This window comes from Schistocerca americana, chromosome 5, assembly GCF_021461395.2.
Source record: "Schistocerca americana isolate TAMUIC-IGC-003095 chromosome 5, iqSchAmer2.1, whole genome shotgun sequence".
Lineage (NCBI taxonomy): Eukaryota > Metazoa > Arthropoda > Insecta > Orthoptera > Acrididae > Schistocerca > Schistocerca americana.
In genome coordinates this window covers 549,174,783-549,246,871 of record NC_060123.1, presented here as the reverse complement: position 1 = coordinate 549,246,871, position 72,089 = coordinate 549,174,783, and positions in this window count along the sequence as shown.

Sequence of the window (72,089 nt, the reverse complement as noted above, 5' to 3'; positions counted from 1 at the left end):
GAAGACATCGAAAAAGATATGATTGTCGGAAGGACAGACTCAGCATACAGGAAAGTCAAAACAACCTTTGGTGACATTAAAAGCAACGGTGGTAACATTAAGAGTGCAACGGGAATTCCACTGTTAAATGCAGAGGAGAGAGCAGATAGGTGGAAAGAATACATTGAAAGCCTCTATGAGGGTGAAGATTTGTCTGATGTGATAGAAGAAGAAACAGGAGTCGATTTAGAAGAGATAGGAGATCCAGTATTAGAATCGGAATTTAAAAGAGCTTTGGAGGACTTACGGTCAAATAAGGCAGAAGGGATAGATAACATTCCATCAGTATTTCTAAAATCATTGGGGGAAGTGGCAACAAAACGACTATTTACGTTGGTGTGTAGAATGTATGAGTCTGGCGACATACCATCTGACTTTCGGAAAAGCATCATCCACACAATTCCGAAGACGGCAAGAGCTGACAAATGTGAGAATTATCGCACAACAGCTCATGCATCGAAGCTGCTTACAAGAATAATATACAGAAGAATGGAAAAGAAAATTGAGAATGCGCTAGGTGACGATCAGTTTGGCTTTAGGAAAAGTAAAGGGACGAGAGAGGCAATTCTGACCTTACGGCTAATAATGGAAGCAAGGCTAAAGAAAAATCAAGATACCTTCATAGGATTTGTCGACCTGGAAAAAGCGTTCGACAATATAAAATCGTGCAAGCTGTTCCAGATTCTGAAAAAAGTAGGGGTAAGCTATAGGGAGAGACGGGTCATATACAATATGTACAACAACCAAGAGGGAATAATAAGAGTGGACGATCAAGAACGAAGCGCTCGTATTAAGAACGGTGTAAGACAAGGCTGTAGCCTTTCGCCCCCACTCTTCAATCTGTACATCGAGGAAGCAATGATGGAAATAAAAGAAAGGTTCAGGAGTGGAATTAAAATACAAGGTGAAAGGATATCAATGATACGATTCGCTGATGACATTGCTATCCTGAGTCAAAGTGAAGAAGAATTAAATGCTCTGCTGAACGGAATGAACAGTCTAATGAGTACACAGTATGGTTTGAGGGTAAATCGGAGAAAGACGAAGGTAATGAGAAGTAGTAGAAATGAGAACAGCGAGAAACTTAACATCAGGATTGATGGTCACGAAGTCAATGAAGGTAAGGAATTCTGCTGCCTAGGCAGTAAAATAACCAATGACGGACGGAGCAAGGAGGACATCAAAAGCAGACTCGGTATGGCAAAAAAGGCATTTCTGGCCAAGAGAAGTCTACTAATATCAATTACCGGCCTTAATTTGAGGAAGAAATTTCTGAGGATGTACGTCTGGAGTACAGCATTGTATGGTAGTGAAACATGGACTGTGGGAAAACCGGAACAGAAGAGAATCTAAGCATTTGAGATGTGGTGCTATAGACGAATGTTGAAAATTAGGTGGATTGATAAGGTAAGGAATGAGGAGGTTCTACGCAGAATCGGAGAGGAAAGGAATATGTGGAAAACACTGATAAGGAGAAGGGACAGGATGATAGGACATCTGCTAATACATGAGGGAATGACTTCCATGGTACTAGAGAGAGCTGTAGGAGGCAAAAACTGTAGAGGAAGACAGAGATTGGAATACGTCAAACAAATAATTGAGGACGTAGGTTGCAAGTGCTACTCTGAGATGAAGAGGATAGCACAGGAAAGGAATTCGCGGCGGGCCGCATCAAACCAGTCAGTAGACCGATGACAAAAAAAAAAAAATTAAAAAAAAAAAATGCGGCACTGCCGACATCTATACATCTACATATAACTATGCCATGACTTTTGTGACCTCGTTGTATGATCGTCAGCATAGTTCCGCTGCGCTACATTTCTTTCAAAAGTTTCTATTCTATTCTATTGTCTACCTGTCTGTACTGTTTAACACCATCATTTCCACTTCTGTACAAACCTACACTCCACATAAATAATTTCAGAAAATCGTAACTAACAATATAACCGATATTAGGTGTAATGTATACTAAAACAAATTTCTTTAGCTCTATTGTTTCTTAATCAATAACCAGGTATAGTAACAACCCTCCCAAATTCGTGTTTATTAATGAAGAATTCGTTTTTCAATATACTGCCCAACGGGACAGAGGTTTACTAGAGGTGAAATTTAATTTGAATTGAAGAGTGGCGACCAGTTCACTGCATAGCGGTTGTTGCAGTGCCTTAATTAAAATAATACGAGCCATCACCCTGTTACGCGAGCTTTGATGGGTATAAAGCTGGTATTTTCAAATACTGCAGACAATAAAACCAATTACCATATACAGAACGAGCCACCGAATATCTCGGAATATAATCAAATTTCAAATTTTAAATGTCAGTGGAAAACAAGAGCTTCCCAGTAGAAAGTACACATCATGTTGTTACCGAGATTTTGCACTGAAATATAAACTCTGGTCAGTTGTTCAGTGACTAACCCTTTATACAGCTATGAATTTAGTTAACATTACATTTTTGTACCAATCATTTGTAGAGAAGAAACATTTCTCTGACCTGCAACTAGGCGTGCACAGTGTAATAAATTAATTTGATGTGCTAAGCCAAAGATCCATTTGTGCCATGGATTAACGCATGTTTAAAATCATTGTCGTATTTTCGTTATTCAGTTTCAAAAATAATTGAGGCACGTATAACATCCTGAATACCGTGGTTCCTCCGGTGCCCACCTCCGTGTAAGGACGCACTTTCTTGTTACTTACGCTTTTACGAGTACAAACAAAAATTCTAACAGTATTATAATGCATTTAAGTGTTTATTTCATAGTAGTCTATAGGGTCCTGCTACTAATGGTATGTCCAGAATTTATCATATTTTCAAAATGGTTCAAATGGCTCTGAGCACTATGGGACTTAACATCTATAGTCATCAGTCCCCTAGAACTTAGAACTACTTAAACCTAACTAACCTAAGGACAGCACACAACACCCAGCCATCACGAGGCAGAGAAAATCTCTGACCCCGCCGGGAATCGAACCCGGGAACCCGGGCGTGGGAAGCGAGAACGCTACCGCACGACCACGAGATGATCATAGTTTCAGTTTTTAATTACGTTGTAAAGCGATTGGTTTGTGATGTGTCTATTTTTGCGTTATCCGCGTGCCATGAAATACAGATTTCCATTCTTTACCAGTCGACCATTGCCGTCTACCTTTCTTGTCACGAAGTCCGATCAATGTTTTTGTGTAATGCAAAACATTTTGTCGCGTTACACTTCATATCACCACGGTCCGCTCTCACAAAGCTTATTTACTGCCCAACAACGACTCTGAACCTGACTGCTACGAAATCAGGTAACGCAGGAGTTTTATTGAAGGCAACAGTAGGTCTGAAGTTAATTACAATTGATCTCTTTGTACAACATCTTTCTTTCTTATGCTTCTGGTGGTGTCCTTGTGATGCATCCCGACTCCGAACAATTTCTTTTTGGAGGAATTAATACATTCATTTCTTCTGAGTCACATTTTTTCCTTCATTTTGAACGGGGTACATTACAAGAAGGAAGGAAGGAAGATTGGGTTTAGCGTCCCGCGACATCGAGGTCATTAGGGACGGAACACAAGCTCGGAGTGTGCCAACGATGGGGAAGGAAATCGGCCGTGTCGTCTCAAAGGAACCATCCCCGCATTTGGCTGGAGTGATTTACGGAAAACACGGAAAACCTAAATCTGGATGGCCGCACGCGGGATTGAACCGTCGTTCCCCCGAACGCGAGTCCAGTGTGCTAACCACTGCGCCGCCTCAGTTACATTACAAGGAGCAATCACTGTAGCCCTGTATAGCCTTCTGAAAAAGAGAGGGTGGTTTATCAGAGACCACTGTGGTGTTGCCTAAACAGGGATCGTCGGGAGGGTTCAAAAAAATGGCTCTGAGCACTATGGGACTTAACATCTATGGTTATCAGTCCCCTAGAACTTAGAACTACTTAAACCCAACTAACCTAGGGACATCACACAACACCCAGCCATCACGAGGCAGAGAAAATCCCTGACCCCGCCGGGAATCGAACCCGGGAACCCGGGCGCGCGAAACGAGAACGCTACCGCACGACCACGAGCTGCGGACTCGTCGGGAGGGGGTAGAATAATTTTCTGGAGCATGGAGTAGTTATTCCTAATAATCTGCAAGACGACCAAATTCTGCAGTGGACTCCGAGATGCTACTTCGAATTCCAAGCAGGCGATACCTTGAGGCGCGCAAGGGTCGCAGATCTACCCGCCCTTGCAGAGTTTGCGCTGCTTCCGTCACTCCCCTCACCCCCCCCCCCCCCCCCCCACCCCCTCCCCAAACCAATGAGCTTGATAGCCACGCTACCACTGGCCGCCAGCCGTGTTAGGTTGGCCATGGGGTCCTCTTTCTGCCACTTCGTAATAGCACCGGAGCGGATGTCGCCGCCATATTCGTGTATGTGTGCATCCTTCCTGCGCTTGATGGCAGCAGTGGGCCGAGTAACTCGTGTTAGTACTGCCTTTGCTTGTCGAGATGTAGATGTAATTTTAAGTAAACCAAACGAAGAATTGGATATTTTTCTTTTGCCTTTATTCCATATCTACACAGAATCGGTTTGATTATTATCGGATTTCGCATTGTTAACGTTAGTGGGGAGGGGGGGGGGGGGCAAATATCCTACCTGTCGCCACTCTGTGACCCTCCAGGACGGAATTTATGTACCCCAGTTGTCTGCGTGTAGTGCTATCCTTGTGAAAGTGTGTGAACACTTTCTAAACGTTTGCGAATCGTGTAACTGAGGCGTGTCGTGGGGTATCAACCCGCTATTCACCTATTCAGATGTGGAAAACCACCTAAAAACCATATCCGAGCTTGACAGCATACCGGCCCTCGTCGTTAATCCGTCTACCCGAATGCCTGAAGCGGCGTGCTAACCCACGTGGCTATCGGGTAAAAGAACAAATGGATATTAGGGCTTAACGCAACGTCTCCTACAAGGTCTGTAGAGACGGAACACGAGCTACTATTTAGAAAGGATGATGAAGTATCATTCTTGCATTTACCTTAAAGTATATAGGAAAACCACAGGAAACATCGTGATTGGACGCTTTTTAAGGCCAGTCCTCCGGAATGCAAGTGCAGTGTCTTACCACTGCGACCATCTCGCGCCAGAAATCAACTGTGACCCTTGGCGTAGACTCTTGTTCCTTTTCCACTTTCACACCTCTTATGAATTTATTTCCATTTTTGACTCCGTTCTTCTTGATCTTCCACTTTCATTACTGCCACTTGGGATTCGCAAACGTTGTGGGGTACTCGTCCATATCGGAACCCTATCTCATTCTTCTCAGGATTTTGAAAATCTTATTCGACATTAAACTTTCAAAGGCTTGTCAAAATATGCTGTCAACTCTACCGTTATTTTTTATTGTTTCCACTTCTATTACTTAGTGTAAAACGGCATACTTACGCTTTCGGCATATTTATCTACTCTGACGTAATACTGATTTTCGTCCAGTACCTCTTCAGTTTTTTTTTCTAATTCTGTATATTATACATGTGAGCGATTTGTATCATTGGACGACAGATGGTTGCCACACTTATTTTCTGGTTCATTACTCATTAGTGTACTGGAGTGTGTCGATAAGATTATAGTTAAATGTATTCTGTCAATAAGAAACAAAAGTACAGTACACATGAGCGTCAGGTCGGGCAAGAACGTAATCTCGGGTTACCTCGAGAAGTAACTCGCGCGTCAATCCGCATTTTCAGAAATACTGAAAAACAATATTAGTGACTACTGGAAACCAAAACAGCAGTACTATTACAAATTTATTGTCTCATGACCTGTTTCGTTCTCACAACATCATCAAGTTTCTGATCTGTGCCAGTACAGTGTGCACAATGATATAATTTTTCCGATTGTCATATGACAACCGCATTATACATATCGTGATATTGGCACATCTCGAAAACCAAATGATGTTTCAAGAACGAAACCGATCGTGTGACATTAAATTTTTAATAATACAGTTGCGGTGGTTTTTGTTAATCAATATTTGTGTCAATCTGCTGTGTTTCTCAACATGACCACAACTGATTAATGAAAAACAATAGCTCTTTGTTCTCTACAGTGTGCAGAGTTGCAGTCGAATACGTTCTCTCCGAGGTATTCTCGTGGGAAATATAGCACACGTAAAGGTCAAGCAATCAGCCTGGCAGTGGCAACTCAATCTAGCTGTCAAACATCCCTTTGACAACAGCATGCTAGCCGTTTCGTTAGATTCAGGAACTGTAACAAAGTGTTTGCGGTTGCTGCTTGTATTTTCAGGCAAGTATTAACTTGTGTTCGGAAGTATTCACACAAAGAACGACTTCGCTTTCGCTGAATGGCTCCTATGCAAATACGACACGCCTACTAACTGTGGTCGACACACCGTTCAAGATAACAGAAAGTCTCTTGTTGAAAGCTGCGTAAAGTATTTCACACTATACAAATCTATTCATATAGCCAACTCGGACGGAGAAAAAACTATGAGAGATATAAGCACACGAAATTCAGCTACTGTACGTTCATAGAATAAGAAACGATAAAATACCTGACGGCTTACCAGAGAGGACATTATCATCGTTGATAAAGAACGTCCGTCCTCAGAGACCAAAAACAGGAAAAGTTAACGTAATATTGGTAAACTGCAGGAGTATCCAGGGCAAGGTTCCTGAATTAGTATCTCTTATTGAAGGAAATAGTGCGCATATAGTATTAGGAACGGAAAGTTGGTTAAAACCGGAAGTGAACAGTAACGAAATCCTAGACACAGAATGGAATATATACCGCAAGGATAGGATAAACGCCAATGGTGGAGGAGTATTTATAGCAGTAAAGAATTCAATAATATCCAGTGAAGTTATTAGCGAATGCGAATGTGAAATAATCTGGGTTAAGTTAAGTATCAAAGGTGGGTCAGATATGATAGTCGGATGCTTCTATAGACCACCTGCATCAGCAACCGTAGTAGTTGAGCGCCTCAGAGAGAACCTGCAGAACGTCGTGAAGAAGTTTCGTGATCATACTATTGTAATAGGGGGAGACTTCAATCTACCAGGTATAGAATGGGATAGTCACACAATCAGAACTGGAGCCAGGGACAGAGACTCTTGTGTCATTATCCTGACTACCTTGTCCGAGAATTACTTCGAGCAGATAGTTAGAGAACCAACTCGTGAAGCTAACGTTTTAGACCTCATAGCAACAAATAGACCGGAACTTTTCGACTCCGTGAATGTAGAAGAGGGTATCAGTGATCATAAGTCAGTGGTTGCATCAATGACTACAAGTGTAATAAGAAATGCCAAGAAAGGAAGGAAAATATATTTGCTTAACAAGAGTGATAGGGCACAAATCGCAGAATATCTGAGTGACCACCATCAAACGTTCATTTCTGAGGAAGAGGATGTGGAACAAAAATGGAAAAAATTCAGAAACATCGTCCAGTACGCCTTAGATAAGTTCGTACCGACTAAGGTCCAAAGCGAGGGGAAGATCCACCGTGGTATAACAATCATGTACGAAAGGTACTACGGAAACAAAGAAAGCTTCATCATAGGTTTAAGAGTAGTCGAATCATAGCTGATAAGGAAAAGCTGAACGAAGCGAAAAAGAGCGTAAAGAGAGCAATGAGAGAAGCATTCAACGAATTCGAACATAAAACATTGGCAAACAATCTAAACAAGAACCCTAAAAAGTTTTGGTCATATGTAAAATCGGTAAGCGGATCTAAATCCCCTATTCAGTCACTCGTTGACCACGATGGCACCGAAACAGAGGACGACCGAAGAAAGGCAGAAATACTGAATTCAGTGTTCCGAAACTGTTTCACTGCGGAAAATCGTAACACGGTCCCTGACTTCAGCCGTCGCACGGACGCCAAAATGGAAAATATTGAAATAAACGATATCGGAATTGAAAAACAACTGCTATCACTTAGTAGCGGAAAAGCATCCGGACCAGACGAGATACCCTTAAGATTCTACAGTGATTATGCTAAAGAACTTGCCCCCTTTCTATCAGCAATTTATCGTAGATCGCTGGAAGAACGTAAAGTACCTAGCGACTGGAAGAAAGCGCAGGTCGTTCCCATTTTCAAGAAGGGTCATAAATCAGATGCGAATAATTATAGGCCTATTTCGCTTACGTCAATCTGTTGTAGAATAATGGAACATGTTTTGTGTTCTCGTATTATGACGTTCTTAGATAATACAAATCTCCTTCATCATAACCAACATGGATTCCGCAAACAGAGATCATGTGAAACTCAGCTCGCCCTATTTGCCCAAGAAATTCACAGTGCCGTAGACACTGGCGAGCAGATTGATGCCGTATTCCTGGACTTCAGGAAGGCATTTGATACGGTTCCGCACTTACGTTTAGTGAAAAAAATACGAGCTTACGGAATATCGGACCAGGTTTGTGATTGGATTCAGGATTTCCTAGAAGAAAGAACACAACATGTCATTCTTAACGGTTCAAAATCTGCAGATGTAGAGGTAATTTCGGGAGTACCGCAGGGAAGCGTGATAGGACCTTTATTGTTTACAATATACATAAATGACTTAGTTGACAACATCGGTAGCTCCGTGAGGCTATTTGCAGATGACACGGTTGTCTACAAGAAAGTAGCAACATCAGAAGACTCGTACGTACTCCAGGAGGACCTGCAGAGGATTAATGCATGGTGCGACAGCTGGCAGCTTTCCCTAAACGTAGATAAATGTAATATAATGCGCATACATAGGGGCAGAAATCCATTCCAGTACGATTATGCCATAGGTGGTAAATCATTGGAAGCGGTAACGACCGTAAAATACTTAGGAGTTACTATCCGGAGCGATCTGAAGTGGAATGATCACATAAAACAAATAGTGGGAAAAGCAGGCGCCAGGTTGAGATTCATAGGAAGAATTCTAAGAAAATGTGACTCATCGACGAAAGAAGTAGCTTACAAAACGCTTGTTCGTCCGATTCTTGAGTATTGCTCATCAGTATGGGACCCTTACCAGGTTGGATTAATAGAAGAGATAGACATGATCCAGCGAAAAGCAGCGCGATTCGTCATGGGGACATTTAGTCAGCGCGAGAGCGTTACGGAGATGCTGAACAAGCTCCAGTGGCGGACACTTCAAGAAAGGCGTTACGCAATACGGAGAGGTTTATTATCGAAATTACGAGAGAGCACATTCCGGGAAGAGATGGGCAACATATTACTACCGCCCACATATATCTCGCGTAATGATCACAACGAAAAGATCCGAGAAATTAGAGCAAATACGGAGACTTACAAGCAGTCGTTCTTCCCACGCACAATTCGTGAATGGAACAGGGAAGGGGGGATCAGATAGTGGTACAATAAGTACCCTCCGCCACACACCGTAAGGTGGCTCGCGGAGTATAGATGTAGATGTAGATGTAGAAGAAGAGACGTGTTCCGAAAAAATCAAGACGACGATGCTTTTGGACAGAAAAAGGGCTCTGATACTGCAACATCTAGATCTACATCTACATGGTTACTCTGCGATTCACACTTAAATGCCTGTCAGAGGGTTCATCGAACCATTTTCATACTACTTCTATACCATTCTACCCTCGAATGGCGCGTGGGAAAAAGGGACACTTAAATCCTTCCGTTCGAGCTCTGATTCTCTTATTTTATTGTGATGATCATTTCTCCCTACGTATGTGGGGGTCAACAAAAGATTTTCGCAATCAGAAGAGAAAGTTGGTGATTGAAATTTCGTAACTAGATTTCACCTTTGTTTCAGTGACTGCCACCCCAACTCGCATATCACATCAGTGACTCTCTCACCCCTATTGCGCGATAACACGAAACTAACTGCCCTTCTTCGCACTTTTTAGATGTCCTCCGTCAATTCTACGTGGTAAGGATCCCATACCGCACAGCAGTATTCCAGCAGAAGACGGATAAGTGTATTGTAGGCTGTCTCTTTCGTGGATTTCTCGCATCTTCTAAGTGTTCTGCCAACAAAGCGCAGTCTTTGTTTCGCCTTCCCCACAATATTATCTATGTGGTCTTTCCAATTTAAGTTGCTCGTGACTGTAATTCCTAGGTATTTAGTCGAATTGTCAGCCCTTAGATTTGTGCGATTTATCGTATACCCAAAATTTATCGGATTTCTTTTAGTACCCATGTGGATGACCTCGCACTTTTCTTTGTTTAGTGCTAATTGCCACTTTTCGCACCGCACAGAAATTCTCTCTAGATCATTTTGTAATTGGAATTGATCGTCTGATGATTTTACTAGACGGTAAATTACAGCATCATCTGCAAATAACCTAAGGGGATTGCTCAAATTATCACCTAGATCATTTATGTAAATCAGAAGCAGCAGAGGGCCTATGACACTACCTTGCTGAACGCCACATATCACTTCTGTTCTACTCGATGATTTACCGTCCATCACTACGAACTGTGACCTCTCTGAGAGGAAATCACGAATCCAGTCACAACTGAGACGATACTCCACATGCAAGCAATTTGATTAATAGTCGTTTGTGAGGAACGGTACCAAAAACCTCTGGAAATCTAGGAATATGAAATCTATCTCAGATCCCTTGTCGACAGCACTCATTACTTCTTGGGAATAAAGAGCTAGCTGTGTTGCACAAGAAGGATATTTTCTGAATCCGTGTTGGTATGTATCAATAAATCATTTTCTTCAAGGTGTTTCATAATATTCGAGTACAGTATATGCTCCAAAATCCTACTGCAAATTGAGGTCAGCGATATGAGTCTGTAATTCAATGGGTTACTCCTATTTCCTTTCTTGAATGTTGGTGTGACCTGTGCTACTTTCCAATCTTTACGAACAGACCCTTGCTAAGGAATGCGCTATTGTGTCTGCATACTCTGAAAGGAAGCAGATTGGTATACCCTCTGAACCGGAAGACTTGCCTTTCTTAAGTGATCTAAGTTGTTTCGCAACACCTAAGATATCTAACTTTATGTCACTGATGTTAACTGCTGTTCTGGTTTCGAATTCTGTAATATTTACTTCGTCTTCTTCCGCGAAGGAATTACGAAAACTGTATTTAGTAACTCCGCTTTAGTGGCACCATCAGCGGTAACACTTCCATCGCTATCGCGCAGTGATGGTATTGACTGTTTTTTTCCACTGGTGTACTTTACATACGACCAGAATCTCTTTGGATTTTCTACCATATTTTGATACAATATTTCGTTGTGGAAACTATTAAAAGCATCTCGCATTGACATCCGCACTAAATTTCGAGCTTCTGTGATACTTAGCCTGTCTTGGGGATTTTGCTTCCTTCTGAATTTGGCATGCTTTTTTCGTTGCTTCTGCAACAGTGTTCTGACGCGTTTTGTGTACCATGGTGGATCAGACCCGTCTCTTATAAACTTATGCGGTATGAATCTGGCTATAGCTGTCGATACTGTATCTTTTGATCTGAGACATATCTGGTCTACACTTACATGGAGACTCGCTCTTAGGAAGGTATCAAGCGAATTTTTCTCTGCTGTTTTAAATATATTTTGCGTTTATTTTTAGTGGTTTTGGTTGATATGGTTTTTGAGCCTCGCTACAATGACCTTGTGTTCACTAATCCCTGTATCCGTCATGACGCTATTATATCAGGATTATTTGTAGCTAAGAGGTCAAGTGTGTTTTCGCAACTATTTAAAATTCGTGTGGGCTCATGAACAAGAAAAAAGATCTGTTTCGGCTACACAGAAAGTTGTAGGAACATATTAAACAACAGCGCAGAACACTTTCAGCCTTTTATGTCAAACTAGCTGTGTAGAAAGAGAGGATCGGCAGAGGAAAACTCATTCCCAGACAACAGATGATTTTTGTCAATGACTTGCTGAATATTGCGTCTCCTGAAATTTCTGAATTTTTATTGATGAGTCACTGAGTATTGCACCTCCTGAAGTTTCTAAGCAACCGTCGGAAAGGTACAGGTCGTAAGTGTGTTCTACGCCTCACACAATTGTGTCTAGAGGTCCGACTTAAAATTCCATGATACTCAGAAGGAAGAAAAATTATTAATTCCATTGATATACTATGTAGTACAATTTATCAGGTAACGTTGTGGTTGCAGGTAAGAAATGTACACTGATCGGCCAGAACGGTAGACCGCCTACCTAATAACCGGTATATCCACCTTTGACAGGGATAACAGCGGCGACATGTCGTGGAACAGAAGCAATGAAGTTTTGGTAGGTCCTGTAGAGAGCTGGCACCACTTGTGCACACACACGTCACCTAATTCTTGTAAATTCAGGAGAGGAAGGCGATGAGGTCTTGACGCCACATTCAGTCACTTCCCAGATATGTTCGATCGGATTCAGATTTGGCGAGTTGGAGGCGGCAGCACATCAACTGGAACTCGCCACTGTATTCCTCGAACCACTCCACCACGCTGCTGGCCTTGTGACCAGGTCTATTATCTTGCTGAAAAATGCTACTGCCGTCGGGAAACGTGATCGTCATGAACGGGTGTACGTGGCTGCAACCAGTGTACGATACTCCTTAGCCGTCACGATGCATTGCACGAGCTGCTGTGGACTCATGGATACTCTCATGAATATTCCCCAGAGCAGAATGGAGCCGCCGCCAGCTTGTCTCTGTCCTGCAGGTCAGGTGTCAACGAGCTGTGCCCCTGGAAGACGACGGATTCGTGCCCTCCCATGGGCAAGATGAAGAAGGTACTGGGATTCATCAGGCAATGCAACGTTCTGCCACTGCTCCAATGTCCAGGGCCGATGGTGACGTGCCCATTTGAGTCGTAGTTGCCGATGTCGTGATGTTCACACTGGCACATGCATGTGTCGTCGGCTACAGAGGCTAGGAGTGTTCGGTGCACTGAGCGTTCAGATACTCTTGTACTCTGCACAGCATTAAAGTGTGATGTTAGTTCCGTCACAGTTCGCCGCCTGTCCTGTTTCACCAGTCTGCTCAGCCTACGACGTCCGACATCTGTAATGAGGGGCGCCTGTCCAACCCCACAACGTCTTGACGTGGTTTCGTTTTGGTTCCGCCACGTGTTGGAGAGAGTGACCACAGCACTCCTCGAACATCCAACAAATCGTGTAGTTGCCGAAATGCTCGTGCTGAGCCGCCGGGCTATCACGATCTGACCTCGGTCAAACTCAGCTGTATCGCGTGCCTTCCCTATTGTCCACACCGGCAGCACGCTCACTCATGTTAAATGCACCGTGCGTGTGTCTGACTAGCAGTCACTTCTCTCCAGGTGACGATGCTATCGCCTGGACGGGTTTATATTGATAGCAGGTCGTTGGACGTAATGTTGTGGCTGATCAGTGTATTGTTTTCGGTAGAGACGCTAAAATTTTGAATTACGGTATGGCAAAAGACAAGAATAATATATAACATACATTTGGTACTAGTATGAAACTAGAAGTCACGGTCCGCAATTAAATAGCTATAGTTTATTTAATGTTAAAGTCCACCTTGGCATCAGACCGACAATGAAAGACTAGAATAGGCGAGGTACTGGCAGAAGTAAAGCTGGGATGACGGGGCGTGAGTCGTGCTTGGGTAGCTCAGATGGTGGAGCACTTGCCCGCGAAAGGCAAAGGTCCCGAGTTCGAGTCTCGGTCCGGCATACAGTTTTAATCTGCCAGGAAGTTTCATATCAGCGCACACTCCGGTGCACTGTGCAACAGACTGTCGACGCCAAAGTCATTAGCGACAGACCGAAAAGTCGGATAGGACATTCACTGTAATTTATTTGAACGAACAGAGTCGATAAAGCACAGTACGCTATACCACCGTTAGGGCTGCCACATTTGCAAAGTCAAAAGTTGGACACTAACACCTTTGGCTGATCAAAGGTCGGGATACTTCAAACAAAGCCGACCGGGGTGGCCGAGCGGTTCTAGGCGCTACAGTCTGGAACTGCGCGACCACTACGGTCGCAGGTTCGAAACCTGCCTCGAGAATGGATGTGTGTGATGTCCTTAGGTTAGTTAGGTTTAAGTAGTTCTGAGTTCTAGGGGACTGATGACCTCAGAAGTTAAGTCCCATAGTACTCAGAGCCATTTGAACTTCAAACAAAAGGCAGCTCTTAGAATATCGGCTGTGCAGTTCTCTCTAAAGTTCATAAGTTTCCATCATGCTCCAAACCTAATCTAGAAAGGTAGGGTCATGAGGGCTACGAGACAGAAAGTACGGACGATCCCTACAAAACCGGGACGGGTGGCAACCTTAATCCTCTAGTCGATTATATTCAATTTAAATGCAGAACCTCCACTGCCATTGAATTTAGTCTCCTGAGTCCACAAAGATTATTTTTTTCTTGTTCATTATGTCACCAACGCATATTACTACAGCAAGGGAATTTTTATTCACGCAAAGAGCAAAACAAATAACCTCGAAATCTTCAATCGATACAGTAACCGTTACCAGTAATAAAATTTTCTATTTAATACAAAGGACCTGTGAACGAGGTGAACTCGATCTATAGGTGAGAACCTTGGATTTGGTTCACCGGCATGGAATTCTAAAAGAATTTTAAATGGTGACTGAATTTTTTGTTGCATTTAAACAGAATCACTTAGTATTAACATCTCACTTCAGTTATTTCAAGGTTTATATTATTGCGGACATCCATCACATTTTATTATACAACAGCCCTATTTTATTATAGGAAGCAATTTCGTCATTGAAGCAACTTATTCGTTTTAGAAACTTAAAGTAGCCTTCTTGCCAGCTATGTTGACGACTTGAAACCAAAATTATGGCCTGAAGAAGAAGTTGGACCTCCGGTACACACCTAGAAACAAGATAACAAATGTGTTGAACTCTAATTATAACTCCACGAATCTAATTTTTTCAGTAATGGATGTAGCATAAAATTCCCACAATTTTTTAAATAAAGTACGTTCATTCAAGCCACTACTGGTTTCAATTAGCGCCAGAGAACGCCAGTATTCAACATATGGTACGAGAAATATTTTTAATACAAATTTACGCGCATTGTAGCATAACAAGTTCAAAAGCCATCGACAGTGAGAATACTCATGGACTCTTTGAACTGATTTTACACCGTCTACAGTTATGTCATCGAAGCAATATTTTAATGGAAGTTTCCGAACTTTTTGTCACACAGTAAGTGGAATATCCGTTGTGGACTAGACTTTTCATCGAGTCTGAACACTTTTTACATCGCCTATATCATGAAGTGCATAAATTCCCATTGAATATTTATCATTTATTGGTGTAAACGGAGCTTGCCTCAAACACAGAGCTTCAGATGTACGAACGAAAACGTGGGCTACATGATGATGAGGTAGTCCTCTCTAAGCCGTAAATAGCACTAATAAAGGCTGTTTAATGTGACCTGTACTTTGAATGTGAAACGAGACAGGCAAAAGCTTTCCAATTTGGGAGAGAATATAGTGAATAATAACAGCTGGCTACAGGTCTTACCAGTTAGAGCATGTGTTCGCAGTTCGTTGCAGAAATAGAAGTGGATCATGAAATTACGCCTGCAACTTCTGTGTCAAATTAATTTCTGTTATGAGGTCGCTATAACAAAATCTGCTTTGTCTGTATTTAACTTCTGATAGTCACGTGCTCATCTGGGCGGCCATTACCCAGGAGCGACCTATCACTGATCCATCGAGGCCAACGACTGTATCTCTGGGCCAACTACTCAGCGAGGTGTCGCAGTGTACATCACACTGGATTCGTATTCGGATGGGTCAGCGGTTCAGATCCCCGTATGGCCATTCAGGTTCAGTTTTTCGCTTACGGGAAGTGGCAACCAGGTTCGTTCACCTATCTACATGGCCGATTTCTTTCCCTATTCCACGCCAATCGGAACTTCTACACCGTCTCTGATAACCTTGTCGTCGACGAGACGTTAAATCCTAATCTTCCTTTATGTCTCTGAGCCTGTTACCATCTATAGGAGCGTTCGAGCATAGTCAGACTTTTCAAGTCAAATCGCTGATAGACAGTTAAGAAAACACACTCTGTCGATATTATATTTCTCAACTGAGAGACAACGTTTTGCCTGAAGCAAACAATTAGACTTAAAATCATGCATATGATCTGTATTTCAGTGTGCATAATTCGGGAGCAATTTATGAGTCTCGAAACAATCAAAACTTATTTGTCGTTGGAGTGCTGTCACTCAAACGGGATAGTAGTTACGGCAGTGATTTAAATTTTGTTCCAGCATACAGAGTTGGAAACATGACTGGAAAATTTATAATGTTAATACCATTGCTGCTTTTGAGATTTATAAATTACAGGGCTGTGGAAAAAAATTTATCAATAAAAAGATTAAATACTCACTAACGACATTTTACTCATTAGTGATAATGAGGATTATCAATCGAAACATTAAAGGAGGTTATTACTAAACAGTTCCTACATTCCACAAAAGCAAGTTCTTCACAGTCATTACCGCCAATGTTTTTTAATCCAGTGTCAAACCGCGTTTGAAAAATGTTGGAAAATTTAAAATTAGCTAAAGCCTTATAATCAGAATTTTCCTGGAATTCGGAAAATAACTTCATTCTCTTTCTTCTAAATGCTTTGTCAAGTTTCTTTCGTTTGAATAAATCTATGTGAAGTTTCAAAAACCCATGAATCCACCGAGCGAGGTGGCGCAGTGGTTAGCACACTGGACTCGCATTCGGGAGGACGACGGTTCAATCCCGTCTCCGGCCATCCTGATTTAGGTTTTCCGTGATTTCCCTAAATCGTATCAGGCGAATGCCGAGATGGTTCCTTTGAAAGGGCACGGCCGATTTCCTTCCCAATCCTTCCCTAACCCGGGCTTGCGCTCCGTCTCTAATGACCTCGTTGTCGACGGGACGTTAAACACTAACCACCACCACGACCACCATGAATCCATCAGACATAGCTAAAAGTGATTGTAACTTGATCGTTACCTCCTTGAAGTCACCATTTAATAGAACACAGTTTCAGCCTTGTAAGTACTCCTGCAGTTATCAGTGAGCAGACCTCTTTCAACAATACTTTCCACGAAGGCGTATGAAAAGAATGTTCCAACATGATCTTTAGTCGTCTTTCCACTTGAATTTGAGATAGATTTTGTGCAATTGGTCGTTTAACTCTGCGTCCAAGCTTACCTCCTGGGAACTATCCATGTTCGGAAAGAACACGTACTGCATATATGGAGATATGAGTATTGCGTGTACAGTGCAACGCTCCTGGTGTTGTTGTTCTCGACTGCAGAACTTACACAGTAATTTACTCCAAAACAACGCGTTTGTTACAATATTTTAAAAATAAAACATACATTATACTTTTTTTTTGGATCAAGTCCCTCGATAATTGTTGATTTTAGTCATTCCATTAATTACCTGGATTTTTACTATTTTGCATAGAACATATGAAACTAGTGATCTTTTAATTAAACGGAACATCCAAATACAGTAATTCTTCCATTGATTCACATTTTCTTGTACACGTAACATTCGAAACTATATTATTGCATACAAGTATATCTTTCCACTCCTTTTGCTCAGCCATCCCCGATAGCTATGCTTCAACTGACTTACAACAAAATCTCCCACAGTAACTCTTGCTAGGAAATAAATCAAAAATAATCTTACATACAGAGGTAGTATAATACGATTCTTCTGAGGTGACAAATAACAATAATTCTTGCTTCTAGTTTCTTTTGTATGAACTTTACAATAGTATTACTTCATAGAAATTAATTTATTGAAATGTTATAGCCATTCAGAAACTTAATTCCATATTGTAAAAACAAAGGTAAATAAGAGAGTTACAAATTGCTGGTTTTTGGATGCTACACGATCTCTTGCATAATCACTATTATTTTGTGCAGTCTATACTCCAAAAGTATACAATGACTTGTCTGAATTTTGGGTACGAAAATAATAGCCGATAGCCAATGCAGCGAGCTCCTGGACCTTAAACATATTACACCAGATTAATTGAAAGGCAGGATAAGGCTCGTAAGGCTATTTTCTGTCACGCTTTTAGGCACAGATGTAGGCAACCGGTCTCTGAGCTTTGAAATCAACGGGATGAGCCTCATATGGACACGGAACACTTGGCCCAGGAAAAAATCTGCGTTATCAGTGAAAAACCATGTGCAGAGAAAAGTGAAAGATGCAATGAAGATTAAAGTTAAGGGTCTCGTCTACAGCGAGGTAATTCTAGGCAAAGAATATATTCAGTTGGCAAGGCTCTCTGAGACTATAGATCGTCTTTTTTTTCTTTGAACTGGGGAGGGGGGGATGCGCCCCGACATTTAGTTACAGTGATGTCAGTATCTGATTCCCAACCCCACAGAATACGGGGTCAGTGTTCGAACTATTAAGTGTGTTGCGTGTGAAGAATGAGCAGGATGCTTGAGAGTCAACATGGAGATAACTGAGACCTAGTTTCGGACAAAGACAACGTGACCTTTTCTAATAGCTACATTCTAAGCTATCCTGTGCAAAGTTTACTTTCCCAAGAAATAAATCTACAAGCAGGGAATATGGTTCCCCCAGATAGATTGGTATTTTGGTATCTTGTCGCGCACGAAGGCTAAACTAGTTCGCAGAGAGGCTTTAAATGGAGCCAGTAGCTGATGAGTTGAGTTCCCTCAGAGATAGGCTTGTACGTGTCGTCACTGTCAGATATCAGTGTTGAGTACCGAATGAGGTGCACGCAATGCTTCCAGATCGATACGAGTACGGGAATAGGCCGTTCAATATTGCAGCGCAGGACACTGAGAAGGGTCACGTCCAACCAGAATCGTATTGTGTCAGTCCCTCCGAAGGAAGGTCTGCAAGCACAGAAAGATCCCTAGAAAATGTACTCATTCGCGAGAACGTCGCGATTCACTGAAATGGGATTTGAAAACTTTTGTATCGGGTGCTGGAGAGGGAGGAGGGGAAGAGGAGGTGTTTTCTCATTCGATATCCACGACTCACTGGTGTGCGAAACTTAATGACGAAAGTAACTTTCGCGTGATGTGTTACTGGCAAGTTGCTTTGGAGCCATCAGTCTTCTGACTCGTTTGATGTGGCCCGCCACGAATTCCTGTATTGTGCCAGTCTGTTCATCTCAGAGTATCACTTGGAACCTACGTCTTCCTCTACTGTTGTTGCCCTCTACAGCTCCCTATAGTACCGCGAAAGTTTTACCCTGATGTCTTAATCCTCTCCCTTCTCCTCGTCAGAGTTTTCTACACATTCCTTTCCTCTCCGATTCTGCGCAGAATCTCCTCATTCCACCAAATTTTCAACATTCTTCTGCAGCGCCATATATCAAGTACTTCTATCTTCTTCTGTTCCTCTTTTCTCACAGTCCATGTTCCACTACCACACAATGCTGCGCTCCAAAGATATATTCTCAGCAATTTCTACCTCAAATTAAAGCCTACGTTTGATACTAGTAGACTTCTCTTGGCCAGGAATGTCCTTTTTTCCAATGCTAGTCTACTTTTGATGTCCTCCTTGCTCCGTCCGCCATTGGTTATTTTGCTGCTTAGGTAGCAAAATTCCTTAACTTCATCTACTTCGGGACCATCAATTCTGATGTTAAGCTGCTTGCTGTTCCAATTTCTGCTGCTTCTCATTACTTTTGTCTTTCTTGATTTGCTCTAAATCCATATTCTGTACTAATTAGACTGTTCATTCCATTCGGCAGATTATGAAATTCTTCTTCACTTTCACTCAGGATAGCAACGTTATCAGCGAATCATATCACTGAAATCCTTTCATCTTGAATTTTAATTCCGCTCCTGAACCTTTCTTTTATTTCCATCATTGCTTGCCCGATGTACAGATTGCACAGTAGGGGCGAAAGACTACATCCTTGTCCTACACCCATTTTAATCCGAGTAATTCTATCGTAATCGTCCACTCTTATTATTCCCTCTTGCCTCTTGTACATATTTTATATTACCCGTCTCTCCCAATAGCTTACCCCTATTTTCCACAGAATCTCAAACATCTTGGACCATTTTACATTCTCGATCGCTCATTCCAGGTCGACAAATGCTATAAACGTGTCTTTATTTGCTTCCATTATCAACCGCGACGTCAGGATTGCCTCTCTGGTGCCTGTACCTTCTCTAAAGCCGAACATCATCTGATCGTATGAGATACTTTCTGTTGATATGGTCTCTTTCCGCGTTTCTCAATTTAAGGATCTGAAGAGCGAAAACGTTAGCTATATGTGCTGTCAATATGGTTGGTAAGAAGGAATCATCTGCCCTCCCCTTCCATAATCTATATTTCACGCAAGGAGCACGAAGAGAGAGTGGATTAAGTGGGTAAGAGAAAGATAGACAATTTATGATTTTATATTTACTTATTTATTTAATCTCATCAGTTTAGAGCTTGTAGACCCTAAAGTACATGGGATCAACATTTCGTACACTCTTTGTACAATCATACATTCCTCGCGGTATTCGCTTATTGAGTAGTAAATTGTGCGTTTTAACAATAATATTAAGTGCGAGTACACGACGGTAGAAAGATTTTTGTATCAGTACAAAGTACGTATGAACTCAGTGGCTTTAGAGCTAACATTGAGAACGGGGAGCGCTTGTTTGCTACCAGTGACAGTGCAGATAGATTGCTTGCGGCGTCGTCTGTCCGCGTCATTAGTCACGCTTTCGCAGGGTCCGCGAGAAGGGTCTGCGGCTTCCAGTGGCGTCGGACCTGCTGTATAATTCTGCTGCAGTTCACAAAAATAGTCACGGATTCCAGCTAGCAAAACTGGATGACGCAGGTATTTGACGTCCTACAGTAATTACGGTATTATCTCAGCTTTTTCGGGTCTTTGTGGCTGTTCACTACTGATTGTACTTATGTAGTTTTGCGTTGTAATTAGTAATTTATAAGTACTGGCCGGGTATAACAACAACAAGACCTGAAAAATGCTCGTGCATTACCGGACACAGGGATGTTTACCTACTCGTCAGATCACTGAAACAGCAAAATAGTGTCTAGAACCAAAATACTTCCAGAAAAAATTGCCATATCGCTTTCTGAATGTGGTGCTACAACCACAGAGTACGCAGAAAACAGTTGACGAATTAAGCTCGGAAAGTAGTAATGCCGTACACAGTACAAGCAAAATTTTGCATTTGTATATCGCAACCAAAGAAACGGGCAACGGGAAAGCTAAAATGTTAAATCTTTAAATGATGCACCAGAGTTTATCGATTTTTCTAACTCTTAGAATTCTGAACCAAAGCTGGTGTCATTAAGTGGTCAAAATAACGGCAGCAGCAGCAGCCATAATCATTAAAACCACTGTACACAAATCGTCCTGCCTAATACAGAGCTTCAGTCCGTCATTCTTTCTTTTCTTTTTCAATTGATATATCTACTTAACGATTGAATCATTTTCTTACTTTGATCTTCAAGAAGGCACAAAGTTTCGTCATCTCGGCACTATCTGGACTGAAGAGTAGCGGAATAACACGGAAACAGGTGACGTATATGGCACGCCAGTAACACACGACTTAGTACCCTTGCAGTATCAACAGTAGCGGTACTAGAAGCAGTAGTTTAATTTATGCGTGAAACACTTTTAGAAGGCAATAAAGTAATGTCTGTATTCTACAGTGATTGTATAGTTTGATGCAGTGTTCCTTTGGACATTCATGGATGTCCGACGATTGACAGCATATTAAATTACGAAATGCATTAAGAAGCCGGATTTCCCTCTTTATGCAAACGGACGCCTTATTCGCGTCGGATATCGGACTTAAACCTCCGGTGTCCTAGAGTCTACGTCCCATAGTGCTCGCCCACAAATCGTGTGATTCCAGCACAGGAAGGGGCATTATTTTACTCTTCAGATTGCCTTGCTTTGGTAGGAAATAAGAAGGAGAGATTGGGGTTTAACGTCTCGTTGACATAGAGTCATTAAAGATGGAGCACAAGCTCGAGCTGTGTCGAGGATAGGGAAGGAAATCTGCTGTGCACTTACAAAGGAACCATCCGGACATCTGCCTGGAGGCCTTGCTTTGGCACGAAATACAATGGACCAGTGTTTATATCTTACAGTGCCTGTATGGTTCGATGCGATGTTCTTCGGACTAACTGGTAGTGAACATGAACACTTGCAATCGGCGCAGTATAGTTATGTTGGTACGTAATTCTTTTACGTTTAAGATTCCAATGTGTAGTGATCTTCGTGGTAGCGACTTGTAACAGTGGTGGATAATATGTTGTAAAAATTCAAAAGCATAAGATCCGATGATGACAGCATAGCTCTATTGAAACCGGTCATCCAATAAATTGCTTTTTCAGCGTTACTTACTTGTATAGTTTACTTCCGTTACCATACGTTGCAGATCGCCAACTGACTGATCATGTCAGGAACGTACTTCACAGTTATTTTCATTAAAGCAGTAGATTATATTCTTCTTTGAAAATACTTGTTACTCAGTTTGAAATACACTCCTGGAAATTGAAATAAGAACACCGTGAATTCATTGTCCCAGGAAGGGGAAACTTTATTGACACATTCCTGGGGTCAGATACATCACATGATCACACTGACAGAACCACAGGCACATAGACACAGGCAACAGAGCATGCACAATGTCGGCACTAGTACAGTGTATATCCACCTTTCGCAGCAATGCAGGCTGCTATTCTCCCATGGAGACGATCGTAGAGATGCTGGATGTAGTCCTGTGGAACGGCTTGCCATGCCATTTCCACCTGGCGCCTCAGTTGGACCAGCGTTCGTGCTGGACGTGCAGACCGCGTGAAACGACGCTTCATCCAGTCCCAAACATGTTCAATGGGGGACAGATCCGGAGATCTTGCTGGCCAGGGTAGTTGACTTACACCTTCTAGAGCACGTTGGGTGGCACGGGATACATGCGGACGTGCATTGTCCTGTTGGAACAGCAAGTTCTCTTGCCTGTCTAGGAATGGTAGAACGATGGGTTCGATGACGGCTTGGATGTACCGTGCACTATTCAGTGTCCCCTCGACGATCACCAGTGGTGTACGGCCAGTGTAGGAGATCGCTCCCCACACCATGATGCCGGGTGTTGGCCCTGTGTGCCTCGGTCGTATGCAGTCCTGATTGTGGCGCTCACCTGCACGGTGCCAAACACGCAAACGACCATCATTGGCACCAAGGCAGAAGCGACTCTCATCGCTGAAGACGACACGTCTCCATTCGTCCCTCCATTCACGCCTGTCGCGACACCACTGGAGGCGGGCTGCACGATGTTGGGGCGTGAGTGGAAGACGGCCTAACGGTGTGCGGGACCGTAGCCCAGCTTCATGGAGACGGTTGCGAATGGTCCTCGCCGATAGCCCAGGAGCAACAGCGTCCCTAATTTGCTGGGAAGTGGCGGTGCGGTCCCCTACGGCACTGCGTAGGATCCTACGGTCTTGGCGTGCATCCGTGCGTCGCTGCGGTCCGGTCCCAGATCGACGGGCACGTGCACCTTCCGCCGACCACTGGCGACAACATCGATGTACTGTGGAGACCTCACGCCCCACGTGTTGAGCAATTCGGCGGTACGTCCACCCGGCCTCCCGCATGCCCACTATACGCCCTCGCTCAAAGTCCGTCAACTGCACATACGGTTCACGTCCACGCTGTCGCGGTATGCTACCAGTGTTAAAGACTGCGATGGAGCTCCGTATGCCACGGCAAACTGGCTGACACTGACGGCGGCGGTGCACAAATGCTGCGCAGCTAGCGCCATTCGACGGCCAACACCGCGGTTCCTGGTGTGTCCGCTGTGCCGTGCGTGTGATCATTGCTTGTACAGCCCTCTCGCAGTGTCCGGAGCAAGTATGGTGGGTCTGACACACCGGTGTCAATGATTCTTTTTTCCATTTCCAGGAGTGTATATTCTGTAGATGTATCGGGTGATTATAACTAAAGTTCAGATACTCACAAAGGTGCAGTGTGGGTTGCAATTATCGTATGGCAGCGAAACGTGGTAGATATTCCAATGCGTGTTATGCAGAACCGATTTACGCTGTAGAAAAATTAGTTCCAACTTTGACCACCAGGTGCAAATATGACGTATAGAAGTGTTTTCAAATATAATGGATTAGGAACGGGACGAGGACAGAGAAGCTAAAACAAGTGAGAAAGGCATAATTTTGATCTTATTATTAACAGCCGATTACACGATTTGTTCAATATGAGCACTGGAGACGTCGACGAGATGCTGTACAGCGTCAAATTTGCACCTGATGGCGATAATTAGAACTAATTTTTTCCCAACGAAAATCGGTTGTCGATAAACTCCTTAGCATATCTATCAAGTGTACATTGTAAAAGCAAAGCTAGCATTGTATTGATTTCTTTTTTGTACTGCTGAGATTAGAAAAACTTCTTACAATACTGGGTGTATCATAATTAACGTCGTGAACTCACGAAACTGAAAGTACACGATGCTAGAAGCAAAAATGTCTAATAATCATGGGCTCTAAGATGCATATCTGAAGAACTATGGGCTTATCTTCATCTTCGATATTGTGAAACACATCTCTTCTGCTGCAAGTTCATTGTTTTCCATATTTTGAGCGGTGGTATGGAACCAAACAAGAAGAAAATGTCCAGTAACATGCGTTCTAAAGTGCATATGTTGAGAGCAATGAGCCTTATTCATGTTCTTTTCTACAAAACGCATCTCTTCTACTGAAAATGTACTCATAGCTCTTAAGGTATTCATTTTTGATCCCATGTTTGACGGGAATCTTGTACTTCTAGTATTGTGAACTTTAAGCTGTATGCGTCTACGCTGATAATCATGACACATCCCATACTGCTGAAACCTGCGTAAGTACACATTATGGACATAGGCTTCTTCATGTATGAATCAAGACTTATGCAAAGCTAAGTCATTGGTTTTTAACTTTAAAGACCAATCGTCTTGGTTCATTAACATCAAAAAATACACCACAGTACTGTATGCTCAAAAACTTTAAGTGATTTGAATACAAGTATGTGTACTATCTCATGGCCATAACGTAAGTTGATGATAACATTAACAGCGACATTCCAATTTTTCATATTCATTTTTTTGTTTCATTCTTAGTAACATTTGCCGTAGCAGATTTGGCACGATTTCGAGATGCTTCTTTCAGTGGAGGGCGATCGACCCGTTGGGGATTAATTCCGATGACGTAAAGTTCCCGTGACGCGCGAAGAACAGTCGTCAGCTCTCGCTCGATCTCTGCGTCGCTCAAGCAACAAAGAAAACACAAACACTTTGTGGTTTTACGTTATATAGTCACGATAACACAAATCCTTAACTCTCATAAATAACATTTTACAATTGCATATCTGTGCAGGCTGAAAAATACATAGTAGTATAGTAAAAATTTTCATCTGTTTGCAGAACTTAAAGAACACCTTCGAGGACTTCACTTTGATGATGCGGTACAAGCAGAGGTGAGGTTGTGGGTCCATCAAAAAAGTTAAACATTCTTAATGAATGTTTCAGCGAACTAGTCTGTCGTTGAGAGAAACGTGTTCATCGCTCCCTACTTTATGTATGTTCATCCATTCGACTGGAAATCTGGAGGACTACGGCCGTTCACTATTGTAAGAAAATGAAACACTTACAGCCGTCCGTATGATATCATTTATTGTGTAGTTACCAGTTTCGGCGCTTCAATGCACCATCTTCAGGCCTCAGTTGATGCTGATGGGGTTATCACGATCCATATATACGATGCATCAGTGGCCAACATAACTGGTCCACACAGACTATCTGTAACAAGTTACGTTGCCACTGATGCGTCGTATATATGGATCGTACTAACCACTTCAGCATCAACTAAGGCCTGAAGATGGTGTACTGAAGCGCCGAAACTGGTAGCTACACAATAAATGATATCAAAAGGACGGCTGTAGGTCTTCCGTTTTCTTACAATATTCCCTACCTCTCCTAACACTGACCACCACTATGGTGCCAATCTAAGAATCTTTTGAGAACGTTACAAATGTAATGTACTGAACCACTCTCTTTCCAGCCAGATTAGTCTACACCTTGTGCAGGTCGCACCAAGTCAACCGAAGCGTCGATTTATTGTAGTATTTTAGTATATTATAAGATGATGCGGCAGTACACTCACGAAAATTTTAACGAGATTCTTAGCCTTTGCTTTTCAGCCCACCGATAGCAGAGGAATAACGACGTTTTTCGATAACAGTTTCTTCAGTGCCACCCTGACACCCTCCGGCTAGTTCTGTTTGACAAAGCACTGACCAGGAACCCGAACAGGTCCACCGAGTTTTTTAGAGTGTTCGTGGAACACAATTTCGGCTGACCAGTTGACAGATTATTCAGCAGTGCTTTTACCAGCAATGTGGCTTCCGCGATTTTACTGTACCCGCGACTGTTGCACACTGTTGAGTTCCACTCACTGAGTTCATCGGGCATCCCTGCTCTTCGCTGGTAAATGTTCGTACTGCCAGTCACCCGAAAGAACGCCCGCTACATCACCAAATTACTTTAATAAAGTAGTGATATGAAGCCAATAAGCCAGAAACGAATATGAGGCAGAATTTCGAAATTGCGACGTTGCTGTTGACAGTGAGTGATAGAAACTTCACCTCCTGGTCAGCGTCATCTCCCAAAATGCTCCACAGGGCTCTAGGAAAATAAGGACTCTAGTTAATGATTGTCATCTGTTATAGCGAAACCAAAGTCAAAGTTATCAATATACAAGACAGAATTCATCACATGATGAACGAGGGGACAGGACGCACCCTATAGTAGGCTTACCTGGCTGTATCTTATTTCGCCTAACTATATTATAATGATGTTTTGTTGAAGATCACCAGTGTAATTTCTTAATATCAACTACGTTTTGCCGCGCGGGATTAGCCGAGCGGTCTACGGCGCTGCAGTCATAGACAGTGCGGCTGGTCCCCGCGGAGGTTCGAGTCCTCCCTCGGGCATGGGTGTGCGTGTTGGTCCTTAAGAAAATTTAGGTTAAGCCGTGTGTAAGCTTAGGGACTGATGACCTTAGCAGTTAAGTCCCATAAGATTTCACACACATTTGAACATTTTTTGAACTACGTTTTGCGTCTGTGTACGGAGTGGGGTGGAAGAGTAACTGCCACTTAACGGCAATCAAGAAACTGTGTGAAAACAAACCCTGAAGCAAATAAATCTATCTAAAACAAAAATTAATCTAATATTGTACGCATTTATTTTGTTTGAGATTATGTTCTAAGATTAATACACTCCTGGAAATGGAAAAAAGAACACATTGACACCGGTGTGTCAGACCCACCATACTTGCTCCGGACACTGCGAGAGGGCTGTACAAGCAATGATCACACGCACGGCACAGCGGACACACCAGGAACCGCGGTGTTGGCCGTCGAATGGCGCTAGCTGCGCAGCATTTGTGCACCGCCGCCGTCAGTGTCAGCCAGTTTGCCGTGGCATACGAAGCTCCATCGCAGTCTTTAACACTGGTAGCATGCCGCGACAGCGTGGACGTGAACCGTATGTGCAGTTGACGGACTTTGAGCGAGGGCGTATAGTGGGCATGCGGGAGGCCGGGTGGACGTACCGCCGAATTGCTCAACACGTGGGGCGTGAGGTCTCCACAGTACATCGATGTTGTCGCCAGTGGTCGGCGGAAGGTGCACGTGCCCGTCGACCTGGGACCGGACCGCAGCGACGCACGGACGCACGCCAAGACCGTAGGATCCTACGCAGTGCCGTAGGGGACCGCACCGCCACTTCCCAGCAAATTAGGGACACTGTTGCTCCTGGGCTATCGGCGAGGACCATTCGCAACCGTCTCCATGAAGCTGGGCTACGGTCCCGCACACCGTTAGGCCGTCTTCCACTCACGCCCCAACATCGTGCAGCCCGCCTCCAGTGGTGTCGCGACAGGCGTGAATGGAGGGACGAATGGAGACGTGTCGTCTTCAGCGATGAGAGTCGCTTCTGCCTTGGTGCCAATGATGGTCGTATGCGTGTTTGGCACCGTGCAGGTGAGCGCCACAATCAGGACTGCATACGACCGAGGCACACAGGGCCAACACCCGGCATCATGGTGTGGGGAGCGATCTCCTACACTGGCCGTACACCACTGGTGATCGTCGAGGGGACACTGAATAGTGCACGGTACATCCAAACCGTCATCGAACCCATCGTTCTACCATTCCTAGACTGGCAAGGGAACTTGCTGTTCCAACAGGACAATGCACGTCCGCATGTATCCCATGCCACCCAACGTGCTCTAGAAGGTGTAAGTCAACTACCCTGGCCAGCAAGATCTCCGGATCTGTCCCGCATTGAGCATGTTTGGGACTGGATGAAGCGTCGTCTCACGCGGTCTGCACGTCCAGCACGAACGCTGGTCCAACTGAGGCGCCAGGTGGAAATGGCATGGCAAGCCGTTCCACAGGACTACATCCAGCATCTCTACGATCGTCTCCATGGGAGAATAGCAGCCTGCATTGTTGCGAAAGGAGGATATACACTGTACTAGTGCCGACATTGTGCATGCTCTGTTGCCTGTGTCTATGTGCCTGTGGTTCTGTCAGTGTGATCATGTGATGTATCTGACCTCAAGAATGTGTCAATAAAGTTTCCCCTTCCTGGGACAATGAATTCATGCTGTTCTTATTTCAATTTCCAGGAGTGTATAAGAACACTGGAGAAAAAATTACCCCCAGGACGCACATGCTAATACAGTATTACATCGCCTCTTGCCTTGACTACGGCACAGTTCGGCAAGGAAGAGTGTCAACAAGTTTTGTCACGATTGCCAATTCCAGATGAAGCCATTCATTGGCGATTAGATTCCGCAGAGTTACCAATTTAGGCCAGATGTTGATTGCTACGTTTCATCCAATGATTCAGCGTTCGAAATATTCTCAGACATTTTTGTGGTATTGAGATGGGATCATTTAGCGGGCAAGTCGAACCAGCAACCAGAAATGTATGAGGGCAGCGCTGTAAACACGGCTCCTTTGACTTCATTTTGCCGGCCGTGTGGCCGAGCGGTTCTAGGCGCTTCAATCCGGAACCGCGCTGCTGCTATGGTCGCTGGTTCGAATTCTGCCCAGGGGATTGATGTGTGTGGTGTCCTTAGGTTAATTAGGTTTAAGTAGTTCTAAGTCTAGGGGACTGATGACCTCAGATGTTAAGTCCCATAGTGCTTAGAGCTATTTCAAATATTTTGGCTTCGTTTCAACAAACTCTCTATCGAATTTCTCGAAAAATCAGCGATAGTTTGAGGTACTGGATATACGAAAGAATACGTACGTTGAAGTTACAACTCCAGTCAGGCTTCATCAATATAGTGCATGATTTAGAACTGAAAAAGGTGTCTAGCAATGAGACTGCATATCAACCAACCACCTACGTTTTGCAGACGGCATTATAGTGTTTGCCTCTAGATAACATATAAACCTCAATAACAAACGAAGGGAGTTAATTTTGTATGTTTGAAAGTATGCTTGAAAATAACAACATAAAACAAAGTATATTCAACATCTTGAAAAGACGACAGTACAATTTATTAATGCTGTCATGGAACCACTGGTAGAAAAATACATTGGGGAAGATTTGTTTGTAAAAGTAGGAATACTCGAGGCAATACTGACTCTAAAACTTATTTTAGAAGATAGACGGAAGAATGAGAAATCTACATTTATATCACCCGTAGCTTTAGAGAAAGGTTTTAACAGTGTTGATTGGAATACACTCTTTGACATCCTGATCCACGTGGACTCTGCCCATCAAGTCCAAAAGGCATAATTATGTTGCAGGATGTTGCCCGCCCACATGTTCCCAAGGTTGTTTGAACTACGCTGAAGAAGTTTCGCAGGTAAACTCTTCTACATCTACATAAATATACACAAGCCACCGTACGGTGCTTGGCAGAGGGTACTCTGTACTAGTCATTGCCTTTCCTGTTCCACTCTAAAACAGAGCAAGGGAAAAACAACTGTCTATCTGCCTCCCTATGAGCCCTCATTTCTCGTATCTTATCTTCGTGGTCCTTACGCGCAATGTATGCTGGCGGCAGCAGAATCGTTCGGCAGTCAGCTTCAAGTACCGGTTCTATACATTTTCTCAATAGCGTTTCTCGAAAAGAACGTCGCCTTCCTTCCAGGGGTTCCCATTTGAGTTCCCGAAACATCTCCGTAACACTTACATGTTGTTAGAACCTTCCGGTAACAAATCTAGCAAGCCGCCTCTGAATTGCTTGGATGTGTTCCTTATACTGTATTGTATTGTATGGAACCGGGGACCTAGAAACGACGGAGAAGCGTCGTTCCGGCAGTAGCCCTCAGTGGTTCACAACCTCACAACAGGTTACAGCAGTCCACTCACCCCACACCGAACCCAGGGTTACTGAACGGTTCGGTCTCCAGTAGACCATCCCGGGAACGTCTCGCGCCAGACGAGTGTAACTCCAAATGTTTGCGTGGTAGAGTAATTTTGGTGTACGTGTACGTGGAGACAGTGTTTGCGCAGCAATCGCCGACATAGTGTAACTGAGGCGGAATAGGGGGAACCAGCCCTCATTCGCCGAGGCAGATGGAAAATCGCTATATAAACCATCCACAGACAGGCCGACACACCGGACCTCGACACTAATCCGTCAGGAAAGTGAGTTAGACCGCACGGCTGACCGGGCGGACTGATATCTTCCTTATACATCCCCCATCCAGTTCCGGTCTCTTCCCATGCAGTTTCCATGTTTCTGAAGCCCCGAAGAAAGATGTTTTCGGGCGTCGATTTGCTCTGGACAAAGAAGTGCTCACTTGGGTAGAATCGTGGTTCCGTAGGCAAATGCAAACATTTCTCCATGACGGCAATGACCATCATGTGTCAGAATGGGGCGAATGTATTAACAGTTACGGTAATTACTTTAGAAATAATAAACAGTTTACCTACTTTTGTCCCTCTATCTCATTTTCATTTGATTGCCCGTTGTAGATACAAACGACAGGGGCAGGTGGAGGACAATGAAACAAGCAAATACTGGTAATCCTAATAAACATATCTCCGGAAACCAATCCATTGCCCGATGAGCCCACCTTCCTAGCTATCCGTCTTACAAATCGTGTGTTCTTCCGTTTCTTGCAACACAAACTAATCGACTATTCGGATGGTGCTCCTTCTGGTGAACGGACGGTTATGTGGTACATGCATGTTGGATCACCGGCAAACATTCATGTAGCACGAAACTTCAGCAAGTGAATCTGGCGTTGCCTCGCTAATACCATGGCCTCTCAGAACCCCGACTTCTTGTGTGTGGAGATATTTGAAGGTTTAGGTGTATCCCAGCCATATTACTACTGTTGATGAACACTGGGAACGCATTGTGCTTGAGTGTCAATGCATTCGGGCCATACCTGGGTATTTTGAACGTGTACGAGCATCAATGAAGAGACGGGCTAAGAAAAGAAAGGAAGATTAGAAATTAACGTCTCGTCGACAACAAGGTTATTAGAGCACAAGCTTTTATTACGAAACAGTAGGGAAGGAAATCAGCCGCATCCTTTCAAAAGGAACCATCCCAGAGTTTTCCCCACAGCGATTTAGGAGAGATGTGCTGAAGCATAGCTTCACGCAAACGGTGGTCATGTGGGATGTTTGTTGTAATGTGTGTTCTCCAGTGCATATCTGCAGTATGGATTCATGGGAGCTCTGTTATGAGGTGTTCATCTAATCAGTCGTAATACATCGAAACTGGTGAAACTATTGGTTTCCGGACCTATGTTTATTACGATTATTACCTAATTTCATTGTCCTCTACTAGCCCCCCTCAGTTGTACCTACTATAGAACCCTGTATTTGTTGAACCCTAGGGTGATTAAAGGTCACAAAAGAGATCTTGCAATTAACTGGCGCAGGATCGATTACTAACCGACAATTTGCCAATGGTCAAAAAAACATACTAAGTATATCAGTCGTGGGAGGTGCGAGCCTAGACCTGTTCGGATAGCTTACTACAGAGGGATATGAGCCTCACCCGGATCGAATCCGCGCGGCGTATTAACGACCGCAGACTGGTATACCGGCCAGCCTATTAGCGGTATTCCACATTTGTTTAGGCAGACGCTGGGCTGGTCCCAAAATTCCGCGCCAGAGAATACGACACAAACAAAATACGATAACACAAAGAATAAATCTTATAATTAAATGTTTTCCTGAGACATTTAAGTCTCTTTTTATTACCTACGATAAAGATCGAAGCAGACAAAATGAATTAAACTTTGTGCTGAGGTCGGGACTCGAACCCGGGTCTTCTTGCTGGCTAGGCAGAAATGTTAACCATTACACCACCTGCCAAACAAGCTAGAAGACCCGGGTTCGACTCCCGGCCACAGCACTAAGTTTAATTCATTTCGACTGCTTCGATCATCATCGTAGATAATAAAAAGAGACTAAAATATCTCAGGGAAACATTTAATTATAAGATCTATAAGATCACCAGTTGTACAAGGACGTCCCATTACGTACAATGCTGGGGTGCTTGCCAATATCGGAGAGCCCTGGCAGTAATGACAATATGTAAGGGAGAAATGATTTGATATTTGTTTTGGGGAGAGTACTCAGCTTTGGTAGTTCGTGCAGCAATGTTGACCATCATACTTCGGTGGTGTAATGGTTAGCATTTCTGCCTAGCAAATAAGAAAACCCGAGTTCGAGTCACGGCAACAGCACAAATTTTAATTCATTTCGTGTGCTTCGAGCATTACAAAGAATAAAGTTTACACGATTCGGAGACAGATGGCACAGACGACATTCCTCCCTTAGGTGACTAGGCGGCTGTGACAAAAGGAATGGCATCGGGCCACAAAATTAAATAACGAAATACTATTTGCCATATCCTGAAAAAGCGCACTTCTTACTAGATGCGATAAACGCCACTGGGTAAAAAAAATAAATAAAGGGGGAGATGCTAGCCTAGCTGAAATATATCATCCGAAGAAATCTCAAACCTACAAAGAGCTGGCAATGGCGCTTCCACATAGAGTATACAAATCATATCATCTTCATAGAGGTGAGAACTGTCGGCCACAAATTGGTAAGAATAGGAAATTGCTCCAACGTTGGCGAGAAGCCGTAAGAATTCTTTTTTTTCTTTTACAGTATATATTTCTGTTTATAAATGCGGCTACATTTACAGTTTCATACGTTACGGCTTTTTCTTGGGGTGTCGATGACAACCATTTAAATGATGTGTAGTGCCCCAGTAAGGTGCACCGTTTTTGGGCCTCCGGATACCAGATCCTCTTGCGTGACGATACTGAGGAGAAGGAAATGGATCACCGTCTGCTCAACACCATACGCACAGGACACGTCTTAGTTATCGCAGAATCATCATTTTCTCATGGCAGTTGTACTTCTGCCAATGCCCACGCGAAGACGATTAAGTGATCTCCTTGTTGGCCATGACATGCTATTTCCTGGGGACAGCTCCTCTTTTGGTGGTATCTAATCACTTTTAGCCCTGATGCCTCACATCTGCCTTTGACTTCACTAACGGGTAGGTACTTGAGATGAAGCTCTACCTGCTGCGAAGACGTCGAGCAATAGGTTGACGCCCATGAAGTGGGTGTCTGTCATCAGTGTTGAATTTGCTCCTTTCGGATTTCGCTGCTAGTATCCGGCAGATATCGTGTGGAGGTACCCCGGCCGAACCTGGATCTTCTCGACTGGGGTTGGTGTAGAGCATTCTGTTGCCTGGTTACAAGGCTGGTAAAGAGCAATATCAACAGTTTTGAGTAGCAACAATGGTATAACACAGGGAAAGCACATTCTCCTGTCGAGTTGCACAAGGCTAGAACCGAGGTCCGAAGTCCATGTGGCCTTCCTCGCCGGCTAGTGCCTTTGAGTTCTTTTAAGATGTTTCGTGCTGCGACCTTCATTCTGCCACTGTCACAATGTTCCTTGAACGTCAGGCTCCTATCAAGAACCACCCCGAAGTTATTCAGGGGCAGGGAGTTCCCAGCCGTGAGACATTTAACCCGTAGTTGACATAGTTGTTAAGGAGATGGAAAGCGGTGACTACCCTTATGCTTGGATCTGGCTTTAGGCTGTTGGCCTCGTAATACTTTCTCAGGTCGTCAAGAGCAAAGGAAAGTTGTCTTTCAACGCCTTCAAATGTCGTATGCTGGGTAGACAGGGCCAGATCAATGAGGTACAAGTCTTGTTACTTTGTTGGTGGTTGGTGTACAAGTTAAATAGTGTGGAAGCAAGAATGCTTCCTTGGCAAAGTCCATTTTATCTTTTGCGCCACACACTTCTGGTTTTTTGAAAACTGACATAGAATTTTCTGTTGCTGAGCAGCTCCACAGTGATCTCCATAAAGTCGTAATCTTTGGTTGTGTTGTAGACCTTTGGGAGAAATTTCCTGATGGTTACCGTTTCGTAGGGCGCACTCAGATCAACAAAGGCAACACCGATTTCAAAATGTTTCTCGAAGCTGTCCTCGATGTGCTGGGTACAATTCAGTACAGCCCATGTCGGAAGCCGGCTTATTCTCTAATAAGGTATCTTCTCTGAGCGGGGTGAGCCGGACTAGAAGAATTCGTTGAGATAACTTGAACGGACGGAAGAGTAAAGATACTGGCCGAAAACTTTTCGGATCATCTGGTGATTTTTCCGGGCTTGTTCACAGCGATAACAAGAGTTTGTGTCCAGAGCTTCGGAATATTGAAGGTTTCCAGGTAGTTGTTGAACATTTGGCGGAGCCGGGGCGATTTACCAATTCTACTTGTTCTCTATGTTCTGTATGTATATCGTCTACCGCAAAACATCTTTGTTATCTTTCAGAGCTCGGATACCATTAATGACGTCTTATGCTGTGGTGGGGCGGCTGATGCTGTCAATTCCTGATTTTATATCGCAGGTTGTCATATTAATAGCATTCAGACGCTTCCTGCACTACTTCCCACGAAGTAGAAGTTTATGGGTGATAACGTTTGCAGCGACGTTGCTAAATCGTACAGGTTCATGAAGTCGTTGCATAATTTCTTTATTGGGGACCAGGCCTTCTTGCTGATGTGAGTGAAGGTGAGCGTGCCATCAACTCATACCCTTTCAGCTCAGCGAGTGGGAGATACTCTCTGCAATAATGTGTCGCCCAACACCTTCGTTACGTTGGAGAAAGGGTCTTCCTCAAAGCTGCGACAATAATCGGCATATACGTGCGCAACATCATCTTGTAACTCTGGTATGTAGCTGGTTCTGCAGCTCTTTGGGATGTTCTGACACGCAGATTTAAGCAGGTGCTTGATGAATGCGTCATAGTTGTTTGGACTGGCATCTGTTTCCAACACTTTGTCTAGACCATTATGGTGAAAACGTCCCACTTGGCATTTTTAAAGTTGTATCTGCGTCTGGAGAGTGTGAATTTAGATTGTAAAATTTGTTTTGAGTGGTGCACACAACTGGTCTGTGTTGTGTGGAGGGTATTGTTTGAAGAACCCGCATCTTTATTATTTGACTGACGCCACAGCTGGCAACAAGGAGATCAGGGTTGTAGCTCTTCTTCCATCGACAGCAATAGAATGTCGTTAGTTAATATGCCCATAGATGAGTTGGAGTTGCTGGCACTCTGCCCATAGCTCAACTTCGAGAACATCGTTGTTGCGTTCACTATATCACCAATCAATGTGATGGCTGTTGAACTTGACGGTAATGGCTCTGTTTTTCTGCTTGTGATGATTTCCTTGAGTGTTGGAAAGAACTTAACGGCAGGGGATTTTGGACAGAAGTCACTTGTCAAGGTTCACAGTGAGGAATTCGATGTCGTCATCGTCCGTTCATCTGTTAGACAAGCAGATTTTGTCACTAGCCTTGGGTTACAGAATACTGCACTTCCATACTTTGAGTGAGGTCTCTCTATAACTAGTCTCATGCCGTCAATTCTTGGTCGGCAGTTGTTCGTACCATAGTCGGTTTCTTGTGCGCATAAAATATTTCAGCCATGTTGATGACATAGTCAGATGATGAAAGTGATTTGGTTGTTGAAAATTCCTCGATGTTGATCGAGATTACTGTTAAGGGTGTTCTTGAAAAGGATCTATTCTGTAAACCTTTGGTTGTCATCGTAGCGAGAGGTTTGGCCAGTCCGATGGCACTGTTACCGGGGACGCTGGGTGGTCTTTTTCGTAGTAAGTACACCACACCACTCTTGTCCCTCATACGTTACGTATCACCTAGCATTGAATAGCCTGCAGACGGGATGTTACTACTAATTATTGCCTCAGTGTGCAGTTGTATATTAACACAAAGTGTCTTTCTTTTGTTACTTGTTAATCTACTCTTTACACGGGAGCACACTCCTCCCAGTTTCTAATGAAATAATGTTGTCGAATTCAGGGAGTTTTGAACTGGTTCATACTGAAAAGATTTCCCTAGGAGCGTCTAATTTCAAACGAGACAAATTCACGCGACAATGATTACACGAAAGAGAAAAGTAATTTTGAGAACTTTTCTCGTGTAGAACAACGGGTTTTCTTAGAAATTTAAAATGAACATAAACAGTCTCGAGCGCAAGGAACCTTTATTTTTGTGGTTACCGGTTTCGGTCAGTTAGTGACCATCTTCAGACCTCATACCATGATGGTAGATGGGTGGCGGAGAACGGAGCAGGCGTTACGAACTCCACAGGTAACCACAAAAATAAAGATGCGTTGCAGTCGAGATTTCTTATGTTCATTAAAAAAAATTAATTTCACTTCTCTGCGTTCTAGTCATTAAAGAAGCTAATTAAATGGTTAGCGGTCGTTTACAACCACCAAAATGCCTTACTTCTTCATTTCTCTAACCCATTCTTTAACAGTTTTGGAGCACTTGCGACAGGGAGTCATAAATAAAATTGCCATCTCTGATGTGACAAATTTTCTCTTCACATTCAATGCACGCTCATTTCTCAGAATCAACATGTGCCTGCCACTTTATGAAAGTATTGTATGGCAGAATTGCCAGGGAGACCCCATACGGGGGTTGTTCTGTCACTTCATAATGGACATTCTAAGAAATCAGATGATACATTAAACAAAATTTAAAAAGAATCCAATAGTAACAGCGAACACAGTCAGGAACAAGAAAGTCCTTGACGCAATGCAACTCTCAGTAACAGTTTGGTAGCAAACCATTGGCATTGCACAGTATTTATCTACCGGTATATAACTGTTGTAATTACACTACTTTACTAGATTTCTCTCACCTTCTATGTTTCTCTATCTAGGGATGAATAAAAATTGGTAGCGTTAAAGGCGTGACAATGGATATAACACACTTAGTTAACAGGAAAGGGACGTAGGAAAATAGCTACTGATTTACGCGGGCTGTAGTCATTTCATAAAGCTGAATGAACTATCGCTGTTAATGGATTAACGTGTATGAAAGGTGGAAATCTAATATTAACAGAGTATGCGTAAAAGATGTGAATCATGGTGATTGACATATGATAATTAGTTTCATAACTTTCTTTGAGAACTCTCAACATTCAGTAGTTTCCCAGTCACTCATAGTACATATTCGTAACAACGCGTTTTACTGTGCTCGAACTGATTAAGAGAACGCGATCATAGAAGTGAATAGGACCAAATGAAGTGAGTTCTGCTAACAAATAAAGCACAATTCCCGGAAATTAATTAAGTTGTGATGACAGTTTACTGGTAGAGGTCTTATAGTTTTCATACCTAAGTTACGTCTACATATTTACTCTGCCGTTCGCACCCAGTGCCTGGCAGAGTGTTTATCGAACCACTTTAGACTGTTACCCTACCGTTCCAATCTCGAAAAGCGCTCCGTGTGAGCTTTAATTTTTTATTTTATTACGATGTTCATATTGACAGTCTTTATTTAGGTGTGTGATTTATCGATTAGCCGAAATTTAACGAATTCCTTTCAGAACTCATGTGGATGATTTCAAACTTTTCATTCTTTAGAATCAAATGCTACTTTTCGCATTATACACGTATCTTATCTAAATCATTTTGCAGTTGGTTTTGATCTTCTGACGACTTTACTAGACCGCAAATGACAGAATCATTTGAAAACAATCTAAGTCGGTTGCTTAGATTGTCTCATAAATCGTTTATGTAGATAATGAACAGCAGAGCGCCTGTAACACTTCCGTATGGAACACCAGATATCACTTCTGTTTTACTCGATGACTTTCCGCCGATTACCCCGAACTGTGACATTCCTGACAGGAAATCATAAGTTGTTAGCACGCGAGCTAGCGGAGTGAATGATACTGGACTCGAATTAGGGAGGTTCAAGATCAAATCTCTGTCCGACCACGCAGATTTAAGTTCTCTGCCTAATCACGTAAGGTGGGTGACTGGGCGGTTAGGTTCAACAAGGACTTTGCTCATTTACTGCCACAACCTTGTCGTATCCGACCATGGACTACGCCTCTGATGATCCTAACTGGCTTCCGTTCATCAGATGTGTGCATGTCTGTAACAACGTGACCGAATGCTGGGCTTCTAAAGCAAGTAATGTAATAACAATTTCGCGATGGTTGATACAGTATACTAGCGAGATTTATATAGAGGTAATGGCATTTTGTAATTCATTGTGATATCGCTTACGTTCATATCGTTATTTTCCCAAGTGGATATTGTAAGAAAGGAAGAGAAGGAAACGGCAACGGATTTGGTGATGGCAGTGTGTCTACGAGGGAGTGAGAGAGAGAGAGAGAGAGAGAGAGAGAGAGAGAGAGAGAGAGACAGACAGAGAGAGAGAGAGTGAGGAGGGGGGGGGGGAGGGAGACAGCAGATAGCATCACGATTACAGGCTGATGGTGTGGCGAAAGTGCCGACGGAAAGTCCCTCCTTTTCCTCTCTTCTTCGAGACTGAAGCTGTCAGAGATTATTTAGAAAGGAACAGGTTACAAGAGTCGGAAGCGGAAGCTGTACATCTTACTGCTGTGCTCCTTCTGCTGCAGATTTATTGTTCATTATTTCATCTAGCGAAAATACATTTAACTCCTCTGAGTAGCTTTAGTTTTTTTTATAAAGAACCGGGTTTTTGCTCCTCGCGGAATTGAACACAAGGAGCGTGTGCTTAGCTGTTTTTCATATTCAATTCTCAGCTCTATTAAGAGTATATTTTCTGCAAATTTATTGCGTGCAATAGTAACAGGTAACAATAAACAAATAATAACTAGAACAGAATACCTACGTTTGCAGTTCCAGTCACATATGCGCCGCGCCCATAAACTCACCATGTTAAATGAATTCCGAATAACTTATAACAGATGTTCTGGACTATAATCATATTTGCTTTTAGTAAATACTCTCAGTAAATTTCTTTCGACCTATTTTAAAAGATCATAATCCACAAATAAGAGTCTGTCACTTCCGAATCAAGGTATCACGTGTATTCAAACACAAGTGTCGCACAACTGATATAGAGTCTACAGGCAAGTTTTCGTGGTATCGCCATTATTAGTTTCAAAAGTTATTTCACGCTATCATGAAAACTTGTCATAATTTTCTGCTTCCCTGCACAGCTTTGTACACTGCACGGTAATTGGTATTTCTGTTCGTAACTGCAGATTCGTTCTGAGATATAAAAAGAGACATTATCTTACACTGACGTTTTACAGTCCTCCTTTCCTTCGCTTTCTTGGTCCTCATACAGCAATATTAATTATTGCATGTACTACGCAATCGCAATTCCATGCATAAGCACGAACTACAGTAAGGAAGGGAAAAACATTCCAAAGGAGGAAGTCACCTTTATTTCAAATTAATGGAATAAGGATTAAGCAATGGTTGATATAGTATACTAATCGAGATTTAGATAGATGTGGGACGTCATTCGGTGAAAACGGAACCCTTACAGAATTATTTTGTTGATCGTCTGTCTGTCCGACTGTTAAGAACCCTTTTACTCAGTAACGGGTGGAGGTATCAAGTTGAAATTTGTGCCCTATGCAAAGGTCAACGGTCTCTTGGTCGTACTTTTAAGCCAATGCAATCAAAAGTTTCGGTTATTTATTTAGCATATTTTGATACTCGCAAACTCACTCATTAAAGCCTGTAGGGTACATCCAGTTCAAATAGAATTATGAAATTTGGCAAGCAGCAAGGTTTCACAGTACAAGCAAAGAAAAAATTATATCACACGAAAAAATTTTTTTTTCTTTTGCTATCCGATTTCAGATTTAAAACTGAAACATTCTCCAAAGTCTTGGAATTCCCGGGATTGATATCCTTTCAGTATCAATTTTAATAAGAGGAAAAAATCGTAGAGATTCTAGATTCCGGCGATGGATGAAGTGTCTATATATAATCAATTTTGTATGGAATCCCAGTATTTTGTGTTTTGTTCTGCTCCCTAGCTCCACTAAATCACAGTTCAAATGGTTCAAAAGGCTCTGAGCACTATGGGACTTAACATCTGAGGTCATCAGTCCCCTAGAACTTTGAACTACTTAAACCTAGCTAACCTAAGGCCATCACACACGTCCATGCCCGAGACAGGATTCGAACCTGCGACCGTAGCGGTCGCGCGGTTCCAGGCTGAAGCGCCTAGAACCGCTCGGCCACACCGGCCAGCTAAATCACAGTTGTTAATCAAAGTAGACAAATGGCGTTTTGCTATTTTCCTGCGAATCGAATACTTTTTTCGAATGGAGGCCTGTGCTACGTTGAAATGTTTCTTTGTTAAATGGGTCACCAAAAGGTGGAACACAACCTGCTAAAGGCAGGTATGCGGTTCAAGTCCCGCTATGAAACACAATGTCTTATACAAATTTTCTCAATTTTAGTTGTTTAGCGGTGTTAGTACTGTATTTATGAGGTGGAGATGCGGGATCAGTCTGGTATATGGCTGAAGGAAGTTACGTAGGGGTGAAACATGTCATTTACGTCAACATTTATACTCATACTAAGCAAGCCACCATACGCTCCATGGCGGATGGTACCTTGTGCTGCTGCTAATCATTCCTTTTCTTCTTCCACTCGCAAATTGAGAGGGGGAAAACGACTGCCTGTATGCTTCCATACGATCCCTAATTTCTCTGATCTTGTCTTCTCGCTCGTTTCGTGAAATGTACATTGGTGGAAGTAGGTTCTTTCTGCTGTCTGTCGCAAATTCCGGTTTACTTAACTATATCAATAGTGCTTCGCGGAAAGAATGTGTTCTTCCCTTCAGTGATTCCCGATACGGTTTCACATAGCATTTCCTTAATACCTGCGTGTTGCTCGAACTTACCGGTAACTAATTTAGCAGCACGCTTCTGAATAGCCTTGTGTCAACATTTAATACGCCCTGATGGGGATCCTAGATATGCGATCCGTACGCAGGAATGGGTCGCAAAAGTGTTCTGTACGCGGTCTCCTCTATAGATGAATTACACTTTACTAGAAGTCTTCCAATAAATCGGAGCCCAGTATTCACCATGCCCACAACAGACCTCATGTTCTCGTTCCATTTCATGTCGCTTTGCAACGTTAATTCTAGATATTTGATCGAAGTGTACCTGAGAGGCAGCGTACCACTGATGCTGTATTCGAACATTACAGAAACGTTTTTCCCACTTATCTGCATTAACTTACGTATTTCTACATTTAGAGCAAGCTACCATTCATCACATCAAACAGAAATTGTTTCTAAGTCATGCTGTTTCATCCTACAACCACTCAACGTCGGTATTTTCCCGTACACAACAGCTTCACCAGCGGACAGCCGAAGACTGCTACTTACCCTATCCGTCCGATCGTTTATGTACGCACAGAACAAGAGCGTCCGATAGCAACCCTGACGATACTCTTATCTCCGATGACACTTCCCGTCAAGGATAGCGTTCCGGGTCAATTGTTTTAGAAACCTTTGACCCCACTCACATACCCGAAAACCTATACCGTTTTCTCGGAACTTTCGTTAACATTTCTCAGCGGAGTACCACGTCAAACGCTTTCCGAAAATCTAGGAATAAGGAATCTGCCTCTTGCCCTTCATCCATGAACAGCAGGATATCGTGCAAAGATAGGCCAGCGATCCGTGCTGATTTGTGAACAGAAGTTTTTCTGTCTCAATAAAATTTATTATATTCGATCTTAGATTGTGTTCAAGAATTCTGCAGCACACCAACGTTATGGATATCGGTCTGTAATTCGTTCTTTTACCGTCCTTATATACAAAAGTCACCTGCGTCATTTTTTTCTAGTCGCCTGGGACTTTCCGCTAGGCAGAGATTAGCTATCAATGCAAGCTAAATAGGGGCCAATGCCGAAAAGTGATCTCTGTAAAACCGAATTGTGATTCCATCTGGACCTGCAACTTACTTGTTTTCAAGTCTTTCAGCAGCTTTTCAATATCGGGAATACTTATTGTTTGTCCTCCATACAGGATTTCATGCTGTGGTCAGACGAAGGTGTGCTTATGCGATCTTCGTGCTTGAATGATTTCTCAAACGCGAAATTTAAAACTACAGTTTTCATTTTGCTGTCTTCTACTGGCACCCCAGACTGGTCAACAGTGACTGAATAGAGGCCTTCGACTTGCTTGGCGATTTTACGGCAAGATCTTTCGCTAACGCATGACGATGGAAGCTGTCTGCTTTGCGCATCAACCTTTTTTATAGGCACACGAATTTCTGCTAACAGATGCCTTTTGACATGTCTATGTTTTCTATGTTCTTTTATGTACCGAAAGTAATCTCTATTTACTCAGCGTTTTCCGAATTTTTAAATTAAACCACTGTGGGTCTTTTCCGTCTTTAATGTACTTACTCGGTACGTACTACTCCAGAGCGCGATTTACATTCAATGTAAACTTTGGCCCAAATTCCTCAACGTCCATCGTATTGGAATTGAATAACGCTCATCCATTGTCTACATAGGATGCTGAAAACTTATCTGTTTCGTCCAGCATAAAAACAGTTTTAGTCTTCTTGATAGATCATTAACTTTAGTAATCGTTGTCACTATGATATCATGATCACTAATCCCTGTTTCTATATTGATACTGTCGGCAAGGTCCCAGTGATACTGCTCGGTCAGGCTACGTCTGCACTACTTATTGTAGACTTCCTTTGAATGGTTCTACTGCTGTTACTACTGAATTGAGTGGCGGGAAAGAAAACCAGTGATTAATTTGAGTTCAATCTAGGCTCGTTATTCGTGTCCATATAACTTCGAATGCAGATTCAATTTCGATCTCAATAGACATAACATGTTAGTGGATTGGAATGAAGACACCTTCCTCTATGATGTGTAACCTATCTTTTCGATATACGTATCGTGCTCCGTTAAACACCTCGGCCTTTCTACGTCGGGTTTCATCGAGCTCTCAGTTACGAGTATAATTTGAGAGCGGCAGCTTTCTTGGAGGGCAGTAAATTCAGGGACTTCATTACGAATGGTTCAGAAATTTACTGTTAAAATCTTGATATTGATTGTGCGCTATCAGATTTCACACTCTGCATATTGGTTGACGAGCGTTCATCGCAGGACTCTATTCTACTCTGCTGTCGGATGAGACTCTCTGTGTTGTGCACCTCTGACCTATCCAGGGGAATTCTACTATCCTGCAGCTCATAACACAAGGCCAGAAATCTGTAGCCACAACCGTCGCAAAACAAACGGAGCCCCTGAGTGATGGTTGATTAACGACGGATCACACGCTCGCTTGGCGAAAAATGGAAGAGGTGGCAGGGGGGGGGGGGGGGGGACACGATATCAGGATCAATGATGAGTGGGAGTATGCACCTCATTCTCCAGAATAACAGTGCCCTGTCGTAGCCACTGCTCTAATTCAAACAGTGACATTCTCCTATTCTGATGTGGGAATCAGGCAACGGAGAAATACTGGAACCGAACAAATTGGCACTGTGGTCAAATGGGTCAAATCGCTCTAAGCACTATGGGACTTAACATCTGAGGTCATCAGTCCCCTGGACTTAGAACTACTTAAACCTAACTAGCCTAAGGACATCACACACATCCATGCCAGAGGCAGGATTCGAACCGGCGACCGTAGCCTGTGGTCAAGGCACTGGCGGGACGCACTTCAAACCTTCGTCCGGCCATCAAGTTTCAGGTTTCCCTTGGCTTTACTAAAAAATGAATATTCAATGGATCCTTCCAAAAGGACACGATCTCTTTCCTATCCACCCTTAACTTTTAGCTCTAAAGGTCCACTCAGTGACTGTACGCTATACTTGAGTCTTCCTTCCATTCTAAGTACTGATCTTCTGAATAAACATCATACATAAAAGGCATCACACATAAAAAGGGATGTTCCGAATGTTGCTGGCAACTACAGAAATGTTATACAAAAAGGTTGTGCAATTCAAAAAGTGTGTTGTTCTATAAGGGGTAGTCAAATCAAAAAGGGACAAATGGAAAAAAGTAAGTAAACATAATTAAGTAGGCTTCCGCGGCCTGTGTCATGATGATTAGTATTCTTTGGGTGTGGTACAGCGTCATTGTATAAAGTATTTTAATTATGAACAGTAAAACCGAGGTTTCGAGCTTATTACAACAGCCTTCCTACAGATGTGATTTCACGACTTATTGGCACCAATCGCCTGCAATAAGTAGAGGCACGATTTCTCCATCGAAACCAGTCTTGCCGTGAGGAATGCCGTTATAATGCGGTAGAAACGTTGGTTTTACTGTTTATAGTTAAATTATTTTATTCAATGACGAAGTATCACGCCCAGAAGAAATTCAGTCATCATTACACAGGACACGGCCACGAATGTCTTTCTTCAGTACATCATTAATATGGGAAGCGTGTGGGGAGAGGTCGGGACTATGTGGAGAATGTGTTAGGGCTTCCCAGCGAAACTTCTGCAGCTTGCTCAAACCTTGCTCAAAACTACCTTGGCAACATATGAGTGGCTCAATATGACTGTGGGTTGTTCCGACTACACGGCGGAAAATTCACTGCTGAGCCCTTACACATCTTCCATACAGTTCAGATCTCATACCTTGGGATTTCCACATCTTTGCTGCTCTGAAGAAAGATACTTGTAGGCGTAGATATGCTTCGGCTGAAGAGATGCACGCTTGGGTGCAATCATGGTTGATCAACCGCGGACATTTTTCCATGAAGGAAACGACCGGTTTTTCTCACAGTGGGATAAATGTATTAACAGTTATGGCGATTACTTTTGAAATAATAAACGGTTTACTTACTTTTTCTATTTCTCGTTTTCATTTGACTGCGCCCTTATACACTATGTGATCAAAAGTATCCGGACACCTGGTTGAAAATGACTTGCAAGTTCGTGGCGCCCTCCATCGGTAATGCTGGAATTCAATATGGTATTGGCCTGCCCTCAGCCTTGATGACAGCTTCCACTATCGCAGGCACACGTTCAATCAGGTGCTGGAAGATTTCTTGGGGAATGCCAGTCCATTCTTCACGGAGTGCTGCACTGAGAAGAGGTATCAACATCCCAAAGGTGTTCTATAGGGTTGGGGTCAGAACTGTGCAAGCCAGTCCATTATAGGGATGTTATAGTCGTGTAACCACTCTCGCCACAGGCCGTATATTATGAACAGGTGCTCGATCGTATTGCAAGATGCAATCGCCATCCCCTTATTGCTCTTCAACAGTGGGAAGCAAGAAGATGCTTAAAACATCAGTGAAGGCCTGTACTGTGACTGTGCCACTCAAAACAAGAGGTGCAAGCCCCCTCCATGAAAAACACGACCACACCATAACATCACCACCTCCGTTTGTTACTGTTGGCACTATACATGCTGGCAGATGACGTTCACCGGGCATTCACCATACCCACACCTCGCCATCGGATCGCCACGTTGTATACCGTGATTCGTCACTCCACACACCGTTAGTCCACTGTTCGATCTTCCAATGTTTACACTCTTTACACTAAGCTAGGCGTCGTTTGGCATTTACCGGCGTGATGTGTGGCTTATGAGCAGCCGCTAGACCATGAAATCCAAGTTTTCTCACCTCTCTCCTAACTGTCATAGTACTTGCAGTTGATCCTGATGCAGTTTGGAATTCCTGTGTTATGGTCTGGAGAGATGTCTGCCTATTACACACTACGACCCTCTTCAACTGTCGGCGGTCTCTGTCAGTCAACAGACGAAGTCGGCCTGTACGCTTTTTTTACTGTACGTGTGCCTTCACGTCTCCACTTCACTAGCACATTTGAAACAGTGGACCTAGGAATGTTTAGGAGTGTGGAAATCTCGCGTACAGACGTATGACACAAGTGACACCAAGTCCGTGAGTTCCGCGAAGCGCCTCATTCTGCTCTCTCGCGATGTCTAATGACTACTGGGGTCGCTGATATGGAGTACCTGGCAGTAGGGGGCAGCACAATGCACCTAATATGAAAAACGTATGTTTTTTTGGGTGTCCGTATACTTTTTCTCACATAGTGTATATTTGTGGAAAACCTCCTGTTGTATCTTCATTTCTGCTTATGTTTTAAGGCAGCTTATGCCTTTCCCGATTCTAAAATCTTCGAATAGAGAAGTTTATAATTGAATCAACGTTGCAGTTGACTACATATTCTGAGATTGATTTTGATTATTTACATTTTTGTTACTGAGATTCTTCGAAGTCTCTTATTTCTCTGATCCTTGATCCGTATTTTCCGCTTGTAGTACAAAGAAAAGCCATTTACTGTCTGTATTTGGCAATGAAAGAGTCTATGGAGATAAGGGTGTAACGGCATAGTAAATTCGAGGCACTGAAACACGCTTCATTTTTCTCTTTTCTTTCCAAATTTATAATGTAAATTACTTTGATAATTATCAGTATATGCACCAGTGCCACATGTTAGTGGTTTGTGGAAATATTTCAGTATTTGTTTTCTCAGTTCAAAAATTTAACTTCATTTATTTATTATTGTTTAATGATTCATTTTCAATTGTTTTATTAAAGATTTATATAATATGCGAATAGCAGAAAGTATAGTATCACAGACAATATTCATTTGGAAATATTTTGTTAACACTTGCGAGAGAACTCCATTGAGTAGATCATAGATAATATTTGCTGTCGAAAACAAGGGATGAACAGTGAGTGCCCAGCAATGTGTGCGAACGACAGTGTGTGTAATAGCGACCCCAGCGCAGGAGATGTGGCTCTGTGTTATGTAAATTCGCAATGTGTCGAGAGGATGGACGAAGCCAGGTTTTCGACCACTTAAATGTTTAATGTCGTGGAGTATTAGCCACAAAATTACTCTCCACGCACTGTCAGAGAGATAAAGGAAAATGCCAATACACCACTAAAATTACGATACTTACTTCGAAAACACGTGCGCCCGGTCACATAGGTAGGTGGAACAAGCCTTGTACACTGCAACTCTCTACATTTTGTGAGCAATTTTAATATCAAAAACTAAAATACTGAGTGCGATTTTTACGTTTTAATGACTGTTTTATTCATAATGATAATTATATCTGTGGGGAAGTATGAAAACGATGATTAAAAGAATTAATGTTGCATTAATATGAAATACTAATTCGGTTAGGGTTTATTAATGCTGCAGGTACTAAAATTCATTTTAGATGATCAAATTTTCAATTCATGAAGCAACTCGGTAGCATTTTGGATTGAAAAGTCATTCATTTCTCAGTATAGTATTAGCTGCCAAGCAGTTTCGAGAGTATGTTATTTTCAAAATTTTCAGTATTATTTCTTTGCATGTTTAATAGTGAAATTAGTGTATGTGTGATTCCTTTTCTGTGGGTACGCTGTTTGTTACACAACAGCAGTACTGGTAGTTATTATAATCACTCACTAAATGTTCGTCAACACAGGTTATTGAATTATTTTATTTCAGAAGTATGCATATGAAGGTACACCGCTCGTACTACGTGTGCTTCAAATCTTTGTTGTGACACTTTGGGTGTCCAATTAGCCTACGGTCAATATTTCTTAGTAAGAAAGCTGTTTTGCATTCCAGCCGACGGCCGCGTTGCAAGGACGCATCATGTAAGACTGTACGTGTTGAATCCTGCATAGTCGTCGAATATGGGGTGTCTAGGAAACCTGCTTTCTCGGATTGCTGTAGAACAGTTCAAGCAAATCGTATTAAGGGGAGGTTTACTATCTTTTGGTTCAAAAAATCAATTTTTTGAACTGCATTTTTGGATTCATAAAAGTGATTAGAATCCACCCCTGAAAAGATTTTTCCGAATACGGAACGGAAATGTTTGTTATTCGCGGTTGAACAAAAAAAAATGCACCTGCCTGAAACCGGCCTTTTACACGCACCAGTTTTTCTTTTTTCTTTCAGAGGACGAGTTATTGTACCTGTGCTTTGTAGGAAACACACAAAATTCAAATGAAAGCTTGAACGCGTGTGTTTGGAAGTTAGCCCCCAAGCATTTGGATGCTGGTGCGAAGACTGTGGAGATTGAGACTTTCCTGGCAGCGAGCGGCTTCATCGAAGGGTATTCAGCAATTCTGAAGGCCATGACAACGATGGACGTCACCCTGGGACTCTATTCGACGCAGTTCGCTAAGCATTCGGACGACCACCGGATTCAAGCGGCCGAAAACCGCTTGTCACCGGCCGTACGAGCGGCTCTGGAGCAGCGCAGGATGAACCAGATCGAGCAGAACGCCCTCTATGAGGAAGAGGGAGGACTAGTTCATGGACCCAGGAAAGCAGATTCAACGTTCGTTGCATAATATTGCATTTATATGTAGTCAGAACTTCAAACGCGTTTTTCTCGAAATGACGTTTTTTTTTTATCGCGCGGTATGGTAACTTCAAATCTACTGAATCGATTGCCATGATTCTTTGCTCCCGACAAAGCTTACTAAATTGTCTAGGAGTTGTACGACTTTTATTCCGATCAATCAACTATAAATTTTTTTACTTGGCCGACAAAGTCGAAAAATCGATGAAAAAACCCTATTTTTTTTAAATTTTTGTTTCCTATGGTCCAAATAACTTAAGCGAGGTACAACTCCTGAAGAATCTTATATACTTCGCTAACGGCAACTCAATTTTGATTTCAGACGAGCCACTGAACTGTGGCATACCGCGCGTAGAGGTCTACATCAAAATTTTGTTTCGTTCCAACGGCACTTCCGCCTTCGCTCTTCGAGATTTCCGGTCCAAAAAATTCCAGTTTGTAGAGGAAATATCAATAAACATTTTGACCAAATTTGACATTGATATCTATAACAAATCCCGAGAAAAAAATTCTCAGATAACGTGCTGTTTTCGGGCCAAAGATAGTACATCTCCCCTTAATGAGTTCTTTTTACGAAAAGTACATGACAATACTTAACTTTGTGTAAAGTGTCGCAACCAAAGGGCGATAGACAAAATAAGAAATCCCTTCAGTATAACAATTCCGAGTTTGAGCTACATAGAATGTACGAGCAACGTAATGAGCTTCGACACTTCTATTTAGGTCGCTGGTCTTAAAGCTCTCGTAGAACTGGGCCGCGCCAGTCGGGCGTGGAGCTTATGTTCTCTTCGCATAGAGGCCGTTGCTGTCGCGTTGTCGTCCTGGACAGGGGTCGGTCAGCCTGCAGTTGGCTGACGTCTTCTTCACAGCTCCCTCCGCTCTCTCGTTCCCGACTGGCGTGGCGGTACTCGACTTTACGCCGTGACAATAGGTGGAGTTGGATTTTTGTTTCTGTGGCATTGGTCTATGGTGATAAGTTTCTGTTGATGGTAAGTTGATCCTTGCTACAGCGTTACAGTGTGACGTTACGTGGCATACGGTACGAGGTGATGCACTGCATTCAGAAAGGAAGGGGTTCAAATTCTAGTTCGGCCGTTCTTATTCGAATTTTCTTTGGTTTCCGTAAATTACTTGAGGTTAATACCGGAATGTTTCCTCAAGCATACCACAGGCGATTCCTTGCCATTTACGTAAACTGAGAAATTTCTCCATCTCTAACAATCTCGACGTCGACTAGGGGTGACCCCTTCCCTTCCTAAATCAGTCTCGAGATACAGGTGTTCCACGAATATCCAAAGTACGTATGTGAAAGTGCGCTTCATTTATTTATATTTGTGGTGGACTTAAATGAAAGTCGTGTACTGTATACAGTAACGCAATGGTTCAATATTAATTTCGAATTGAAAGGCAATATATGCCTGCTTCAGAATGAGTTCTTATGATCAGTAATGAGTCTGTTCACATTGGGACACCCACTACAGTTCCCTTGGAAAGGTACTTTTGGAGACGATGTGCTAATGTCTTACTACGACGAAATCATGTTGCAACTTTAATATCAAACAGAGTACAGTTCCAGCGTGCTTGGAGAGATTTCAGACGGCATGGACCCATAACAAGTCAGTATTCAGAAAATTCTACATCTACATCCATACTCCGCAAGCCACCTGACGGTGTATTGTTCGTGGAAAGAAAGATTGTCGGTATGCCTCTGTGTGGGCTCTAATCCCTCTGATTTTATCCTCATGGTCTCTTCGCGAGATATACGTAGGAGGGAGCAATATACTGCTTGACTCCTCGATGAAGGTATGTTCTCGACACTTCAACAAAAGCCCGTACCGAGCTACTGAGCGTCTCTCCTGCAGAGTCTTCTACTGGAGTTTATCTATCATCTCCGTAACGCTTTCGCGATTACTAAATGATCCTGTAACGAAGCGCGCTGCTCTCTTTTGGATCTTCTCTATCTATTCTATCAACACTATCAGGTACGGATCCCACACCGGTGAGCAGTATTCAAGCAGTGGGCGAACAAGTGTACTGTAACTTACTTCCTTTGTTTTCGGACTGCATTTCCTTATGATTCTTCCGATGAATCTCAGTCTGGCATCTGCTTTACCGACGATTAATTTAATATGGTCATTCCATTTTAAATCACTCATAATGCCTACTCCCAGATAATTTATGGAATTGACTGCTTCCAGTTGTTGACCTGCTATATTGTAGCTAAATGATAAAGGATCTTTCTTTCTGTGTATTCGCAGCACATTACACTTGTCTACATTCAGATTCAATTGCCGTTCCCTGCACCATGTGTCAATTCGTTGCAGATCCTCCTGCATTTCAGTACAATTTTCCATTCTTACAACCTCTCGATATACTACAGCATCACCCGCAAAAAGCCTCAGTGAACCTCCGATGTTATCCACAAGATCATTTATGTATATTGTGAATAGCAACGGTCCTACGACACTCCACTGTGGCACACCTGAAATCTCTCTTACTTTGGAAGACTTCTCTCCATTGAGAATGACATGTTGCGTTCTGCTATCTAGGAACTCATCAATCCAATCACACAATTGGTGTGATAGTCCATATGCTCTTACTTTGTTCATTAAACGACTGTGGGGAACTGTATCAAACCCCTTCCGGAAGTCAAGAAACACCGCATCTACCTGGGAGCCCGTGTCAATGGCACTGTGAGTCTCGTGGACAAATAGCGCGAGCGAGTTTAAAGAAAAAAAAATGGCTTCGGAATATGGTCGCGGATTTATCTTGTTTAAACTATTTTCATTGTACTCGTCAGTTTGGCGTAGATGTTACAAATCACTGCACAGTGCGAAACATTCCTGTTTCTCTATATACCATAGTCAGAATTATAAACTGAGGAACGCCGCTGGGACGGCTCTAGACGCCACGTTCTCTGGCTGTCAACAAGAAGAGTCTGAATAGCGTCATCTTCTGACCCAAACAGTGTATACAGTCACAATACAATAGCGCGTATCACCTCCAAGATAGCCGGGTGGAAGTAAACATCTGTCGCTACAGGTGTGGCTGTATAGCGCATGAGCAGAAGCATGAGCTTACAGGTACGACAGCCTCTTTCGTTATAATAGAAATGAACGGAAATACAATTCAAAATGAGTCAAATGTGTATCACATTTTTAACTTCTATTGATACGGGTATGTCTAATAGGAGAGACCGGGGCACATTAGCCATATTTTTTATGTTTTATACTTTACATTTTTTTACGTATCTAAATTTATGAAATTATTGTTAAATTTTAGAGTAGTCTTACTGAATCTTGATGGCAATTATTAAACTTGAGAATGAGTTAAGAAATTAAAAACGAAATTAATTACTGTGCGTAAGTCATGTGGGCCAATCTGCTGCTACCTCGGGGTAAGTTGGCCCAGAGGCTGGGGCACGTTGACCCATGTAATCCCTTGATAAGTTAAACTAATATAATTTTAGGAAATGAAAATAAAACTTATAGTTATCAAGAAATATACTTTAATGTACATAAAATCAAGTTGAATATTGAGTTAAATGCTTCATATTTTGTTATGACGACGGTAAAGCTGAAACTTCTTAGGATTTATAGTGTCTTAATACAAACCAGTCAAATTTAATCACTGTCCAGATCCAAAGGATCAGCACAGTTAGAACACTCATAAAACAGTCGACGGATTTCGTTTTTCACTCATGTCTGATGAGCCCAACACTTGCAGTTTGTGCACTGAATCCATTGTGCTCCAGGTTGACTGTTTGAAAAGGGATTGAGACACCGAAGGCACAGTGAATCTTCATCTTCCTCATTGTCATCATCGTCATCATCTTGTCTTGGTTTCTTCTGACGTTTTATGCCTACTGCAGTTAATTTAGTTAATTTCTTTCTATCGTTGCTCGTACTTTCTTTTTGAAAAAGTGCCTTTTTAGCCTGTGATTTAATTTTTCTTTCCAATGCTTTCGTCTTTTCTTTTGCACCTTTTGTGTTCTTCCCCGAGGGATTTTTTCTGGAGTGTCTGCCACTACAGTAGAAACTCTTATCCTTTTGCCTGCTGCCATACCTTTTCTGGGAACTGCTTTTTCAAAAGATCTGACCTCTTCTGGAGTTGGAAATTGTCTTACGTTTTCCGGTGCCTATGGGATTTCCTCTGATGGTAACCCTCTTTGGACATTGAAGGAATACCCAGAACTTGCTGAGATGGTGGGCGTAGCATTTATCTCAGCTCGAGTTGATGGACTGCTTTCAGTGTTTGGGTCTGGCCTATCCGAAGTGTAGGAAGGCATAAAATCACTGTCAGTAAAAACATTTTTGTTGACGGGATTGATCCCAGTGACCTTGTATCCACTGGTTATGTCATTGGGAGTTTGCGGCATTTGGAAGTGCTATTCGTACTATAGACGGGATGTCGTTAATGGTCACAGGCCGTTTATTATTGGTAACACATGCATCACATTCTGAGTTCACGAACTTTTTAAAAGGTCCATAAATACTTCTGTCAAAAGGTTGTAGCTTATGGCTACAATGCGCCGGAAAAGATAGAAACATGATGCCATTATCTTTACAATAACCAAGAACTTCAGATGTGAACTGTGGTGTCAATCAAAACCAAGCAAGGGCGTTCTTTTGAGCAGCAAGCGTGTAGGACAAAATGTTTGATATATTTTTCAAAGTTTGTCTCCGTCATCCACCCCGAAAAATTAGCTGTTCCATCACACCCAATCGGACCATCACTGATAAAATGAGGCTTGAAGTCGATCCTTGGGAAGATGAAAAATAGAGGCATACTATTACCCAAACACTAACTGCAAAAGCTCCGGGATGGGTTACTGGTCCCCCATTGGGCACCTCCCCAGGTGGCAGGTAGGGGAACGTTCATCAGATATGGTGAGTACCGGGGAAATAAAATACCCGGGGCGGACCAAAACCAGTAGCTGCTACCTTGCAGAGAGAGAGAGGACCCTCAAAGGCTAAGGGAGATAACCCCGACAGAAAACTCCCGTGAGCTTGACTGCAATCAAGGGAGCAGCCCTCCCATCAAGATAGAGTTCATGGGCCGATAACCCATGAACCTGAAACTAACATATCACAGAAACTGCAACAGAGAATATCAACAATCAGACGGATTTAAAGATGACAGCCTTGGCAATGAAAAAGGTGACACGTATACGGTTCTGGAACGTGAGAACAATGTGGCAAACTGGTAAACAAATAGAAACGCTACAATAAATGGAACGATACAGAGTAGAAATTTTGGAATTAAGTTAAACAAGAATAACTAGATTTGGAGAAAGAAGAATAAAGGAAGGACATATTCTGTTGAATTCTGGAACAAACGATGAAACACATAGTGAAGGGGTGGCATTACTAATAGACCAGAGAGCAAAGCAGTCTTTGATAGAGTGGCACCCAATTACAGAGAGAATCATAGTCGCTCGTTTTGCAACGAGAGTGAGACCAGTAACCATTGCACAGTGTTATTCACCAACAGAAGTGTCTGAGGATGAAGAGAAAGACAAGTTTTATAGCAAACTTCGAGAAACATTGCAAAAGTATCGAAACAGATATATCCTCCTTCTGATGGATGACTTTAACGCAAAAATTGGGAATGACAATGATGGGATAAATATATTATCGGTCAACACGGGCTGGGAACCCGCAATGACAATGGAGAACGTCTCATAGACCTATGCGGCGTGTTTAACTTGATCATTGGTGGTTCAATTTACCCATATAAACGGTGTCACAAAGTGTCGTGGTTCTCGCCTGACGGCAACACAGAGAACCAGATAGACCACTTTGCAATTAGCAGGACCTGGCCAAAATCACTCCTAGATGTGAGGAATGAAAGAGAAGCAGATGTCGGAAGCGACCTGCACCTTATGCTAGCAACAGTCCGCCTAAGGATACCTGCACACAAAAGACATTGTGGGCAAAAGAGGATTAAGTTTAATTGTAGAAAGTTGGACAATACAAATGTCCGAAAAGAGTTCTTGACCCAAATGAGAAACCGCTTTGAAGTGCTTAGCAGAGGAATCGGAGAGAATAACATCGAGTGGCAATGGGATGCAGTGAAAATGACCTATGCACAGACTACTGAAGAAATTCATGGAACAAGGGATCACAGCAGACATGACTGGATCTCTGACCGTACTTGGGATCCAATACAGCAGAGGAGAAAGGTAAAACTTCAGCTAAATTGCGCACAGACAGGGGAAGCAAAAGAAGAAGTCCAACAGGAACTCGGAATATTAAATAGGATGGTGAAAATGACTTTCAGAATAGATAAGAGAACCTTCATCAATAATCTCGCAGCTAAGGCAGAGGCAGCAGCTAACAGAGGCGATAAGAAGACACTATACAACATCACAAGAAAACTGTCAAATAAGAAATTTGGGGGTGATACGCCAATCAAGGACAAGCAAGGAAAATTACTCACCAATCGAGAAGACCAAGTGCAAAGATGGAGAGAACATTTTGAGAACGTTCTGACACGCGAAACTACAGATGACAGTGTAACTCAGCTGAATGTGGATGGTGAAGAACTCCTACAAGATATGCCAATTAACGTAGAGGCGCCACCCAGAGAAGAAATCGTCAAAGCTGTCCAACAAATAAAAAACGGAAAAGCTCCAGGCCTGGACAACACCAGCCCAGAGTTACTTATAGCAGATCCCTCTATAACAGCAGAAATTTTACATTCACTCCTGACAGTCATGTAGATGATGAACAAGTACCAAATGACTGGAACAGAGGCTTGCTCATCAAGCTCCCCAAGAAAGGAGACCTATCCGTTTGTGATCATTGGAGAGGAATCACCCTGCTGTCAATCCCAAGTAAGATCCTTTCACGAATAATCCTAAATAGGATAATAGCACATGTTGACAAGAAAATAAGAAGGGAACAAGCAGGATTCAGGGAAGGTCGCTCTTGCATTGAGCAGATAAACACCTTGAGAATAATAAAATGGTTCAAATGGCTCTGAGCACTATGGCACTGAACATCTGAGGTCATCAGTCCCCTAGACGTAGAACTACTTAAACCTAACTAACCTAAGGACATCACACACATCCAGGCCCGTGGCAGGATTCGAACCTGAGACCGTAGTAGCAGCGCGGTTCCGGAAAGAAGCACCTAGAACGGCTCTGCCACACCGGCCGGCTGACAATAATAGCAGAACATTCGTATGAATACCAGTCACCACTTTACATGCTGTTTGTAGACTTTGAAAAGGCATTTGATAGTATAAGTAGAACAAAAATTTGGAGTTCACTGCGAACTTTTGGAATCCCCAAGAAAATGATAGCTCTCGTCAAGTGCATGTATGAAAACTACACATGCCAGATCCAACATCAAGGTCTGCTTTCAGATTCAATAGCAGTGAAAACAGGAGTTAAGCAAGGCTGCATGCTTTCACCGATACTATTTAACATAGTACTTAATCTTGTAATGGCGCAGGTAATATATAAAGTAAGAAGAATAAAATGGAGCAATGGGCCACATCTCTAGAATACCTAGATTTTGCAGATGACCTTTGCTTCTATCCCACAGGCTCAACGACATGAAAGAGACGCTAGAAAATCTGAAATCTGTAGCGAAGGAAGTTGGCTTAAAAATTAACGCCCAAAAAACTAAAGACATGTCGGCAAATGATAACAGCACTGCAGAGCTTAAAGCTTGGGAGCCACATAGTTGAAAAGGTGGATATGTTTTGCTGCCTTGGAAGTATGATTACACCATATGGCGGTGCAACAGAGGACATTAACAGCCTCATCAACAAAGCAAGAGGAGCTTTTACAACTCTACGCTCTATCTGGAGATGGAAGGAAATATCACTGAGGACCAAATTGCGGATATTTGAAAGTAATGTAAAATCTGTGCTCCTTTATGGATGTGAAACATGGAAAGTGACAAAACAGTTAATCCACAAGCTGCAGACATTCAACAACAGACGGTTGAGGAACATCCTCTGGATACGGTGGCCAAATGTCAGCTCTAACGAAACTCTTTCGGAAAGAACAAACCAGAAGCCAATTGAGCTGCAAATCAGAAGCAAGAAGTGGAGATGGTTAGGACATAATCTTAGAAGACCAAATGAACCTACTGCGAGAGAAGCACTTGACTGGATCCCGCAAGGACGACGGAAACGAGGCAGGCCCAAAATGACATGGAGACGGTCAGTTGAAGCAGAATGCCATCACCAAGGAATACACTCCTGGAAATTGAAATAAGAACACCGTGAATTCATTGTCCCAGGAAGGGGAAACTTTATTGACACATTCCTGGGGTCAGATACATCACATGATCACACTGACAGAACCACAGGCACATAGACACAGGCAACAGAGCATGCACAATGTCGGCACTAGTACAGTGTATATCCACCTTCCGCAGCAATGCAGGCTGCTATTCTCCCATGGAGACGATCGTAGAGATGCTGGATGTAGTCCTGTGGAACGGCTTGCCATGCCATTTCCACCTGGCGCCTCAGTTGGACCAGCGTTCGTGCTGGACGTGCAGACCGCGTGAGACGACGCTTCATCCAGTCCCAAACATGCTCAATGGGGGACAGATCCGGAGATCTTGCTGGCCAGGGTAGTTGACTTACACCTTCTAGAGCACGTTGGGTGGCACGGGATACATGCGGACGTGCATTGTCCTGTTGGAACAGCAAGTTCCCTTGCCGGCCTGGGAATGGTAGAACGATGGGTTCGATGACGGTTTGGATGTACCGTGCACTATTCAGTGTCCCCTCGACGATCACCAGTGGTGTACGGCCAGTGTAGGAGATCGCTCCCCACACCATGATGCCGGGTGTTGGCCCTGTGTGCCTCGGTCGTATGCAGTCCTGATTGTGGCGCTCACCTGCACGGCGCCAAACACGCATACGACCATCATTGGCACCAAGGCAGAAGCGACTCTCATCGCTGAAGACGACACGTCTCCATTCGTCCCTCCATTCACGCCTGTCGCGACACCACTGGAGGCGGGCTGCACGATGTTGGGGCGTGAGCGGAAGACATTCTACATTCTACATTGATACTCCGCAAGCCACCCAACGGTGTGTGGCGGAGGGCACTTTACGGCCTAACACTGTGCAGGACCGTAGCCCAGCTTCATGGAGACGGTTACGAATGGTCCTCGCCGATACCCCAGGAGCAACAGTGTCCCTAATTTGCTGGGAAGTGGCACCTTCCGCCGACCACTGGCGACAACATCGATGTACTGTGGAGACCTCACGCCCCACGTGTTGAGCAATTCGGCGGTACGTCCACCCGGCCTCCCGCGTGCCCACTATACGCCCTCGCTCAAAGTCCGTCAACTGCACATACGGTTCACGTCCACGCTGTCGCGGCATGCTACCAGTGTTAATGACTGCGATGGAGCTCCGTATGCCACGGCAAACTGGCTGACACTGACGGCGGCGGTGCACAAATGCTGCGCAGCTAGCGCCATTCGACGGCCAACACCGCGGTTCCTGGTGTGTCCGCTGTGCCGTGCGTGTGATCATTGCTTGTACAGCCCTCTCGCAGTGTCCGGAGCAAGTATGGTGGGTCTGACACACCGGTGTCAATGTGTTCTTTTTTCCATTTCCAGGAGTGTATGATGGGAAGAAATGAAGATACTAGCAAAAGACAGATCCTTCGTTGTAGTCCTATACTCCACATAAGGAGTTAAAGGAATTAATAATAATAATAAATAATAATAATAATAATAATAACAGCGAAAGCGATCGTAGCAAATGATCCTCCCTCAGCCGATATCACTTGCCCTATATGGCGAAAACCTCATCGAGCGATAACACGATCAGGATGCTGGACGGTAGTTACACCAGTTTCATCAATGTCCCAGATGTCCTCAGAGTTCACATCTAATATTTTTAAAACGTTGTTGAGATGATTAAAAAACAGTTCTACATTATGCTTGTTCAAACTGGTGCACTGGGCGAAACTAGTTGCTTGAGGAGTCTGAATGGAGAGTTGGGGATGCGTCTTCAAGAATGCTGTGAACCAATCGCTTCCCGTCATTTCGGTCTCGGTCCATGTTTGGGTATTTTTTTGTTACAGGCAATAGCATATCTATATGCAAACCGCGTGACTTCTTTCGGGGAAAGACCATAATACATATCAGTTGGCATCATTAAGTACTGTTAAAGCATATCCCCTTGTTCGAAATTAAATATTTGAAAATAAACAACTCTAGTTAAGTTACGCGTAGAGGCACGGTTTTTCTTTTAATGTGTGTGTGTGTGTGTGTGTGTGTGTGTGTGTGTGTGTGTGTGAGAGAGAGAGAGATAGAGAGAGACGAATCAGTACAGTGCACAATAAGACACAGAGATAGACACAATGACAATGACAGGGATAGAGAAGAAACAGAAATTGAAAAATAGCTTTGCAAATATAAATAATTTTAGTTAACAATATTTCATACCTGAAATCTTTTATCATAGCCAAATTTATTCCAAGACTTCTTTCGGCATTAAGTATTTGTAGGACTTCTCCAGGCTGAGGGTTTTGGTCCAATGGCGTGGGTTGATATTTAGTTTCAGTTTCCTGAGTTTCAATTGACTGTGTAGGCTGACAAGAGGTTTATTTGTACTTAGCACAGAACCTCCCCAAATTTCTTCTTGGAATCCCAGATTCCTCGCTAACAGCCGTCAGAGACCTTTCCTTTCCTTTTCTTTCTAAAACTGCTTTTAGAATTGTATCTTCAGAAATCATCCGTCTTTCACTTTTTCTTTTATAATTTCGGACCATTTTTATGTTCCTACAAATGAAACGTTTAAACCAAGGCCGTAACTCAGATGTATTAAAACAAGGAGATGAATCAGATTCTGACTTCTCACATCGCTATTTAAGATTATAACAAAATTTACAGGTTGGTGTTTTGTTTTAAAACGCTTTTTATCTCGTGAATATGACGATCTTTTCACCTCTGATACGTATCAAAATACTTTTAATTTCGAAAATTCTGTTAATAATTTAATAAACTCGACGAATTATAAATATTATTATCACTAAAAATAACAAACATTTCATAGAGTTTAAAGAAAATATATAGGACGTGGCAGGTTGGCCCAGACGGCCATCATGCTCCAGACGACCTTCATGCCCCGTCGTCTGTGAGCTGATCTGCCCCCATCGCCATGTTTACAATAAATTCTATTCGTTACAAAACCCACTGGAGTAATTTAGATTGTATGCCATATAGAAGTAATGCCTAAACTGCGACCTTTAATTATACTACTCATCTGTTGCGCCTAATGTAAGCAAAAGTTAAATAACACACGTTTAACTGACGATCAGAATTTTACTGAAAACGCACTAATACAATTAATCACTACAACTTGTTCAAAACTGCGCCGCTAGCCAGATTGGTCGCATAGAGGAAGGGGGACTCTCCTCGTTTATTTCCAGTGGGGATTAATCATATACGTAACATAAAATAAACCTGTGCTGATACCACTGTTTTACCTTTACATATTTGTTTGCCCAATTATCTAACTCAACTGTGATAATGAATCAATGGAGTTAAACATTGTATTTTAAATAAGGTGTGTTCTACATATGACATTACGTACCAAAAGGGGCAGAAATACTGTTAATGCTCAATGTTAAGACCTGTTTAAATATTTTCAGATACTGGTTTCCATATCACCGCTTAAGTCACTGGAGCAACACACTGGTATTCGCATGTACGTCATACCTTAACGCTTACTTAATGTGGCACTGTGCTTCTATTTATACATCTACGATATCTAATCAAAACTATATGGACATCCCTAAGTAACTGTGGAGTTGACTACTAGATGTCACAACAGGCGGACCCGTCAGTATAAAAGGAGGCAGGTTTTTTTCATTCGCAGAGAAATAGTAAAAGCATAAGGGGTCGGTGAGAAGAGCTCATTGGCTCAGAAAGTGGATTTGTCCCTGGATCTCACCTCAGCAAAAATCCATAAGGAAATTACTTTTGAATACATCGTGGGAGCAGACAGTGATCAATGTTATTACTAATAGTTACTATTAAAATCAGTCTTGATCACAAATTTATTTATTCTGGTAACCTGTTTCGACCACGCCTGTGGTCATCTTCAGACCAAAATGCTGTTTGAGCAGAGGCCTCCTTTTGGTCTGAAGATGACCACAGGCGTGGACGAAACCGGCTACCAGAATAAATAAATTTGTGATCAAGACTGATTTTAATAGTGACTATTAGTAAATCCATAAGGGATTGTGAAGTGATTGTGAAGAAAAAAAATCGCATGAAATCAGACGAAAAAAAAAACAAACACTCGTGTGTTTCAAAGTGCTACGAGCAGCCCTGCTAGCACATTGTGCTCAGGGAGTTAAAAAGAATGGGTTATAATGGTCGAGAAGCTATCCATTTCACTAGTCAATGCTAAGCGACGCTTGAGATGGTGTAAAGGGCGCCCGCAACTGGACAGTAGATAACTTGAGTGATTTTGATGGATCGCACTATACTCTATAGCAGTGATGGAAAGGTTTTGGTTTTAGGAATGCCTGGAGAATTTTACCTGCCAACAGTGAAATATGGAAAAAGTGCATTTACGGTATAAGGATGTTTTTCGTGGTAAAGGTGGGTTCCCCCTATTGTGCTTTAGGAAACGCTAAACGCGGAAGGATGTGAACATATTTCGCAGAACTGTGTACTGCGTACAGCAGACTAACAGTGTGGGGACGATAATTATCGGATTAGGCCATGGCGATTCTTGCTCGAATTTCGTTTGTGCAGTGGGCATCTTTTGTAAACAAGCTTCCCAGTACTTAAACTGCATCAGATTCTCCAGTTCTCGATTGTAGACAGTTATCTTCAAAGGATTGTCCCGTTACGATATACGCCTCACGTTTGATTTCTCGATGTTGATTTCCATGCCATATTTCCTTCCGAAGTCCACCATCCGGTTCATCATGTGTTGCAGTTGTCTTTGATTTTTGGCTAGCACTACCAGGTCATCTGCATACCTGTTGGTGTCGATGAGTCGTCCGCCTATCCTGAAGTTTCCGCATCCTTTCAAAGCTTCTCTCGCCAGCCATTCTCCATACAGGTTGAAGAGACTTGGTGACAGACATTATCATTGTCTGACTCTTCTTCCTATCTCCACGGTGTTTGTTTCTCCAGAGTTTAGTCGCACCTTTACCCTTTGTCCCAGGTGCAAGTCGAGAATTAGTCTCCGGTCTCTCCAGTTGATTCCTGCCTCCTTGAGGATGTTCGTCAGTTTTCTTGTCCATTTGGCGCTGTCTAAAGCCTTCTACCAGTCTATAAAACAAGAAGAAACTTCTTCGTTAACAGCCAAAGCTCTCTCTGACAAAATCCTCACCATGCCAAGTGGCATTTCTGGTTCCTTTTCCTTTCCTAAACGCAAACTGGTCCTCTCCCATTACATCTTCAATTTTATGTTCCAGCCGTCTGTTCGGTATTCTTGGTATGATCTTCTCCACGTGTAAGATCAGACTAACTGTTCTGTAATCAAAATAATGGTTCAAATGGCTCTGAGCACTATGGGACGTAACTGCTGAGATCATCAGTCCCCTAGAACTTATAACTACTTAAACCTAAGTAACCTAAGGACATCACACACATCCATGCCCGAGGCAGGCTCCAGACCGTAGCGCCTAGATCCGCTCGGCCACTGTTCTGTAATCACTACATTCCTTGGGTTTTTGTTTCTTCTTGCTTTACTTTCCGTGTCCGGAACTAGACTTTAAACTTCCAAAAATCAGCAGCCAATATGGCCTTGTCATTTGCCTCCCATATGTCACTCATTGTGCAAGGCTGGTCCAAATATGGACAGATAAGCAGGTGTTGAGGATCCTGGACAGAGCCACACAAACAGAGAGTGTTCTCATTCTCTTTTAGGAAACCCCATTGCTGCAGTCTTGTCTTGCAATTTGGCACTTCTACCCTCATACGGTTTAGGGTTCTCCAGACTGTGTATGGTAGGTCTCCACCAGGCGCCAGTTCTTCTTTTACATCTTTATGAAGGTTTCTCAGGTCGATTCCCCACCTTTTCAAACGATTCTCTGCAGCCGACCCTTCCAGGGTTCGGGTACGTGACAGGAAACTCTTCCTCGAACAAAGCCGTCGGTCAGCAGGCTGGTGTCCATATAAAGGGTGGCGCATGTCCTTTTCTTGCTTGGTTTTTTAGGCTTCGGCAGCGATGTCACGTCGTATGTTGGGCGGTGTGATCCCCATGATTAAGTACATCTTGTGCACTGGGGTTGGCCTCAAGCATCCGGTAACAATCCGTGCCATTTCGTTCACCGCGACATCAACTTTTCTCGCGTGTGTTGATGCAGACCATACTGGAGCGACGTATTCCGCGGCTGACACACTGAGCGCAAGGGCTGAAGTTCTCAGGACTTTTGGGTTTGCACTCCAGGATCCGCTGGTTAGTTTCCTGATGATGTTGTTTCTAGCTGAGACTTTTTCCCTTGTGGCATTACAATGATGTTTATAGGTCTGTGTGCGAACCAACGTGACACCAAGATATTTGGGCGTTTTACAATGCTCTTCTCAAGAGCAACCATTGTGACGCCCAAAAAGTCCTTATGCCATTCTTCAGTTTCGTAGAATCCTCTGATGAGTTGCGTCATTACTTTCAAAACTCCACTTCCGATTTCCTTCAGCAAATCCACCGCTGTCTCGTCGTCTCCTGTAGCTTTCCTTCTGCTCATGTCCTTCGTCGCCTTCTCTGCTTCCGCTCTCAGTATGCTGGGCCCTTTCTTGACTTCGTCAGTAGACTCTTCTGTCTCTGTTCGATGTCTTGCGGACGATGTTTTTTGTGGTAGAGTTCCTTTACGTATTCTTTCCACATTTTCATCACCGCCGCCTATCAGGAATCATTTGTCCTTTAGACTTTTCTATTCCAATGGTCCTTACTCCTTGGTTCTCGGTCCCTCCCAGATCCTTCGTTTACTGGTACATGAGTTCGTATCTTCTTCTTCTTTGTGGTTCCTCTGTTTCTTCGCACATTTCTTTCATGTACTTTTCCTTGGCTTTGTCTGTTCCTCTTCTGAGTGTGTTGTTAAGTCTTTTGGTTCTCCTTCGTTAACATTTTTACGCTGCTCCTGCATCTTATTGCTGATTCAGCGTTTTCTCGCTCTCTTTGGTTCCATCTCAACATCTCTCATTAAGATATTCCACAAAACCAGTTTCATCTTTAGCCACTGCACTTACGCACTTTTCACCTCTCACTTCGCTAAATTGTTGCTCCAAGGGTTCTCTACCTGCCCCATTGTTCTCTCCCAGCTTTTCCAGGCCCCATCATCTCTGCTTTCTTCTTCCACACTGTCGGATCTTCTCCAACCTTTACTGATGTCTGCAACCAGAACGTTGTGATTCGAGTCGACATCGGCAGCTGGCATAGACTTGGCATCTTTCACGCTGTCCCTAAACGTCTGTTTGACGAGGATGTAATGTGATATCTGTGAATGTCTCTTGGGTTCTTCCATGTGTGCAATTTACTCTTCTTTTCCTTGAACCAAGTATTCATCAACACCAATTTGTTTCCCTGACAGGATATGTCGTTTCTTTTTCCCACAATGTTTGCATCCCTACTGTGACCTACCACATTACTCCAATCGCCCATGGTTTTTGTGTTTACTCTTACTCTACCTTCAGAGAGGAAGATCCGTTTCATCGTATACTTTCTCCATTTCTTCGGTATCACGGTCTGACGTTGGCAAATAGCCTTCAACTACAAGAATGTCCACTGGTTCTGCACGTATTTTCACAAACATTAAGAGATCACTTTGGAATACCACTTTAGTCACACTTTCAGCTGTTTGATTTCCCTTCAGTATTGCTACACCAACTTTTTCCATCGGAAAACTATTTCACCACTATCTGCCCACCTCACGTCACTTAAACCGATTGCGTGCACTTCACATTTGTCTGTTTCTCTTTCCTGATTTTACAGTTTTCCTGCTCTTCGAAGTGTTCTTGCTTTCTATGTCCCAGTCCTGAAATTAAAATAGCCATCTTTTTTTATGACACCCCTGAAGTACTCCCCATCTGGAGATCCGAAAGAGGGAGCAGTATACCTCCAGAATCTTTTACACCAGGAAGTGGCATCATTATTCTCCGTCTTCCGACATTCAGGAAATATAATGATGTAGTAGTCTTTCCATTTCCTTTCCAGGTCGCAGTCTCACGGCCGAAAAACGAGATTATGATTGGTTTGGCCCATGAGTTTTCGATATTCATCCACCTAAAGCATCATTTTCTCTGTGCGTCAAGTCGGTACGGTGTGCGCTGCTGGTCGGTACCAGCTTACCCAGTTCACCAACTGACCACCCCCTACAACGGGGCCGTTGGGTTGCAGGATTGCCCCTTCCGCCAGTACCGCCGTACTGAGAATATTCATCTCCGCCTTCACTACCGCTGAGGTCTTCACCGATACCTTGGCGAGGGGCTCTCACGAGGACTATCATAGGACCAGGTGAACCAAGATTTTTTAACGATGCTTCACACCTCTCTCTTCTTTTCTCAACCGGGCGTGGGACCGGATATGGCGGAGTCAGATGGGACATAGTTGAAGCCGAAAGGGTGCTGTAAATCCTTTCTCTCATGGGATGGGAAAACCCACGCGGACGAGGAGCTGGTGGCGTCACAGCGTAGAATTTCAGGTTCCACTACACTGCAGAGCGTGAAATCAAGAGTCTGGCACCTCTGATTTTTGTCTCGTGAAGAGGAGACATCGTTTTACGTCACAAGCACAATAGAGTAGCCGCCATATCGTATGGCGTTAAAAATCGTATTTGGTGGGTTTTCTTTCTCATAGAGTACGTGGTCTGAATATTTGCGGTTTCACAGCATCCGCAAATTGAGGGTCTCTCAAAAAGACATTGTTTTATCTACGATTTATCATAATAAAATAGCAGGAATCTACATATTGGTAGGTAAGGCTTCCTGTCGTTGATGTTTTCAGTGCTATTACTCGTGTGCTACGAAAGTATACCATTTCAATGCTACAGCAAAATGACGACTTATCAAAAGCGCATATTTTTGGTACAATTTCCATATTAAATATCAAGTAATGACATTTTTAGAGAGTGTACGCAGTAAACAGAGATAGTGTGGCAATGTCGAAGTTGTAGAGAAGCTGATTGGTTCGTGAGTTCTGAGTAGAGAAGAGGAAATTAGCACTCCTTCCAAATATTTTTTTCTGTATTTTTCTTTCGTAAAAGATTCTGGATTTTTTTATTCATTTAATGGAAGTATTATCTCGGAAGTCGAAGTTATTTCTTATGAATAAAGTATTTGCTCCAATTCTTGTTGCGAAGGCCAACGACTGGTCAGTTTCCCCACTGGTCAGAAATCTTAACGTGACGGACAACTTATGTCTGAAAGTAAACACAAGTTACATACTGGAAATTTTTGCTGTATTTAAACTGCCGCCGCGCGGGATTAGCCGAGCGATCTAAGGCGCTGCAGTTATGGACTGTGCGGCTGGTCCCGGCGGAGGTTCCAGTCCTCCCTCGGGCATGGGTGTGTCGGTATGTTTGGTTAGTTTGGTTAGTTTGTCGGTATGTTTGGTTAAGTAGTGTGTCAGCTTAGGGAGTGATGACCTTAGCAGTCAAGTCCCATAAGATTTCACACACATTTGAACATTTTGAAAGAAACTGCCTGTAAAATACACATGCCTATCTCTGGGTTTATGGACTGGCTCACGTTTGTATCTTGCCGGTAACAACAAAAATCTCCTCTTCCATTCCAATGAAATTACGAAACAAATCTCGAGCTTTAAATCTGTGTGATGAAGTACTTTATTTCAGAGTGATGGTGGCCAATGAAACATCATCAAAATGGATATTGTGCATGTGCAAACTGACATTAGATGCTGTACTCTAACTATATTCAATTTACAACCGTAAAATGGGACATAAATTCGATTGAGTTAACGAATAACTTCTGCTAGTAGATTAGATCGTTGTACAGCTTTATGTAATGTTCACGTACCAGCAATTCGCTGTTCAAGTTGTCCCTGAGTCCAGAATCTTATTCGCGATATTTTCTGCCCTTCTTTGAGAATTGCTACGATAGCCAATGCAGCTGTTTTACCCGCATCGGTTTTCGTATAGAAACTGTGTGGTTTGCGAGCCAAATAAAGCCAACAACGGCCGCCGGAGAGCGCTGAGAGAGAAAGTCACGCCAACCAGCTCGTTTCGTGTGCCAATGGCTATCTCTCTCGTAGGTCTGATGTCAACGTGAGCGTCACCGTTAGTTGCCTCGTCCCGTGCGAGGACAGCTGAAGTCGTCATAACTATGCGCACTAGAGTGGAAACTAACAGTAACATTCTTTTTCAGAAGGTCAGTAACTTCCGACGAGTATACGAACATGGTACACACTTGAAACGTACCCAGCATTCACCCACGTTACGGACATCATGAATTTGGTTTACAATAGATAGCTAGAGCATCGCTACAATGTTACCGAGTCGTGTAAGCATATCGTGTTCCAAAACAACGTGCAGACGAAGGGCGTGTACGTTACGTATCTCTCTGTTGGTTCAAATGGCTCTGAGCACTATGGGACTTAACTTCTGAGGTCATCAGTCCCCTAGAACTTAGAACTACTTAAACCTCACTAACCTAAGGACATCACACACATCCACGCCCGAGGCAAGATTCGAACCTGCGACCGTAGCGGTCACACGGTTCCAGACTGTAGCGCCTAGAACCGCTCGGCCACCCCGGCCGGCCTCTCCCTATGTTGTTCTGGAATAGCGTCGCTCCACTATCTAACACATAAAATCACATAGAAAAGAATGTAATGAATAAAAATGTGCCCTAATAACAAAGGCATGATTTAGTGTGATTCTAGTATCATGAGAATTACTTAAGATCCAAATCAGTATAGTATTGTTGTAGAACAATACACTAGTATCAGTTTTCCTAAAGTTGATGTAGAATCTACTGATGAAGTAATTTAATCATTGAATTCTAAAATGAAAGAAAGAATTCTCGGATCAGGTTCCTGAGGCGAATTACGGATGATGTACCTGGAAGGTACTAACGAATATTGTTCACAAATAGTTTTTCATATTGCGGCCTCCGGGAGCTCTTTTCTGTTGGCCAAATATGCTGTGCATTTGCTTTGGTCGTTCCAGCTGTTGGTATCGGAATATTAATAGCGAGATTATGTGGAGTATCGCGCCATTCCGTGCGAAAGGCAGTCCTTTGTGAAATTAACTTTGTCTTCGAAGTGCGAAATTCAATTACTGCTCTGAGAATAAATTGAAATGGAGGAGCGAATCAAAATGAATAGATTAACTTTGGCTTTCAAAGTGCATTGAGAACGTTGGCTGGTACAATATTACCGTATTTCATTCGCTGTTCCTACCCAGCGAAAATTTTGTCTTTAGATAATACGGTTTCTTTTATCTTATGCATGGTCTGTGAAATATGATTTTCAATAGGCACTTTCCTACAAAAACAAGATTCGGTAGTCTGACATTGGGGGCTCTTTCAAATATCTGCAATACTATGAAAACTTGCAAAAATTGAAGTTTGCTGTCACCACTCTTGAACTGTGGCGAAGAATCATTTCAGATACCCTTAAGATGGTGCCCTTTAGAAATAATTATGTCTGACTTATTTCACAACCTGGAACAGCAGTTAGCATCGCTTGTGCTTATTTAATATGTCTTTGAACTGCTTATATGGAATTTGATATTTTTAACTTTGTCTAAAATAATTACCTAATGAAAGATATGCAGGGACATATGATTTTACGAAAAATCAACTGTTTGTACCTCTCTTCCAACTTTTTAGTTACTTGTCTATCCACATACGATGGAAACTATTATATATAAACTGTTTTATTACTTCACCTATGAACAATTACTGTAATGTATTATTTCACATTTCTCTGATACGAACAGCTACCAGTGGTGGTGTCCAATCATTAGATTCCTTTATAAAGTTATTAGCTAAATTTATTATTTCAGGCTTCACTGCATGGCTGAGCTTTCCATGAATTTCTTTCACTTAAATTTCCCTTCTTTTATAGGATCTGTTATACCGATACGAAAGAGAGATCATTTTTAAATTCTGATAAATTGAATGCAACAATATTTCTCTTTCAAAAGCGTTTATAAAATTCACGATTGTTCGTTGAAATCAACAGCAGCTCCATGAAAGTTCTATCTTGTTTCCTTCTATTTTGTTTTCTAAATTACCTGTTTTGGACCGATCATAACTCTCACATATGTCTTCATGTGTTATTACATTTACTTTCTACATATTTTTACAACAGTTGAAAGAGGCTTCAACTGTACCTTACAATCCTCCAAAGACTACGGTACACTGAACTCTATCCTGTTGCTTCCGTCTCGCTTGACAAGAGAATTAAAATGTTGTTAATTTTCCGAAACAATCACAACTATATTTCACATTACCGGTTCCAGCCCTCTCAAACGCCCATATTCAAATTTAAAATTAAAAAAATTTTTGCCTATAACAATTTTTGGCAGTCACGATCATCTTAATGTAGTGTACAAACAGGGTGTCACATTATATCAAATGTATACCCAGGCAGGCATTTGGAGGCATTAGAACACTTAAAACATTAACAATAAAAATTAATAATGCAATGGTAAAATTAATTTAACAAGAGATGGGTGGGACTAGGGCTTGCAGCAATATGAACACCTTCAGAAAAAAATCTTTAACACAGTCTCAAAAACAATCAAAATGTCAAAAAAGTCAAAGAAACAACTGCTGAAATTATAGGTGCTATAGAAAAATTCACAAAATACGATCAATTTAACAGCGCTGTAAAAGTAGACTTCTTCAACGTGAACAGAACTTAACATAGACAGAAGTACAACCACATAAAATGGTGCAAACGTTGTAGAAAAACAGGAAGAAAAGAAACTATTAGCCACAAGACCTGCCAAAGTATATGCAGCAGTTCGCAGCTTAAATTTTTATTCCTAGAATGGAAAGAAAAACATTTTAAACTAATGAATTCATGCACACCAAAAATATTTTCACAAGTTAAAAAACACATCAGACCAATTGTAAATGTCAAAGCGCTCTGTCTGCATAATTAATAGTGACCGAACAAAAAGATGGAAGCGAAAGTTGGTATTAAGAACTTCTTACAAGATCACAAATACTGCCACTTTTGCGCATAATGTCATTGATGTATTTGTTTCTTTGAAAGTAGAAAATTTGTACGTTAACACCCCCAATAAAAAAGACCTAGGCCTTGTTAAGCACAATCTATGAATCTACTAAAACACAACTGTATGTCCATATATTAGTCTTTAGAACTAGGGCCAGTAACTCTATTTGTGTTGACACATAAGATTTTCATTTTCAGTAATAAGTGCTATTATAAGAAAGACAGTTTATATATAGGCGATAAGCTGGCAGCCACACATCAAAAAAAGTTTTACATCACCTCGGTTCAGAGAGTTCCGGAATCTGTGCAGAAAATTGGAATAGAGATCAACATAAACATCATTTCCGCTCTTTTTCTTGCTCATGAAAACCACACATTGCATGTTGTACCACGATACAGCGAGACCTTCAGAGGTGGTGGTCCAGATTGCTGTACACACCGGTACCTCTAATACCAGTACTACGTCCTGTTGCATTGATGCAAGCCTGTATTCGTCGTAGCATACTATCCACAAGTTCATCAAGGCCCTGTAGGTCCAGATTATCCCACTCCTCAACGGCGATTCGGCGTAAATCTCTCATACAGATTGGTGGGTCACGTCGTCCATAAACAGCTCTTTCCAATCTGTCCCAGGCATGCCCGATAGGGTTTATGTCTGGAGGACAGGCTGGCCACTCTAGTCGAGCGATGTCGTTATCCTGAAGGAAATCATTCACAAGATGTGCACGATGGGCGATCGAATTGTCGTTCATGAAGACGAATGTCTCGCCAATATGCTGCCGACATAGTTGCACTATCGGTCGGAGGATGGCATTCACGTATCGTACAGCCGTTACGGCACGTTCCATGAACACCAGCGGCGTACGTCGACCCCACATAATGCCACCCCAAAATAGCAGGAAACCTCCACCTTGCTACACTCGCTGGACAGTGTGTCTAAGGCGTTCAACCTGACCTGGTTGCCTCCAAACACGTCTCCGACGATTGTCTGGTTGAAGGCATATGCGACACTCATCGGTGAAGGAAAATTGATGCCAATCCTGAGCGGGCCATTCGTCATGTTGTTGGGCCCATCCGTACCGCGCTGCATGGTGTCGTGGTTGCAAAGATGGACCTCACCATAGACGTCGGGAGTGAAGTTAAGCATAATGCAGCCTATTGTGCACAGTTTGAGTCGTAACACGACGTCCTGTGGCTGCACGAAAAGCATTATTCAACATGATGACGTTGCTGTCAGGGTTCCTCCGAGCCATAATCCGTAGGTAGCAGTCATCCACTTCAGTAGTAGCCCTTGGGCGGGCTGAGCGAGGCATGTCATCGACAGTTCCTGTCTCTCTCTATCTCCTCCATGTCCGAACAACATCACTGTGGTTCACTCCGAGACGCCTAGACACTTCCCTTATTGAGAGCCCTTTCTGGTACAAAATAACAATGCGGTCGCGATCGAACCGCGGTATTGACCGTCTAGGCATGGTTGAACTACAGACAACACTAGCTGTGTACCTTCTTCCTGGTGGAATGACTGGAACTGATCGGCTGTCGGACCCACTCCGTCTAATAGGCGCTGCTCATGCATGGTTGTTTACATCTTTGGGTTGGTTTAGTGACATCTCTGAACAGTAAAAGGGACTGTGTCTGTGATACAATATCCACAGTCAACGTCTATGTTCAGGAGTTCTGGGTACCGGGATGATGCAAAATATTTTTTGATGTGTGTATACTAGAATTTTTTTAAGATAATCAAAAGAAGCAGAACCCAATTACACAAGATATATCGATAATTCAGTTACCCATTATCAATGCAACGAATATATCAATCAGTTAGCAACGAAAATGATTGCCATATACCTAAAAATAAAATTTACTGCAGATTTTGGAGTACAAAAAGCGATATACGTTTTTAACATTTAGATCTCAAGAAGTGAATGGGTACAAATTGTCGCTAATATCATTCCTACTTCTCATTTAGTATTGTCTTCTTTCCTCATTTGCTCAAGATCTATATTCAGTATTCAGTGCTAGAGCATTCTCTTACATCCTTAATGCCTCTCTGATATATAGTCTGACAAGAAGAGGTGAAATTCTGCATCTGTCTTACACCTGTTTTAATCCGAGCAGTTCTGCCGTGGAGTACTTTCATTGTTTGTTTCTTTTACATATCGTAGGGATATATTACACCTCTTTCTCTATTGCTGTACCTACACTCCTGGAAATGGAAAAAAGAACACATTGACACCGGTGTGTCAGACCCACCATACTTGC